The following is a 59,933-nucleotide window of genomic DNA, read 5'->3' as shown; positions in this document are numbered from 1 at the left end:
GTTTCGAACTCCTGAGCTCAAACAATCCGCCCGCCTCGGCCTCCCAGAGGGCTGGGATTACAGGCGTGAGCCACCGCGCCCGGCCCAGAATGGTGTTCTTTAACCAGAGAGATTGCTTTCACCTGTTCATGAGTGTAGTTTTTCTCTGCTGGTGCAAGATATGGAATTAAAACAAGGTTATATAGAAAGCAGATATCAAAGGAGAAGAGAAGAATGGGGGGGGGACCAAGGGCAACATACGTAACCTAAACATCTGGACCCCCATAATATGCTGAAATAAAAGAAAAACCAAAAAAAAAAAAAGAAAGAAATAGAAAATGAAACCTTTAAGGAAAAGACTATGAATCAATTAGACCACATTAACATTTAAAACGTCTGTGCATCTAAAGACTGTTTTAAAAATCAGAAGAAGACAAGCCACTAACTAGAGAAGATATTTGCAATGCATATTGTCAACAAAGATTTAGTGTAGCATATGTGTACATATATATATAAAATGTCTACAAATCCATACAAAAAATAGCAATGGATATGAACACACACAAAAATGCTCAATATCGCTAGTAATAAAAGAAATGTAAACTAAAATAAAAATGGATGCTATTTCCTATCATAAAATTGGTTAAAATGTAGTCTGATGATACGAAAAGTTGGAAAGAATTTGGAGCAGTGGAAACTTTCATATAGTTGTGAGAGTGCAAATAAACTGGTATAACTACCTTGAAGAACATGTGTTATATATGTGTGCACAAAGCCATCATATAATACATGTACACAAAGGTATCATCAAAGTATATTAATGAAAGGCTAACGAAATTTAAACACCTACAACATAAGAATGAAGAAATAAATTTTAGTGTAGTCATACAGCAGAAACGAATGAATACTAAATGCAATGTGGTATTCTGGATTGGAGTCTGGAACAGGAAAAGGACACTAGTGGAAAAACTGGTGATATCCATGTAAAGTCTGTAGTTTAGTTAATTGTAACATACTAATGTGAATTTCTTAGTTTGGACAAATGTACTGTAGGAGTGAGGGGAAACTTGCCCTTTCCCCCAAAAGTTCGCTGAAAGATCAACTCACAATTAAGGCAGATTAATAAAATAAATGGTTTTTTTGTTAAAAAAAAAAAAAGAGAAGAATAGAGGGAATGGTTTGAATTCACCAGTTCTCTCTACTTTCCTCCATTCCTGTTATCATTTTTACCTTTTCCTGGCTCTAACTCTGATCTTACTCGGTTGTTTGATCTTTGCCGCAGAGATTCAGATGCTGATTTTTTTACTAGGGCACAAAGACCCAGCTGTAGTATTCTCAGTTTACACTATTTATACCACTATTTTCCAAAGATGTTCCTCAGGGTATTTGTTTTTTATCTGTTTATTCCTGTTTTCATTCATCCAATAAATATTTATTGAGCCCCTTCTGTGTATCAGCATTATGCTAGGAGCTGTGCATGCCAGCCACTGGGGTGACTAAACTTCAGGGTCCCTGAAGTTTGGCAGCAAATTAGAGAAGATAGATAGTGACAAGTAAACTATTAAATACATAATTAGAGAGCATGAAGAGAATGCACAGGGTGTTATGCCAGAATAGAATGGTAGGGGAGGAGGACTTAGGTAGTTGATGGAGGAGAAATGAAGTGGATTTATTTGGGTTATACTTTGTAGATAGATCTATGATAGAGATTTTATGGAATGGATATGAGAGAATCAGGGGAATGATTCCCAGGGTGATTTCCAGGTTTCTAGCTTGAGCAAATGTGGGATTTAATACTATGAGGAAGAACAGATTTTGTAGGAAAATTAGTGATTCGATGTTTCTATGTTGAATGAAATGTGAAGGGTCCAAATGGAACCCTCAGTCTCAGTTTGTATATGAGCCAGGCCCTGTTTGCTCCTATCATTCCAGAGTAATTATTAATTAATAATATTCCTTTTCATTCTCAAAAATTCTGGTTTGGACAGTACATTATACGGTCATCCTGTCTATTGGTCAGAGTAGTTTTGGTGGAGTGGGGAGGCAAAAAGCCAGAATGCAGTAGTTGAGAACTGAGTTGTAGGAATTGATGTAGAGGAGATGGTAGATGTAGACAGTTCTTTAGTTTAATTGTGAAGGAGAGGAGAGTAGTAGCAGAGTTATCTGACGAGAGTTATGGTTGAGGGAGGGCGCTTTGCATGTGTGCTGATAGGAAGGGCCTGTAGACCAAAAAAGGTTGATGACTGTAACTGGAGAGAGAGGTTTCTAGGAAGGCAGTATGAGAGAAAAAGGATTAGCTTCAGAAAAGAAAAGAACAAGAAGAAAGGGAAGGGGCCATCACATATAGGCTAGTTTAAACACTTGATGGTGAGAGCGGGGCCCAGTGGCTCATGCCTGTAATCCTAGCACTTTGGGAGGCCGAGGCAGGAGGACTGCTTGATCCAAGGAGTTTGAGATTTCAGTGAGCTATGATGACACCATTGTACTCCAGCCTAGGCAACAGAGGGAGACTCTATCTCAAAAAAGAGGGAAAAAAAAAAAAAGATTTGACGGTAGAAATTAAGGGGGTTCATATCTATGGCTTCTTTTTTCTCTGTGAAGTTAGAGCCTAGGTCATGTGCCAGAAGCCCTTCATTCTTATAATGTTCAAACTACCTTTATTGAGTGTTCAAAAGTGATTATCTTATTAGTACAAAAACACTGTATTATAGCTAGTATTATCTGAATTTTATATAGGATAAAATTGAGAGTGAGCAAGATCTGTGACTCCCTTCCTTAAGCAATGCTACTACCTCTGTTCTTCCAATTTCCCCCTGCGCCGTGTTAGTAATACTTATTAAACTTCTCTCCTTCCAGCTTTTTTTGGTGGGGTGGAAAGGGATGACAGCCAGCCATCCTTTCATTGCACTGACATTTAGAGCATTAGCTTGAGTGTCTGACCTGATTTCTCCTCTGGGAGCCGTCCCACAGTTCTGACTATAGTGCTTGTATTTTTTTTTTTGAGACAGAGTCTCGCTTTGTTGTCCTGGCTAGAGTGAGTGCCATGGCGTCAGCCTAGCTCACAGCAACCTCAAACTCCTGGGCTCAAGCAATCCTACTGCCTCAGCCTCCCAAGTAGCTGGGACTACAGGCATGAGCCACCATGCCCGGCTAATTCTTTTTTTTCTATATATTTTTTTTAGCTGTCCAATTAATTTCTTTCTATTTTTGGTAGAGACGGGGGTCTCGCTCTTGCTCAGGCTGGTCTTGAACTCCTGAGCTCAAACTATCCGCCTGCCTCGGCCTCCCAGAGTGCTAGGATTACAGGCGTGAGCCACCGCGCCCGGCCAGTGCTTGTATTTTATTAATTTAAAAATCAACTCTTACGTATCAACAGATATGAGTGTGGTAATGGGGGGACTGTGACTTGATATGTGAAGTCTGCACTGGTCCAGAGAAATCTGATTGATTGTCCCCGCAAGTAGAAAGAACACTGAATTGAGAATAGACTATCTGGGCTTAAATCTCAGCTTTGCCAAGTAGTTTCTCAGTGACCTTGGGCAATTCACTTAACCTTCAGCCTTTATGTCCTTGTCTCTAAAATGAGGTTCTTAATATCTGCTCTCTCTAACTCACAAATATTTGTAAAGATTAGATTAGGCAAACCATGTGAAAGTGCACTGCTATGCAAATTTAAGTTATAGAACTTCCTTCCTTAAAAGAAGTATTTTGAGTCATCTCTTCATGTCCTGAGAATGAGAATAAAGGAAATTCACCTAAAGTCATGAAAAGGTTTTGATCCTGATGTGAGAGAGCAACCTTGGGCAAGGTATGAAATACAAAGAATGATCTAAAGAAGAATTTCAAGCAGTTAGAATTCAACTAATCAAGACCTGTAATTAATTAGGATTAATTTTTACATTTTCTGATTGTAAACCTCCCAAAACAATTTCTTGGCTTTATCTTGGGATTAATGTATTGTCCATCTACATTCTGTGGCCATAAAGGGTAAGCGTGAAGATTGCAGAGGGAAATATGAAATGGGTGGTGTCCTTGGTTTACCCTGCTGCTATTGTTACGCTGCTATTTTGATTGCTATGGAATCCTCTGCCCTTGGACTTTGTTATATCAGATTATAAATTTCTTTATTGTGTGAGGCTCCTTCAATTGTGTTTAACTGTTATTTGCAGCCCAAATCATCCTAACCAATACACTAGCCTCTACTAATCTTAACATGAAGTAATCTCAATCCTTTATTCTCATCAAAGATAGGCTTTTATGGCAGGTCTTTGATCTCTTCCTGGCTAGAACCCAAGAGCCCACGGCTTCACAGAGGCAGCAGGCAGCAGAAAATAGATAAAAAGCAAAAAGCCTATGTTCTAGAATCAGAAATTCATCCACCCTGCCATCCTTTGCAGACCTCCCAATAGCTGACTCTGGTTGCCTGGACTCAGGTGTATTTCTGCCCTTTCTTGCTTCTATTGGCCTCCTTGAACTTGGCCATATATTGTCTAAATCTCTGCTTTTATTTCCCCTTTCCTGCTTGTCCATATTCCCACCTAGAGCTGGCCTCTGTTAAAAGACTTATGACATTGCCATCCCCACCCCTACATGATAGACCTTTATTTTTCAGCTTACCCTTAAACTATATAGAGAGGATGAATCATAATGTTTGCTGAATTGGTCATGCACATGTTTTATACTTCCCTCCGCTTTCACCTCTGAATCCCTTACAGCAGTTGTAGCTCAGAACACTACCAGAACCCTGCTAAACCGAAGAGTCTTTCATTAATCATGTATCACACTATTTTTTTCTGTGTGAGCCTTGAGACTGGCTTATTCTAGATCCTCCCTCAGATGCCCCATCATGAGCCTTAGCGAACTTCTCATTCTCCTCTCCCATCTCGGTCTCTAGTACAGCCCCTGCTCATCTTAACCTAAGTATAAACTGCCCCAGTTTCTCCTACATTCTCAGTTCCATTCAGTCCAGCTTCCCTTTTCCTTCCTCAATAACTGGCATACTTATGCATTTCATAGCTGGAATCCTACTGTACAGTAAAGTAGGAAATTATCATGGTGGTGCTATTCTGAAGCCATTGAAAGGTTACAGAAATCTACAAGTGAGAAAAAATGACATAGAACTATAGCAAGTTTAATTAATTTGCCAAATCCCATAGTTGGTGATGGCATTGCCAGATTCAAGCCCAAGACAATGTGTTTCCAAAGCCTGGGCTGCTAATCATCATACTTCTCATTTATTACTTTCAAAATGAGGATTAAATAATACTTAACTTGAAAAATTAGCCTTATTCAATTTCTTGAAAAACTAAACATATACTTACCATATAGCCCTCCAACCACACTCCTGGGCATTTATCCAGAGAAATGAAAACTTATGTTCATATAAATATCTTCACACAATTGTTCATAGCAAAACTGGAAAAAACCAAAATGTCCGTTAGCAGGTGAATGGTTAAACAAACTGTGGTACATCCATACCTTGGAATATTACTTGGCAATAAAAAGAAGCAAACTATTGATACATACAACAGCTTGGGTACATCTCAGGCATTATGATGAGTGAAACAAGCCAGTCACACCAAGTCACATACTGTATGATTCCATCTTCAAAATGACAAAACAATGGCAATGGAGAATAGATTAGCAGTTGCCAGAGAATAGGGGTGGTGGAGGGAGAGGGGTGAATGTAATCATAAAGGGGTAGTGTGTGGGAGATCTTTGCGGTGATGAAATAGTTTTGCATCTTGATTGCATTGGTGGTTATGCCAATCTACGCATGTGATCAAAGGACAAAGAACTAAACACACACACACACACACACACACATTACCAGTGTCAATTCCCTGCTTTTTGATATTGTGCTATAATTATGTAAGATGTTTCCATTAGGGGAAACTAGGTGAAGGATACATGGAACCTCTCTGTGCTGTCTTTGCAACTTCCTGTGAATCTATGGTTATTTCAAAATAAAAAGTTAAAAAAAAAGCCTTATTTTCTTCCATCATCCCTCCTTACTCCTTCTTCTCCAGTCCAACTTGTCACTCAGCCAGAGGTCAGGTAATGTTAGACTCTGTTCTTCCCTACCCCCAAATCTAAGCAGTCTTGAAGTCCTGTCCCTCCCGCCGCTGTGTGGCATCTCTGCAGTCTGACCCCCGACCCCCACCTCCGCTTCTGCTCTGGGTCAGACCCTCTACTCTGACCTGCGATAGGTCCCTGACTCCTATCCCCCACCTATCTTTTACAATGCTGGTGACCTCTTTAAAATGTAAATCAGATCCTATTATTTCCCTGCCCAAGAATAGTTAGTGGCTCCCTGACACCACAGTTTTGAATCAACTCCTTGCTGCAGCAAACAAGAGCCTTCAAGTCCTGTTCTGTACACCTCTTAGAAGCAACAGATCTGGATGTACCAGAGGCTCATCTCCTTCTCATTTTTGGTAGATTGGTAGAAAGTTGGCTCAGCAAGTCAGAGTTAACTCATCAGAAGAACAGGCTGATACCAGCTCCTGGGCTCCAGAGGCCCCTTTCTATGCAGGCGGCATCTCTGACCAGGGATGTCCATGTTACGCAGGTGCATAGATGTTCCTTGTTCGCTAGAGGGCCGTAAGGCAGAGCCCTCTCCATTGAAACGTTAGCCATGGGCGTGGGGCCCATCTGCACAGGGCACAAGCTGTGGGATAATGAGAGTTCAGGGTCTTGTGGATACTCTGCTACTCCTCTGCTTGTAAGCTTTCCACCTATAGCCTTTGTTTTTTATCTTCCCTGTGTGTCACTAGGCACATATGCCTGGGACACCTTTGCATGACACTTCCTCACCAGACTCACCTGCCGATACCTACTGAGCATATGGTATCCAACAATGACTGGTGGTTTTCAGAAGTGTCCCTCTCTGCTGGATCATGTGCTATTCAGTTTTCTGTCACTTATCCTTTCCCAGATCCCTGCTGTGTCCCTCCAAACAGAAACGGGTCTACTATCTTTCATTTTACATAGTGCCCTTCATTCCTCTATCATGGAACTTCTAACATTTTTTAAAATTCCAGCTGTGAGGTTTGCTTCCCTGTCACCTCCCCTAGACTGTGAAGCTTTTTGAAGGATGGGATAGTTTCTGTTTTAGCTTTGTATTCCTGGTGCTTATGAGAGCCAGGCACATAGTTGGTGTTTAGTACACGTTTGTTAAATGAGCAAATAAATTGTGCTCTGCATAAAGGCATTTTATAAACAGCATGTGCTGTACCAGTGTTAGTTATGATGGAAAAAACTTAATGAAACCAACAGAATAAGTCATAATAGTTGGGGCCAGAACTGTTGATACAGCAAAATCAGTTACCAAGTTTTAAAAGATAAGTCCTCTGCTCATGCACACACGCACATGTACACACCATCCACAGTGCAGAGTGGGTAATTAGCTTTCATACTTGGCCCAACACCCTGCAAAGGTTAAATGTCTCTTTCCTTCTCTTCACAGACATTCACATTGGGGCTGTGTTCTGCACCATCCATACATCACGCTTCACATCTGCTTCTCTTGGCTACGAGATAGCTGACACAGGACGTGTCGTGGAGCTTGGCTGTTGACAGAGTTAAATAAATATTCTTTAAAGGGGCAAATACTTTTTTATGTGCAGAAACAACTGAATTTCGGCCATCAAATCATTTCCTCCTGCTCAACACCAGCCACCAGAATAAAGACAGGTCGTTCCTCACATTGATGGATCTGGAGGCTCAGAACTCTGTCTCCCATTACTAGTGGGAGAGTTTCAGTGTGGCTGGGTGCTGTGACTCAGATGCATTGCTTTTGTGGTAGCTTTTTGCCCTAAAGGGCTTTTCTCTAAATTTGACCTAAGTATGTACTACTAGAGGCCTACAGAAGGCTAAATGGTAACCACCCTATTTTTCTAAAGCGTACGTAAGTATGCTCAATCTAAAGTTAAAAATTGACTTTTTCATGTGTCTTTCTAGTGATTTTATGAGGAAACAAAGAAAATAAATTAACGTATGTCTTAAGTTAAATTTTGAAATGACGTTAAGGTCATTAAAAAGGGACACATTCCTTACATTTCTTCTCCTTCATTGTAGCAGCTAATGTTGGGCCAAATGGAAACCAATAAAACATTATTTGCTTTCAACTTTTAATCAAAAGTAAGAATAATTACACATAACAGTGTTTCTGAATTTAGGGAAGAAATTATTCTGGTTTATTTTTTCAATTCTCTTTAGTTCTCAAATTACTTTATGAATACTAAACAGCTGTGTAAGTGAAGAGAACCTGACTACTTTCATAAAGGAATTTTTCCCCCCTTTTAAATTTATGATCTGTCAAAACCTCAGTAAGGCTGAAAACTTTTGACTTAACCATTTTATTTTTTCTCAACAGTAGATGGCAATATCTGTTCACCTGTAGCAAAAAGCCCAGTCACGTGAGTAACCGTAGACTTAAATTTTTTTCCCTCCCGCACTGTAGAGTGACATCAGCCTATATAACATTGTAAATGGAAGACAGAAACAGTTTGCATGTTAGTACAATATTACTTTTAAAAGTTTGGTTGAAGGAATACAGAATTATGTGCGTAGATGAAAATTGTGCCTTCTTGTACTCCAGGGTAGACAGATAGGCAGCTCCAGAGAAGGCTCCTGGATGCAGTGAACAAAGAGAACCCACAGGTAGATGGTCTGAGGCTAACAATTTTTAGTTCGTTGTCTTAAAATTTTTGCTCAGATGTTGTTATATACCCACAGAGGGGTTTTTTTTGCTATATATTTTTTTTAGATTCCAAAGTATGGTTTTGCCTGGAAAATTTTAAACTTTACACATTTTTATTTTTAATAAATAAGTTCACTTGACCAGCCTTAAAAAAATTAAGAAATAAATAAAGCAATGCCAATTTTGCACCCAAGGCCCACATCTACTCTTTCCTTCTCAAGGGAGTTGTGCAGGAAGGGCCAAGACTAGGATGTGGGAGAGGTTTCTTTTAGATCGGATCTGCCTTTTGATCCCCTCAACGAGAGCAGTCACGCTTTATAAAGTACATTTCTAGCGTTGGTTTGAAGTAAGGGCTCTATAGCCTCAAAAATTACATCTGAAGGTCTAAAATAATGGCTGCTCTACAGGTTAAACAGCTTCACTTTTGTGATACAACAATAAACAAGCTTTTTGAAAAAGGGATCACATATAGTCTTGTCCTTCACATCTAACATCATCCATGCCTTTGAAAGCTCTAATTCTATAATATTGTGCACTATGGTGAGAGAACATTGACATATCATAAATCTTTAGCTTTTAGGAATTTCCATAATGAGTGTTATTCTCCATTAGCATCTATCTTTTATACATAACATTTGGTACTAATTTGATTGTTTATTAGCTATAATTTTTGGTTTTATATTTTGGAACAAGTCATCTATTTGTCAAAATTGTTCCATTGAAAATGTGCTCTTTGGAGGACGTGGATGGCAAAATATCTGTTTTCAGACAGAACTGCTAGGAACTGCTAGGAAGCATGGCAGGAATCTACCACGCATCGAACCATATACAAAATACAAAGAAAAAGAAAATGTGGATTGTATCTGATTGTATCAAATAGGTTTAGTTTCCATGACATTATATTGATAAAGACTTCAAAGGTTTTTATGGCACATATTAATATTAGGCCAATTTTCATTAAAAAAAATGACTGTTTCTTTGTTCCTCTATTTGATAATCAGTCTCTCAGAATCAGAATTTCAGAATCTGATTATAATCCTCTCAGATTCTTTTTTTTTTTTAAAGGATAAAGTGATTCACTTTAAGTAGCTGGATTTAAAAAATAAATGTTTTGAGGAGTCAGGGAGGAATGAAATATAATCTATTTCTAGGTCAGTCTGTGTTGGCAACTGTTTATTTCCGTAGAAAATTCCTCAGGATTCTAAAGATTTACATTGATACTTGAATTTCTATTAGAGAACAAGTCCCATGAAAGTCAGTCTGTCTGACTCTCTTTCTCATTATTTAAGAAGGCTACAGCATGGGTGGTTTACTGAACACAGGTACTGCATAAATAAAGTAACCACATTCCATGAAGTTTTGATGGGTTTATGGTCAAATGAAGGGAATTATTTGGGCTATTTCTTGGTGGATGTTTTCCATAGAGTGAGGCTGTGTTTCTCTCATTATTTCCTGTGAGGTGATGGGTTTCACAGTGGAAGCTTACCTATTTTTAGGATCACTGGACATCTGGCCAGTTTTACTATTTATAACTAGTCTTTCCTTAGGCAAAGAACCAAATTTCATCATTCCTTTCATCATATTAATATGCCTGTAAATGAATACATTATAGGATCTATTATATTTAGGAATATCTACAGTATATATGTATATCTATGTATTTTTCATCATAGGAAGCAGCTTGAATTTCTTTATAACACATTTAACTCTCATTTATCTTGTTTCACAACATTCTTTTGCTGTTCACCTGGTTTCATGGCCCTTACTATGTGTGCAAAGATAAGTGCAAACCTAAGTACAGGCCTTATGATTGTAAGTTCCCGACAACAGAGAACATTAAAGGTTTAATTTAATATTACGCATTTGTAGGCAGCTTTGAACAAACAAAGCACGACGGTTGTAAGTGTGAACTGGGAAAGACTGCTAATTTCTCTTCCTTTCCATTCACTCTTATCTCATGTTCTCCAAGGTGGGACTTTTATCTGCATGTTTCCAAGAAGGTGTTCAATTAATAACTGAGAAGAATTGGGGTTAATATGATCATTTCAGGTCTTAATTTAAGTCTTTTAAATAGACTTCCAGGAGGAAAAACTGTCCTTTTCATTTTTAAAAAATTTCATGTATTTTTTCATTGTATTTGTCATGTTACAGATTGAATAATTTTCTCTCAGTAATTTATTACAGGGAATCTGGTATTTGATCACTTACCCACATAACATGTATCCAAATTTAAATTTAGATGAATACTATTTAAAACATTAATTCGTAACCTGTGCAGGGCTTGCCCAAACCGCACGTGCCCGTCTCTATTCATGACAACTGTCTTCTGTTAAGGGGTCTCCATTTGATGCCCATATCATCCCTCCCAAGCTTCCTCCTCTAACCCCTTGTGTGTTACCCTTCTCCTAGCCCTGGGTGCTAGGCCCTCTGTGTCCTGCTTTTAGCTTTTCCCCAGGTGTTAGAGAGCTGAGAGGAGAGAGAGCTAGCACAACCAACATGCAGCTGGGTTACTCCATCCTTTGAGATTTAGCTAAATGGACTCAATCGTTCATCCCACCTGTGGTGGGAAAGAAGGCATCCCCTCCGCGTCCACCTGTAGCCCCACCCCACCCCACTCTCTCTGAGGACGCTTGGGAGAGCTTGTGCTGCAGACCCAGGCCCTTGGATTCTACCTTTCTGTTTCTGGAGGTCTTCTCCACTGTGCATTTATCTTCTGCCCACTTCCGCTTGTGTCTTCTTCCTGGACATTACTCAAATCCCTCCACAGCCCAAAGTGCTGACAACTCAAGGCTATGTTTAGGATCTTACCTGAGGTTTGGGGTCATGAAGCTGCACAAATTGCTTACAGTTACATCTCAGACATTTTTGTTCTGAAAAGCCTTTGGCCATTCCTGCCTCTGGGGAACTGCGGTCTTCTCTGGCCTGTGAGACGGGCCCAGAGCTTCCTTTCTTCCTGCTTCCAACTCTGTTCTTCCCTGGCTAGCTCATGCTCCCAAACCTCACAAATCCTTGTTCTTATGCAGAACAGTTTTGCTCTTTTTGTCTTATTGCTGCCTCATTTTAGCCTGTGCCCCAAGACTCTTTCCACAGCCAAAATGGTACATCAGGGTTCTGTTTTTCACCAAATTGAGACCGTTCACTAAGATGAATTCTGCCACTAGCTATTAAACTAGCATTTGTTTAATGTGCTATGCTAAATATTAATAGTTAATGGATTAATCTCCTTCTAGAATATCTGCTTGTTCACAGGGGACTAGCCTGAGGAATAAACTGAATTCTTAAGTAGGGCTTCTGGACTACTTGTGGGCCCCTTTGCAGAGATGTGTCTGACTAGGAAAGCCTTTTCAGCTCCCACAAATTGTTCCACAGAGACCACTGGTTTCTCCGTTTTTCTACCTATCTTGTGTTCTTTTTTTTTTTTCCTCTGCAAACATGTGTATCTACACGGATGTGGAAAGAGACATTTAAAGAACAAAGGGTTCAAAATGAAAGTAGCCCTGTTTCATTAATTTCAAGCAGATGTCTGTGCTAAACTATTTATATGCATTATTTAAACAACACTATGAGAAATGTATTGTTCTATAGGAAACGGTCCCTTATGAAGTAACTCACCCAAGGTCGCATACACAGTGGATTCAATCTATGTGAGTTTACTCCACAATCCTGTGCCCTTCACCACTAGGCTGAAGAGGCAGCCACCACATAACTTTTCTCCACAGAGCAGTCCATAACAGGTCTTCAAGGGCAGAAGTCCCTTGATTTCAATGTGCTATTTTTTTCTAGTCAGTAAATACTGCACTGTTTAAACACATACCGTTTCTTTAAAGGTGAGCAAGAATCAATTAGTTGTGGGACATGTTGGTTGTGTGACAAGTTTAAGCCAATAATAAGGTATTAACCTTAGTTCCTTTATAAATACGTATTATATTATGTATGTATATACAATATAATATACAATGTATTTCCTTCTTTATTTTTCTATAGCTACCCCAGTGTCAAGAGAGGCTGGTATATTCAAACTACTTGGAAATTTTTTGTTTGTTAAATTACAGTAGTGTGATAAACTTTATGGTACAGTTAAATATGAGAGAGCAATTAATATTACTAATTGAAATATAATTGCCTTTACCATGGTCCTACTGAAAAACAGGGATTGTCACATATATTTACAAAGTAATTTCATGGCATAAAAAGGATTCACAGAGAAAAAATTTCCAATTAAAATTTGGTTTACATTTTTTCAGTAGGTAATATATTCATGTTGTTCAAAAATCCAAAGTTATAGAAAGGTGTACTATATAGTAAAATTTCTTCTTCCCACCTCTGGTCTTCTCTTATATTTCCTACAACCAAACCCCTCTTTCCAAAGTAATCCTGGTTATAAATATTCATATGCCTTTGAATATATAGTCATATTTGCCCAATCTTATACATCAATAGTAGCATATTTAAATGCTTTTATGTACTACACTTTCTTTACTTAACAATATATCATGGAACTTTTTCCATATTAGTACATACAGAATTTTTTCCTTTTTTTTTCAGCTGAATAATATTCAGTTATATTGATATACCATACTTTATTTAATCAGTATGCAATTAAAGGACATGTAGTTTGTTTTGAATCTTTTACTATTTTAAGCAGTATTTCAACAATTAACCTTGTGTCATTTTGCACATATGTGAGTATATATATTTGTAAGGAAGTGGAATTGCTGGATCAAAGAATACATGCATTTGTAATTTTGATAGATATTATGTAATTGTCCTCTATAGGAGTGTAACTAATTTACAATATACATGCAATATGATAACATTCAACCAATGTACAAGAGTTCCTGTTTGCCCACAGTCATGCCAATAGGGTGCTGTCACACTTTGGTTTTTGCCCATCTGATAAGTGAAAAATGATATCTTAGATGTGTACTATTTTACATTTTTTCTATTATGAATGAGTCTAAGCTTCTTTTCATATATTTAAGAACAACTTTTATTTCCTCCTTTGTGACCTGTTTGGTCATATCTTTTGTCTATATTTTTCTATTGGGTTATTGTTTTACTCTTATCAATTGCTATTAGGAAGATTTGTCTGTCATATGTATTGCAAGTATTTTCCCTAGCTCCACTCCTCAGAAGTAAACACAGTTAACAGTTTGAAATTGGAATGAATTTATACACTAGGTTGATTCCATATAAAATAATTTTCGGAATTGATTTTTCCTATCCTGAAATAAGGGCTGTCTCTCAGTTTTTTCAAATCTTATTTTTTTTTATTGTTGTGTTTACATTGGTCTTCAGTATATCTTTTTATGTTTATTTCTAGTCTATGGGTTTTTGTTATGATTATTTTCTTTTTGGTACAGAAGCATCCCATCATCTTTCTCTAGTTCAATGTCCTAGTGTCCTGGTGTGTAGGTCTGTCACTGTTCTGAGTTGTTGGGGAGAGGGATACCCTGATGTTTCCCATAGCCATTGGTTGCTAAAGAGGAGCAAAAGAGAAAGGCCAGTATGGTTCTTATTTATTATTGCCAAGCTCAGAACTTCATTTCCTTGGAACATTCTGGGATTAGAAAGGAAAGGTCCCAATTCTAGAAGTATCTTTGTTTAATATGAAAGGAGTAACCAATGCCTAAAATGAAAACGTGGTACATTTACCTCAAATGGGTTAAAATGTAGATGATGGTTGTATTAATAAAAGTTATTCCTTAGATTCATGTGGACTGTAAAATAGAACTATTTTAATAAAATGCAAGATTTTCTCTGATGATATTTCTAAAAAGTCTATTCCTTATTCAAAGAAATGCGAGCCTCACTTTTACTTGAAATAAGCAGCGGTAGGGACAACAAACCCCCATACCAGGTTAGTTCTGTGTACCAGTGCATTCTTCAGAATGTCATAAAAACCATGACATGAAGATTTTTAATTGTTCAGGTGATTACAGCTAAGACAACTTCTTATTCCCTGGGACTTTCCATACATTAAAAACAAATAAACAACAATAACAAAACACCTGGCGGAATATCTCAAAACCATTGGATGTGGCAATTTCTTAATTTGTCAATATCTATTCGCCCCAATTCATGAATATATAATATGTAACATTTATGTTTATATGAAGCAGTTATGGATTTTTAAATAGATTTTATTCTTTTTAGAGCAATATTGTGTATACAGCAAAATTGAGAGAAAGATACAGAGATTTCTCACATACTTCCTGCCCCCACACAAGCACAGCCTCCCCGATTTTCAACATTTGCCATCAGAGTGGAACATTTGTTGCAACTGATGACCTTATATTGATGCATCACTGTCACTCAAAGACCGTAGTTCACATTAGCATTCCCTCTTGGTGTTGAACATTTTATAGGTTTGGACAAATGTATAATGACATGTACCCACCATTTATAGTATCATGCAGAGTAGTTTCACTGCCCTCAAGGTCCTCTGTGCTCTGCCCATTCAGCCCTCCCTACCCCCAAAACCACTGACAACCACTGATTTTTTTTTTACTCTCTCTATAGTTTTGACTTTTTCTGAATGTTATATAGTTGGAAACATACAGTACGTACTCTTTTAAAATTGGCTTCTTTCACATAGTAATAGCATTTAGGTTTCCTCCATTCTTTTCATGGCTTGATAGCTCATCTCTTTTTAGCACTAAATATTAAATAGTATTCCCTTATCTGAATGTACCAGTTTATTTTTCCATTCATCTGAAGGACATCTTGGTTACTTCCAAGTTTTGGCAATTATAAATAAACCTGCTATAAACATCTATGTACAAATTTTTCTGTGGCCATATATTTTCAATTTCTTTGGGAAAATACCAAGAAGGGTGATTGCTAGTTTGTATGGTAAGAGTATCTTTAGTTTTGCAAGAAACTGCCAAACTGTCTTCCGAAGTGGCTATAGCATTTTGCATTTCCACTGGCAACGAATGAGAATTCCTGTTGCTCCATATCCTCACCAGCATTTGGTGTTTGTCAGTGTCTAGATTTTGGCCATTCTAATAGGTATGCAGTGGTATTTCATTGTTGTTTTGAGTTTCCCTGATGACATATGATGTGGAGCATCCTTTCATATACTTAGTTGCCATCTCTATATCTTTTATGATGAGATGTATATTAAAGTCATTTTTAAATTGTGTTGTTTTCTTATTGTTGGGGTTTAAGAGTTCCTTGTGTATTTTAGATAACAGTCCTTTATCAGATGTATCTTTTTGCAAATATTTTCTTCCCGTCTGTGGCTTGTCTTCACATTTTCTTGACAGTGTCTTTGTGGAGCAGAAAAATTTAATTTTAATGAAGTCCAGCTTATCAGTTCTTTCTTTCATGGATCATGCCTTTGGTGTCCTATCTAAAAAGTCACTGCCGAACCCAAGGTCATCTAGATTTTTTCCTATGTTATCTTTTAGTAGGTTTTATCAGCTATGGGTTTTTAAGGATTATGTCATACCTCTCAGTTTATATTAAATAGTAAAGTCCACACATCTTTTATTTTAAAAAGAATCACCTGCGATAGTGTGAATTCTGAATAAGTTGTCCTTTTATTGTTGCCTTTTCCTCTTCTTTTGAAATTTTTTATACTGGGGGTTTGTGATCCACCCCAGCTTTCCGTATGGTCCACTGGGCATTCTCCCTTTGTCGAGAAAGTGTTTTTCTGCAAGTGAATGTTCAGGTTGCAGGAATGTGCCTTCTGTGTATCAGAACATAGCTGGTAGCTGGTAGCTGGTTTAGTGATTTATCTGATGGGAAATTTTCTCTGGGGGAGAAGGGTTGATGATGTCCTCTAATTCAGCTACCTCTGCTTTATTGAATACAGCTAAAACAGATTTGAAAGCAAATGGGAGACAATGTAGTAAACCACAGGCAGAAGGACAGAGCTCTTGAGTATTCCTGACCAAGTAAAGGCCTGCCAAGGAAGAATATGTGTTGACAGCACTTCCTAGGACATGCTTCAAGGACCACATTAAAACATTTCCACAGGGTACAGGCTTCAATCAGCAGAAGATGTTCTTGTATCCCAAGTACCACAGGGTCGAGTTTTCCAGTGACCCCAGCACAGCAGCCAACACAGGAGCTGCTGGAGTAATTAAAAAGATTTCATTAAGTGTCAGCAAAAGCTCATGGCCAGCTATAGACAAATTTTTATGCATTATATTCAGGTTCTTCCAAAAAACATTCAGCCTAATCTAATTAAATTGAATATTGAAGTAGGGAAGCATTTATTAAAAAGGAAGATCTGTTTTTCTGATTTAGGTGGCAATGTTTTAAGAAATCCTTCTGCTTTATTCAATTTATAAATATACACATGGTTGGGTTAATATCTTCCCAAGAACACTTTTCAGACAGATGCATATATTCTCTTCCGTAAGTTTTACTGACATTGGATTCATGTTCACCTAACATTTGAGTATTCGCTTAACAATTGAGTCTCTCCTGTATTAGACATTGAATTCTAACAGGCTATAACATAGCCATTGTCCAAATTTTATACTTGAAGAAAGGGGGACTCAAAGAGGTTAAATAACTTATCCAAGATCATGCAACCAGTAAGTGGGAGTAAATGCAGGTTGAATCATGCAAGTTAATTATACTGCCTTTTAAAATAATTTTTATTATATATATTTAAAAGCAGTTGGTATTATGTCAGATGTGTATTGTGCTCATCTCATTAGTGAAGCCTCTTTCTGCTGATGTGAAAAATGTTTATGCTAATCACATTTATTAGGAATTTATTTATTTATTTTTTTTGAAGGATAACTTCTATTACTTTCATGTACAGGAAACAACAGTGTACATTTATCCCAGTTTAGTAGCAAGTTCTTTAGCCCTTGCCTTTTCCAGCTTGGCGATGCGGGCCACAGATTTCGGACCCAGGACGTTGCCTCCCCAGTGACGATGGATCTCCTCGTATCTGTCGTAGTTGGTCCCGATGGCTTCCACCAGCTTAGCCAGAGCTCCTTTGTCTTCCGAGTTAACCTGCGTGAAGGCGACGGTGGTGCAGATCTTCCCGTGGACTAGACCCCAGCCCGGCCTTCCCCTTGATAGCGCAGTGAGGGACCCCCATCTTCCGACACAGCGCAGGCAGGAAGACAACCAGCTCGATGGATCCACGTCATGTGCGATCACCACCAGCTGAGCCTTCTTGTTCTCCACCAAGGTGGTGACAGTGTTGACCCCTGCTTGAAGGACAGGTGGTGTCTTAGTGGGGACATCCCCTTTGCCGGCAGCTTTCTTCTCAGCCCGGGCCGGCAGGCGCTGCTGCTTCTCTTGCTTCGTGTCTGGTCTGTACCTGTGGGCCAGCTTAAGCAGCTGAGTAGCTGCTCGGCGGTCCGAGGCCTGGATGAACTGGCCGATGGCAGGAGGCACTTTCAGCCGCTTATACAGGATAGCTCTTTGCCTCTGCAAACGGACGTAGCGGGGCCATTTGACAAAGCAGGTGAGGTCCCTTTTGGGCTGGATGTCTTGTCCAGTGCCAACGTTCTTCGGCCTCTTCTCGAACAGGGGGTTCACCACCTTCTTGGCCTCCTGCTTCTACACCACGGCGGGGGCCGGAGCCACCTTCTTGCCCTTGGCCTTCTTTCCCTTCGGCGTGTTGGGCGGCTGGAGCAGAAAGAAAAAAAAGCGGAATTTATTGATAGAACAATAACGTTTTTTTCCTATCCCAGTTAATTCACTATATATTTTTCCCATTGACTTTACTAGTGGGGAAAAGATGGAAACAGTTTGGATATGCAGCATTGTCCTAGAGATAGCAAGGTGGGAAGTTTGGACTGTGGCCATTAGCTTACAGTGCTTTTCAGAGATCGTGGCTTTTATTCTCCCTTCAAAACTTTTGGGTTTCTGGGGAGAAGCATGAGAAGAAGGAACATGTATAATTTCAGTGGTATGGAAGGGCTATAGTTTGAGAAACAATATGGTTTCTTTCAGAGATGTTTTGGGTTTATTTGATGATTTCACCTTGTTATTTCAGCCTTGAGGGGTCAACTGAACCCAGAGAACAGTGAGAAGAGACTTGGCTGTTTCTTACCTCAAGCCATCTTCCAGTTAATAATTTTGAATAGAAAAGTACTTATCTTAATTATTTTAGAAATTATCTTAAGAATATATTCTCCAAATTTTCTGGTATTCTATGCATTCTAGTGTCAGGCAGTTCTCTTTAAAAATCAAACAACATCTAGAATAGTATCTAAAATGTGGTAGATGGTTGATAAATACTTGGTAAGTGAAAGAATCAAAAATAAATCCATTTATTATCTTCAGAGGAGATGAAAAGGCAAGAAAGCTCTTTGTAAAAGAGAAATACATTGATACTAAGAGGGAAAATTGTATTAAAATTAGCCTAAAGTGGTGAAGAATGCCCTATGTTTATACTGGCTTTTTTGGAATTGAAAACAAAAAAAAATTTAATAATTTTTTAACAGTAGAAAATCAATTTTCGCAGTTTTGTGATTCAAATATAAATCACTATTAAGTTGACATAGGCGGAGAGTAACAACAAATGCCACAAGAAACAGTAATGGAAAAATGTCTTATGACTGTATTATAGCATCCACATAATTCTTAGACTTGATGGAAGGAAATGGCATATTGGAATCTTATGTCTCAAGCCTGAGCTTTGTAGTCACAAAACAGATCTCAATACAAATGTATTGAGAAGTAATCTATGACATAAATTATTGCACAATTCCGAGACGAACTCCTGAAAGGCACATGTGTGGTATAGACCCAAAGCAGCATGACAAAATATTTGAAAACGGAACTGACATTGAAACTAATTGATCAAAGAAGGAGAAACAGAACTTATAGTCTGAACCTAACCATGCTGTTTTCCTATTAAAACAGCAGCATAAAGTCAACATTCTCCAGAGAATTTTAATAAGACCCAGAGTTTCATAATATAATATATATTAAAGATGTCCAAGATAGAATCCAAAATTACTCATCATATGTAGAAGCAGGAAAATATGACAAATTCTCAAGTGAAAAGACAATTAACAGATACCAACCCTGAGATGACCCAGATGTGGAATTATTAGACAGATTTTAAAGCAGCTATTATAACCATCCTTAATAAAGTAAAAGTGAGCACATTTGAAATAAATGAAGGAGAAGTTTTCAGCAGAGAAATAGAAATTATAAACAAAAAAGTCAAATGGAAATTTTAGAAATGAAATGCACAATATGTGAAATTTAAAAAAATTCAGTGGATGGGCTCAATAGCAGAATTCAGACAACAGAGAAAAGAGTCAGTGAATTTGAAGGTTGATTGATAGAAATCACGCAATGAAAAGAGCTGAGGGAAAAAAGATTTTCAAAAAATGAACAGATCATCAGAGACCTGAGGGACAATATTTTAAGACATAACATTTGTGTCATTTCAGTCCCAGAAAGAAAAGAGATTGGTGCAGAAAAAATATTTGAAGAAATAATTGCTGAAAACTTTCCAATTTGGTGAAACACATCGGGTTATAAGATAAGGTCAAAGAAAACTAGACCAGACACATTATAATCAAACTTCTAAAGACCAAAGATAAAGAAAAAAGATCTTGAAAAGTCTTACATAGAGCTTAGAAGACAATGAAACAACATCTTTACTTAAAAAAAATCTATTAACCCACAATTCTACAACCAGTGAAAATATACTCCAGGAAGGATGGGGAAATAAAGATATCCTCATAGAAAGAAAACTAAGAAACTTCATTGCTAGTAGATCTGCTCTAAAAAAAATGCTAAAGGAAGTTCTTCAAGTTGAAAGGAAATGATACAAGAGGGAAAATTGGAACTTAGGAACAAAGGAAGCACAAACACATCTTTAGGTAAATGTAATAGAATCTTTTTCCTTGTAAGTTCTTTAAAATATGTATGACTAATGAAAGAAAAAATTAGAAGATCGGTGGAAGTTTCGAAGCTGTAGATATAAATGGCATCTGCAACATAAAAGGGGGCAAGGCTAAAAAGATTTATGTCTCGTGTACTTATGTCTAATTCCTTTTACTTGAAGTGCTAACATTAAGATTAAATAGATGACTAAAGTTTATGTGGGTATATTACAATCCCTCAGAAACTACTAAAAAATAATAAAAAGAGATAGAGCCAAAAATGCCAATAGATGTATTAGAATAAAAGGCTAAAAATATCCAAATAATCCAGAAGAATACAGGAAAGGAAAACCAGACTAATGTAAAACAGAAAACAAATAACAAGATAGTAGATACAAATCCAACCATATCAATAATTACATTAAAGAAAAATGGCCTAAACACACTAAAGGAAGAAATTTCCAGAGTGGATAAGAAAAACAAGACCCATCTATATGCTATCTACAATAAATCCATTTTAAATATAGTGACATAAATAGGTTAAAAATGAAAGGATAAAAAAATATTGTGCAAGCATTATTCAAATAAGTGGCAGGGGCCATATTAGTACCATATTAATTAATTAACTAATTAATATTAATACCATATTAAATATACTTAAGAGCAAGGAAAATTATCAGGGATAAAGAGAGGAGCATTTATATAATGATACAAGGATCAATTTGCTAAAAAGTCTTAACAATCCCAAATGTGTATACATCTAAAAACAGAGCATCAAAATGGACAAATCAAAAGCCAATAGAACAGAAAAGAGAAATAGAAAGAGCCACAATTATACTTGGAAACTTAAATACTCTTCTCTCAGAATTTACAGAATTAGTAGGGAAGGAAAATGAGCAATGGTATAGAAGACTTGAACAACATTCTTAACCAACTTGACCTAAGTGACATTTATAGAATATTCCACCCAACAACAGCAGAGTGCACATTCTTTCCAGGTGTACATGGAACATTTACCAAGATAGACTATATTCTGGGAGATAAATTCAAAAAAATTGAAATCACAAAAGTTTTTTTTAGTTTTTTGGCTATAACAGAATTAAACTTAGAATCAATAACAGAAAGATCTCTGGAAAACTCATGGATATATGAAAATTAATATATTTCTAAAGAAACCATTAATTACAGAGAAAATTTCAAGGGTAATTAGATAGTATTTTGAACTGAATGAAAATGAAAATAAAACATCAAAATCTGTGGCATGAAGCCAAAACAGTGCTAAGTGAAATTTATAGCATTAAACATTTTTATTAGAAAAGAAGAAAGTTATCAAATGAATAATCTAATCTTCCACCTTAAGAAACTAGAAAAAGAAGAATAAACTAAACCCACACCAAACAGAAGGAAGAAAAGAATGAAACCAAGAGCAGAAATTAATGAAGTTGTAGATAGAAAAACAATAGAGAAAATCAGTGAATATTAATCAAATGAAAGCTAGTTCTTTGAAATGATCAATAAAATCAGTCAATTTCTAGCCAAAGTGTTGGGAAACAACTCTGTATGGATCTCTCACTTTTCTATACATTTTTTGAGCAAGAATCTGACTACCTTTTGTTCTAGACAATTTTTTCCCCCAATAATGTCTGTAAACAGCCTTGGAAAATAGAGATAGTGTCTTCCTCTTAGAGCAAAGGGCAGACATGCTTACTGTCCAGTATAATAATATCTCACTCTGGAGCAAAGAAAAGGCATGCTTACTGCTCAATATAAAAGATTCTGGTGCTCTAAGCTTAGTGTTCCTTTCCTATAGGGCAACCCACTGCAATTTGAGGTACCATCTGGCTCTCTTTGTAGTGACTTGTGGGAAGTTGTGCCCAGGGAACTGGTGCAAAAATGCTGACATGCAGGCTGCCACTATTGCTGTGAGTACTAAACTGAACTTAGTCTCTGACTTAGGAGTCGTATGTTTTCTACCAGAAACCACAAAACTGTGGCGGCCTAACTTAGTTTGCAAGTAGGGTAAAATCTCCAGCCCTTCACAGTTCTTGACACAGAGTCACCCAGAAAAACATGGGAGAAAGCATAAATTACCCAACTGTAGGCTAATTTTTCCACACTATAGGTTAATATCAGAAATGAAAGAGGAAATACAAGTTCTATTGATATTAAAGGAATAATAAGGGAAGATTATTAACAACTCCAAGTCTGTAAATTCAACAACTTAGATAAAATGACATACTTGGAAGATACAAATTACCAAAACTTTCTCAAGAAGATATAGATAGCGTGAGTAGTCCTTTATCTTTTAAAGAAATTAAAATTGAATTTGTGTTTAAAAAATCTTCTAAAGGAGAAAAAAAAAAAAAACCCTTCATGCCTAGATTGCATCACTGGTGAATTCTACCAAATATTTAGGGAAGAAAATAATACCAATTTGATATAGTCTTTTGTAGAAAACAGAAGAGCATGACACTTGTCTCATATTATTTTATAAGGTCAACATTACCCTGATGTCAAACCAAACAAAGACATTATAAGAAAAGAAACCTACAGATCAACATCCCTCATGAACATAGATGCAAAATCCTCAACAAAATATAAGCAATATCTAATCCAGCAATATACATAGACAGGATAATATATCATATCAGGTGGAGTTTTCCCCGAGAATACAAGATAGATTCAACATTCAAAAATCAGTCATTATAATTCATCATATAAACAGCTTAATGAAGAAAAACTATATGATTAAATAAACAGATGAAGAAGAATCATTTGACAAAATCCAATATCCATTCATGATAAAAACTCTCAGCACCCAAGGAACAAAAGGAAACTTTTTAAAATTTTTTTAATTTTTTATTTTTTCCCAAACACCTATAGTAGAAGCAAAAGAAGGAAACTTTCTAACCTTACAAAGCACATGTACAAAAAAATCTACAGTTAACGTCCACTTCATGGTGAAAGACTGCTTCCCTAAGTTTGGGAATAAGACAAGGATATCCATTCTTGTTACTCCTATTCAGTATCATACTGGAAGTTTTAATGAAAGGAATAAGGCAAGAAAAAGAAATAAAAAGCATATATAAACAGTCTCTGACTTTTGATGGTTAATTTACAATTTTTTGACTTTATAATTGTGCAAAACCATTGCAATTTTGATGTAATGTATGGTATTCAACAAATTACATGAGCTATTCAATACTGTATTATAAAACAAGCTTTGCTTTAGATGATTTTGCCCAACTATAGGCTAAGGTAAGTGTTCTGAGCATGTTTGAGGTAGGCTAGGCTAAGCTATGATGTTTATTTTAGTAGGCTAGGTATATTAAATGCATTTTTGACTTACAATATTTTCAACTTCAATCAGTTTATTGGCACATAACCCCATTGTAAGTTGAGGAGTGCCTATATATAGGTGAGGAAGAAATAAAACTATCTGTATTCACAGATGATATAATTGTCTACATAGAAAACTTGAAGGCATCTATAAACGCTGCTAGAACTGATAGTGAGTTTATAGCAAGTTCATAGAATAGAAAAATATATAAAAAACAAACTATTTTCTATACTAGCAGTGAAAAAAGAGTACTATTTACTATAGCACCTGCCCCCCCCCAAAGAAAAAAATATTTTGGTATGTATCTAACAAAATACATGCAGGACCTGAATGCTTAAAATTTGTATGTGAATGTTTATAATCACTGAAAACTGGAAACATCCCAAATAACCTTAAACTTGTACAAACTGTTATGAAGGCTCCACTCTCATGACTTAATCAACACACAATGGCTCTATCTCTTAATATTATGACATTAGGGATTAAGTTTCAACATACGAATTTTGGAAGGACAGAAACATTCACACCAGAGCAGTAGGATTCCATTTATATGACATATAATGTCTAGAAAAAGCAAAACTGTAGGATTAAAGAACAGATCAACGGTGGTCAAGTTTTCTGGGTTTTCTGGTTTGGAGAGGAGTAGCTCGAGAAAATTTTGAGGGGGCCATGAGACTGTTCTGGATTTTTCTTAAATAAAAAAATGTTTTAAAGCAAAATTTTTTATAGACACAGGAGTCCAGCTCTCTCACCAGGCTGGAGTGCAGTGGTGTAGTCATAGCTCACTGCAGTTTCAAACTCCTAGGCTCAAGTAATCCTCCCTCCTCAGCCTCCAGAGTAGATGGGACTACAGGTGTGAGCCACCACACCGTTAAACACTTCTGTTTTTTGATTGGGGAAATGGTTAAACAATGCTATGCATATTTTGGAACTTATAGACTGTACACCAAAAAGAGTGAATATTACTGTATGACAACTTTAAAAACCAGAGTTCCTTAAGGACATTAATAAGGAATTGAAATTGAAAATAAAAAAATTTAAAGAGGCTGAGATTTTGAAGTTTTATAACATTTGTTGACAAAGGGAAACTTCATCAACTTAAGTGTACATGCTCTTGCTCTGAAATCAATGACTTATCTCTATATTCTCACCACACTTTACATGGTTTCAGTGTTATTCAAGTTCAATTCAATCAAAGTGTTAATCAAGTTCAACTCATTGCATACCTAGTCAGATAATTAAGCAGTTTTACTTCCCTATATCATGGTCTTGAGAAAGTCTGCAATTAAGTATTTGAGAATAGTTTTTTTTCCTCTTTGACATGTTTTCTAGTGACTTTTATTCCTCAGTTTTCCTGAGGATTGAAAAATTATTGATTGAGAAGACATTTGAAAAAGATGGTATTGGATTAACACTTTAAGCCAGATAATAGAATAAACTTCAAGTAGATCACATATTTAAGTGCAAAAAATGAAACTACGTTAGTACAAGAAAAAAAAAAAAAACCATAGTGGGTTCCTTTATAAACTCTGAGTAGGGAAAGACTTTCTCTCTCTGATTCAAAATCCAGACACCATAAAAGAAAAGATTAACAAATTCAACTGTGTATGTGAATAGCTTCTTCTGTAGCAAAACCAATGTAAGTCAAAAGACAGTGACAAGCTGGGAAAAGTATTTGCCACTTATATCACAGGAAAAGAATTAAACTTCATAAGAGCTTCTAGAAACTGAGAGAAGCTCAACATACCATTAGAAGAATAGCAAAGAACATTTTAGCTTGTGTTAAGTTGCTTAACCTCACTCACAAAAGGAAAATCATAAACTAAAACTGTACTGGACTATCTCAAAGGAAGGAGAGCAAAATGGTGTCATCTTGATATAGGGGAATTTGACAATATCTAGTGAATTCCTTTGACCCAGAAAAAAGAAAAAGAGCCTATGCAAACTATTCATTGCAGCACTATGTGTAACAGCAAAGAGAATATAGGAAATAATCCAAATAGCCATCAGATAGAGAATGGTTGGATAAAATATGGTACAATAAAGAACTAAGCTACTGTGAAAAGAATGAAGACTGTCTCTATATACTGCTATGAAATGGACTCCAGATATACTATTAAGTGAAAAAACAAGATGGAGAAAAGTATATGTTATATGCTGCTGTTGTTTCAGGGGCTGATGTGTGTGTGTACGTGTTTGTGTTTGTATTTTTGCTTTGCTTATATTTTTAAAGAGCCCAACAACAATGGAAGCTGTGGTAGGCAGAATTCTAGGATGGCTGCCAGTATTCTGTCCTCTTAGTATACATGCCTTGTATCATCTCCTCCCCTTGGGTATGGGTGAGACCAGTCGATCTGATGCTCTCCTGCTGGCCTAAAGAAAAGAAAACAGCCATGTTACGAACCGCATATGAAGGGCACCATGTGGCTAGAACCTTAGAGTGGCCTCTAGGAGCTGAGAGCGACCCTAAGCCAACAGCCAACAAGAAAACAAGGACATGAGTCCTACAGCCTCATACAGTAGGGAACTGAATGAGCTTTGAAGAGGACCCTGAGCTCTAGAGAGACTGTAGTCCCAGCTGACACCTTGATTTTGGCCTTCAACAAAAAACCCAATTACACCCTGCTCAGACTTCTGTCCTCCAGAAACCATGAGATAACTATGCTTCATTTAAACCACTAAGTTGTGGTAATTTGTTATGCAGCAATAGAAACTAACACAGAAGCATAAACTAAAAACTTCAGAAAACTTGATGGAAAAAATGGAGGGGCAAGGGAATGAAACTTTGTATATCTTTTTATATAGTTTTGAATTTTAAATCATGTAAATATATTATCTATTTAAGATAAAGTCACCAGGCACGGTGGCTCAGGCCTGTAATCCTAGCACTCTGGGAGGCCAAGGTGGGAGGATTGCTTGAGGTCAGGAGTTTGAGATCAGCCTGAGCAAGAGCAAGACCCTGTCTCTACAAAAAATAGAAAAATTAGCCAGGTGTGGCAGCCTCAGTTACTCGGAGGGCTGAGGCAGGAGGATCACTTGAGCCCAGGAGTTTGAGGTTGCAGTGAACTATGATGATGCCACTGCTATCCCAGGGGACAGAGTGAGACCCTGTCTCAAAACAAAAACAAAACAAAAGAAGTAAAATTAAATAAAAAAGAAAATGAAAAGAAAAAAAAAACCCAACTGAGTGTTTAAAAGTTTCTGAGTACAGTCAAGGGTTACTAATGCACACCAGTCTGCTTCCTCCTCTCAGTCCGTTGAGCTCTGCAGAATCTCTTACGCATAATGACACAGCTCATATTTTGCTCACTTTGCGTGCCACAAAACAATTCCTCAAGAAGAACAGGGCGTACTGACTGTCAAATGGAGGAAGGATGAGTGAGGAGAAGAGATCTTAGCATCCTTTTGAGGAATATGCAGAAGAAGACATGGAAGGATAGAGACTGTATCAAACTTGACCCTCCACCCTTGCCCACCTGCAGAAGAAGAGCCAAAGAGACCTGTTCTCATACCTTCAGAAATACCTTCTGCCTGTTCTCATCAAAGACCACACTTTTTTAACAGTTTGGTAACATTTATCTGGCCAATATCAGTTATGAATATAAACAATGGGGAAAAGATAATGAAGGAAGGGTAATTGGTAAAGCTAGTTCCCAAAGAAAAATTAGGCATAGCGGGAAAACTACATAAACAAGAGCAGTACCTTTGTCAGAGACCTGTGAGAAAAAGTCAGAATAGGTGAACATAGAGACAAATTTGGAGGTTGAGAGGAGTTTATAGATCAAGATCCTTGGCTGAAAGTAAAGAAATATGCTTCAAACTTGGTTATGTAAAAAAGAGAATTTGTTGGATCGTATAATTAAAAAAATCCCATTAGACAATGGCTTTAATTTTTTTTCTTCTTTTAGAGCCTGTTGCCCAGGCTGGATTGCAGTGGCATGATCAGAGCTCGCTGCAGCCTCAAACTCCAGGACTCAAGGAACCTCCCCAAGTAGCTTGGACTACAGGTCCACACCACCATGCCCAGCCAATATTTTAAAAAAATTTTTTTGTAGAGGTGGCTTCTTGCTATATTGCTCAGGCTGGTCTCAAACTCCTGGCCTGAAGGGAGCCTCCCGCCTTGGTCTCCCAAAGTCCTGGGATTACAGGAGTGAACCACCATGCCTAGCCCTGATGATGGCTTTAAGGTAGGTGGATCTAGAAGCAGTAGGATGCCATCAGCACCTGATCTGCTTTCCTCTGTTTTTTTTCTTAGACAGACTTTTCCCTTCCGGGACAGGATGGAGGCTTACAGCATCAGGTTTATTTCTTTACAGATTAGCAATCCCTGAAGAAAGAGACAGTTTTTTCCTCCAATCGTTCTGACAAAAGCTTTGTGGATCTGGCTTGTTTCACATGTCCATCTCTCATCCATTTGCCAGGCCTGACACACACCCAGCTTTGAAGGAGGTTGGAGTTGCATTGACTGGAGATGAGAGAAGGGCCGTTCCTCCAAGGAACACTGGGGTGTCATGAATCTGGGTAGGTAAAAGCAACAGAAGCCCACCCACTCTCAATTCAAGGACTACATACTTGATCAACACATAAAGAAGGGGGTTAACAATTCATCCTCAGGGTATGAGGAGAAATCAGGAGGAAGGGACATTAGGAAGTAAAAAGAGAGGAAAACATTTAGCATCAATGCAGTGGGAGTCTATAGAGATTAGTGAAATAATCACCGAGCAGCCCTGAGGGACCAATTACAGTTAGAGAGCATGGATTTGTCATTAAGCCATTAAACTTGGCTTTTAGGTTTTCAGTTGACCCATAGCAAGGGGGAAGAAGCGACATTTTACTGCAGCTTTTCCAGGGATGGGAATTGGCCTAAGGTGGGGGTGAAATCAGGTGATAGCAAAGTTGTGGTTAAGATTCAGTCAGGGTAAGGCATGACACAGGGAAAATAGATGGTGGCTAGTAGACTAAGACTGGGTTAAAGGACTGAAAGTTAAAAGGCAGATAAAAAGCAGTTCTAGCAGGAGGGGTGGCATGTAGATGGTGAAGGACGGGAAGTACGGTGTAAGCGGTTGGAGTAGAGAGAGAAGGTGAAGACAGAGCCATAGCTAGAGCTCTCTGGGCACTAGAGCCATAGCTAGGGTTCTCTGGGGAGCAGGTGCTGAGATGGAGGTAGGAGTGCAAATGGCTTATTGAGGAGTAACACCAGGGAGAGGAAAAGAGGAGGAAGTAGGACTGGGGAGCAGGAGCCAACAGACCACGATGCAGCTCTGACGATCTCTTTGCCCTCACAGTTAGGAGTTGCGGGACAATGAATGCCCACTAGACAAGTCCCGCATTGGGTGGGAATGGCTAGGCCCTTGAATCACCACCATCTTGCTTCGTCGTTGGTGTGGGGCCATCCAAAAAGAGCATGAATTCCCCTTAAAAGCTGAGGCAGACTCTGAAAAAGCTAGCAGCTAGAGGCTGTCAGATAATTGCTCAGGAATTTGAGTTTAAACTCATCTCTTTGTGCATTCCCTTGTTATTGGTAGGGTTGGGCATTGACCTAAACTGGTCCAATCAGATATGGATCATCACACACATACAACATACACACACACACACACACACACACACACACACAAACACACACAACAGCAAGGAAGAAGGTGGAGTAAGCTGCTCCTGGTAGCTGTCCTAAACTCTTAAGGGGAACCAGGCTTTGGATTACATTTACAGAGTGGGGAGATAGAAAGAACCTTGATCCTTGAATTCTTTTTTTTTTAATTTCAGAATATTATGGGGGTACAAACGCTTTGGTCACATAACTTGCCTTTGCACCGGCCCAGTCAAAGCTACAAGTGTGCCCATCCCCCAGAGAGCATGCACCACCGATTAGGTGTGAATTTACTCATCCCCTCCTGCCCCCCACCTGCCTGATCCCCATGAATGTTACTTCCATATGTGCACATAAGTGTTGATTGATTAGTATCATTTTGGAGCTGTTCAATCATGCAGCCCTGAATTCTGATCCACTCAACAATTCCTGTTATGTAAAATAAACATACTTATCAGTTAAGTTAGCCTGGGTTGGGAGTTTAGATTCTTGTAGCGAAGGGCATCCTGACTAATACAAGGTTGTTAGAAACATTATCAGAATAATTAACCAGGGTAGAGCTCTAGGATGATGGCAATGGAAAAGGTGAAGGGGTGGTTTTTGGTTAGCGTCACCGAGTAAGGTAGCTAACTTTTCTTGAAGTAGGTAGATATTAATAATAGTGATCTGGGTAAGGGGCAGTGTAAAGAGAAGACAAGAAATTTTAAAAGAGGGGTGCTGTTAGGGGTTGGGAAAAATACAGTGTGATTAAAAGCATGTATCCTCTGGGCTCAGGATGCTTTGAGTTCAAATTCTGGCTCTCCCACTTATCCATTGCATCACCTTTGGCAACTTAATCTCTCTGGACAACAATTTCTTCATCTGCAAAAGGGAGGTTGTAAGGATTAAACGGGATAATACTTAATCAGGTACCTAGTACATAAAAAACTCAACAATTATTACTTTTAAAATTATATTGGATGAACGTAGGCTGTTTCTCAACTAAAATCACATCATAACCGAAAAGTCTAAATTGTCTATTTTGTATCCGGGAAAAAGTTTAAAGAGTTGAGAAAGAAGAGCTAGAAATGCTGTTCCTGTAGAGGCGAAACTGGGAAAGAGCGAATTCACTCTGGTGGTTCCATTTTGTCTTTGCCGTCGGAGGATCGGAAGTTGAGAAGCGCGGCTCAGAAACAGAGGCGCCGACCCCTTCCTTTGCATAGAAGGAGGGTGGAGCTGAGCCGCAGGGCGCGAGAGCCCTGGGCGAGTGCTGGGGTGCAGGGGAAGGAGGTGACTGTTGCAGGAAGTGGGCTAGAGGGTCTCACAAACGGGAGGCTGAGGGTGGAGTGATCAACGAGGACCTGAGTTTTGGAGGCCTTGACACACTGACCACGTGCAGAGATCCCGAGGGGCCAAAACGGCAGCCAGGCTTGGCCGGGCACTGCTAGAGAACAGCCACCCTGGGGCGCGCGATCAGCGACAGCCTGAAGAGGGAGAGCACATCTCCCACTCACAGGGCGTGTACTTTCTGTCTGTAACTGTGTTCAGACAGCTCGTTTTTATGGTTCAAATATTTACTGCCCTGGTGTCTGAAGTAGGCAGGACAGGGGGACCAGCTACCAGGGAAGGAAGGCTCACTGTTCTTTTCTCCTTGCGGGGTCTGCTGTTAACGCGCTGCCAGGTCGCTAGCAGTTTGTAGTGATGTTTGTGTCCACTGTTCGCGTTCCCCAGGGAGACAGGGGGAATTCCGGAGACAGTGGTGCTGCCCAGCTGTGTGTGTCCAGAGGTCACTCCGCTGCTCTGCTTGGGGCCGGAGAAGTAGGGAGAAGAATCGGGTGGACATGGAGTGCCGGCATGAGAGCGTTTGCCAAGATCAAAATGTTCCCCATTGATGTGAGCAGATGAGATCTTGGAACCTGGACTCACACAGTCCCAGCTCCAGCAGGGCCTCTGGCAACAACCCCAGTGTCTTCAGCTACAGACACCACCTCTGTGAATGCCAAGAAAAGCAAACACAGGCCCCAGATCTCCTGTTGCACCAACTGGAAAGAAGCCCGCAGCGGAGGAGCTGAGCTGTGAGGACAATGTTCCTGTAGCTCTTAATTTTCCACCATCCTTCCCCTATCTGAATCAAACAAACAAACAGCACACTTGTAATAAAATTTGCAGGTGTGGCTGGTTTATATTCTGGGATTCTCCTTTGATCAAATCCCCTAAGGATGCTGGGATAAAATGGTGAATAAAGCTGGATAATGCAATATGTTCCAGACCTTTCGAACTGAATAGGAGGGGAGGAAACCCTGGAAAAGCAGAGATTTCATTCCACCCTTGGGAGCTGGTTCCTTTTAGTGGCCCAGGATAGTGTCACTCAAATACTCTCCAGACAGCCCTTGGGAAACATATTCCCAGTTCCTCTTCTTAGAGATGGGAGCGGGGAGTGGGGGTGGAGGTGGTTCTGTAAAGCTTAAAGAACAGGGCAATAAAGTGACACCTTAAAATCCTGGCTAAGATTGGCGACAAGGCCAGAAATCCATTTTCAGGGAAAAGCTTTTCTCAGCTTTAGGAGCAGAAAAGTAGAATTAATAATATCAAGAATGACACTTTTTACCAAGGAGAAGTAAGTGTTCATAGTTTACTAAAGAAAAATGTAAGCAGCAGACAGGTGAGTGGAGAATCTGAAATCTGAGGCATCTGAAATTGAAAATGAACTATCTGGGGGCTGTTAGTGACTCAAGTCTTCAGATATTTCCAAGGTTTTAGTTTTCTGATTAAACAAAGTTTAGTGCTATTTCTAGTCAGTTGCCAGTTTTCTAGATTAATATCAATCAATAAATATTGGTCATACTTAATATGTGAGGTATTAGGTTTCCTTTAGAGTATTCCTAGAATTAATCTTCCTCCATGAGTTCTGGATACACTTTGTGCTTCCATCTCTTTTCCCCACCTTCTCATTCATTCTCCACACTCCCTTATTCTGTCCTCCTTAAAATATTGTATAATTAGAGAAATTTCAAACATACAAAAATGTAAAGAGAAGGCCACTGTATTGGTCTCTTTGTATTAGCAATGATCAACATTTTATGAGTATTCTTTGTTTTCCCCTCTTATTTCGAAGCAAATCCCAGACATTATAACAAATTTCTTATTTGTTACCTCTGTTCAAAACCTGTTTGTTTTAAAATTTTTGTTGTGAAATATGCATAAAAGAGAATGTTTAAAATGCATAGGAATACTTAATATAAATATAAAACAAACAAAAACCAAAACAAACCCACATGAACCTATCTCCCAGGTTAAGAATTTGAACATTGGGTAAAAAAAGACATTCTATAAAAAAGACATCTGCACTTTGTTTATAGCAGCACAATTCACAATTGCAAAGATGTGGAAACAACCCAAGTGTCCAACAATACATGATAATAAAATATGGTATATATATACCATGGAGTTCTACTCAGCCATAAAAAAATGATAAAGTAATATCCCTTGTACTATGCTGGATGGAGTTGGAGCCCATTCTTCTAAGTGAAGTATCACAAGAATGGAAAAACAAGCACCACATGTACTCACCATCAAATCGGTACTAATTGATCAACACTTATGTGCATGTATGGAAGTAACATTCATAGGGCATCAGGCAGGTGGGGGGGGGAGGAGGGAATGGGTAAATTCACACCTAATGGGTGCAGTGCATGATGTCTGGGGGTTGGGCACGCTTGTAGCTCTGACTTGTACTGTGCAAAGGCAATATATGTAACCAAAACTTTGTACCCCCATAATATTCTGAAATAAATAAATACACTATTTGACATACATAAAAAATAATTAGAACATTGATCCTTTTCCAATAAACACAGACAGAATTTGACTTGCACTTCCTACCATTATGGAAAATTAGCATGGATTCTTGGCTCACTCCCCTAAAGTCGACCTGTCAGAAAGGACAGAAGAGAGAACAACATTGCTGCTGTCATCAAGCCAGAAACACTGGACTCTCAATTCTGCCATGTCCACCCTGAACAATCAGACTGCCCTTGGCTCTGTACGTGGCCTGCAATGTGTATAGTTCCTGGTGGGGACATCTGATTGGTTAAGCCTAGGTCACATGACTGTGCCCTGATGCTAATGAGCTGGGAAAGTGAATCTGCACCCCTGTTGATTTATCTCAAGGCAGGAAGGGGACTTGCCTCCATTCATCTTTTATTTTTCCCAAATATGAAGGGGATTCAGGTGTGAGCACAAAATGATAAAAGCCCATAGTTCCAAGTGCATGTCTCCAGCCTCAGGCCAGTCGTCTGAGCTCCAGCTTGTACCTCTAACATCCTACTTCTCACCTCCACATGTTTGTCTCAGACTCAGCACAGGCAACTCTGAGCCCGTCATCTTTCCCCACATCCTCCTTCTCCTCTATTACTTTCCTTTACTGCTGTTTCCCAGTCACCCAAATCAGAAATCTGGATGCCACCCTGGAATTCTCCAGTATCACTCCTGTTTAGCCTTTACCTCTTTTGAATGTATCCCAGCCCACTTCCTTTGCCTCCCACTCTACTTTCTTTGTTCAGTTCAGGCATTCATCATCCTTCACCTACAGTGACCTTGTCTTAATTTAGATTCTCCCAAAAGCAGATTTTGAGATAAAGATTTGAGTGCAAGTAATGTGGGAGATCCCTCTCCTCAAGGAGAGCAGTGGGGAAGTGAGACAAGGAAAGGAAAGCAGCCAAAATTTCCACTGTCAAGCTGGCCACCACTGTGGGCAACTGGGCTTAGTCCCAACTGGGGCTAATACGTGCCCCAGAGTTTTACCCCAGCCCCTCATTATTGGTCAAGGGCGTTGCTGGGGCATTCATCCTCTGACACTTCAGGACTGCCTCAGCCAACAAAGTGGGCTCCCACAGCAAGAGAAAGCTTTCAGGTGATGAAATGCAGGTGCTGTCCGTTGGAGGACTAGTGTCGTGGCAGTGAAGTTCTCAGGGTAAGGTGACAAGGTGGGAGCCCTGGTAGTGTATGATATAGGCCTCTAACTATCCTCCTTGCTTATATTGTACCCTTCCCGCTAACTCCAATTTTCTATTTTTCAGCCACAGTGATATTTATAAAAGTGAAATTTGGTCATGTTATGGCCTCACTGAAAATCCTTTTAAGGCTTTCCATATCTTTCTATGGAAAAAATATTTTTTTCAAGTAATATAGCAAAGCTTACAGGTTCTTTCCTTCATCATTTGTCTCTTGCTTACTTCTTAAGCCTTATCTCTTACTATCTCCTCTATCTCCTCACAAATACTATATTCCATTCTTATCAAACCATTGCTGTTCTTAGAATGTCCCACAATCTTTCACACTTCTGTATCTCTGCATATGCTTGTTCATCCTTGGAATCCTTTTCACAATCCTCGGAGTTGTGTTTCGACACATGAATTTTGCCGCTTCCCTGCAGGCCATGGGGTTGCTGAGCATATGGGGACCTGGGTAGGCTCCCATAGTTCAATCAGAGCACAGAGAGAGAGGAGCAGAGGTATCTGTATGTCTATATCCATATCTATATCTATGTATGTGTTCCTTGTAAGATTCTATCCTCAAAACATGTCCTGTTGTTAATAAAATAAGAATAGAATCTGAAAATGATGGAATTAGGCTATTAAAATCCAGTGCCACCAAACATTTGCATCATAGGAACAACCCCTTTCATTCAAATTTGTCACCGCTCACCAAACAACTTTCTGATTATAATTTGATTTAAATATTAGCTACCTACAGGGAAAATGCAGGTGCTGTGGTCTGAATATTTGTATCCCCCCCAAATTCACATGTCAAAACCCAACTTCTGAGGTGACAGTATTAAGATGTGGGGGATTTCGGAGGTGATTATGAATGGGATTAGTGCCCTTATGAAAGAGGCTTGAGGGATCCTGTTTGCCCCCTTCTGAGGACATAGCAAGAAGGCTTTATCGATGAAGCAGAGAGCAGCCGTTGCCAGACACCAAATCTGCTGGTGCCTTGTGATTGGACTTCCCAGCCTCCAGAGCTGTGAACGATACATTTCTGTTGCTTATAAAGTACCCAGTCTAAGGTATTTTGTTGTAGCAGCAGGAATGGACTAAGGCAACAGGTTATGCAAAAATGATCATTTTTTTGTGTGGTACAGTCATATTTCTTATTTACATGAATAAATGGCATTCTGATTGACATATCAGTCCCTTGTGTGTTTGGTTATCATGAAATTGTCTTCTTGAGTCTGATAACTCTGGTGCACTGTGGAGGTCAAAATTTTAAGTCTATAAATCCAGGAATCATATCTTTGACTTCTGCGATGTCACCAAAGTAATGTCCACCTGCAGGTGACCAGCCAGCTGGTCTTTCTCTGGCAACACCACCCTGTTGTCCTTCATTCTTAAGGTGCAATTATCCAGGCTCAACTAATTGTCGTTGATTTATTGATTTCTGAAACTGTGTTCTGAACATACCATCTTGTATCCAAAGTTGTTGCCAGTAATTGTCAGAGGACATTTTTTGTAACTTTACTTTTCTGTAAGTGGTTACATGTGGAATTAAGCCATGAACATCCTCTCATTCAGTTCCCCCTTTGACGTACATATTTTTGAGGCCGATGACTGGACAGTCTGCACTGTTGAAAAGAATTTATGTCTGGGCAATATGAAAATGGGTGATTCACACAGACTGACTCTGTAGCCTTATCTAGCAAGTCAGTCTAGACAAGATGATTGAATACTGGATTCAAAAATAGAAGGATTCTAAATTGTTTCTCAGGAAAGTTTCATGTAGGAGAGAATGTTGTGTGGAAAGATTAGCCTTCTGTGATTAAATGGTTCCATAGGGATGTTACACTAATAATATCAAAAGTTAAATGCTTTTTAATTCCAAAAAAGAAAATCACCTGGATAAAATTGTTTTAGGTTAGAAACCTGTGGTTCTACTCACTCATTTTGTGCAGACTGAAGACTATCTAAATAAAACGTCACCCATCAGTAATTTAATTTTAGCTCCCAGTTGTTACTAGCTCTACATATCTCCCCTGACAAGTTTTTAAAGTTGTGCTTTAAACATATTAAATATATCCACAACTAAATACAGCTTAGAAAATTATTCTAGACGGATCACTACCCCTCCTGATTAGATGTGGCACAGAAAACATATTGATATGAACATTTGATTTTCAACAACCAATTTTATGTTCTGTATCTTGGTTTACCAAATAAGAAACTGATCCCTAATTTGATTTATGGAGCACAGCCACCTTTCAGAAGACATAATGTTTAGCTGATAAAAGTTTCATTCAGTACATTGGTTATCTTCAGCCTAGCTCGCCTCATAGTGGCAAGGAAGTAATAGCAATTGCAGGCTACATCCCAACAAGACAACTTCTAGGAGATACTAGATGGCCTCTCTCTTATGCTGCTTTTTAGGAGTGGGGAAAATCTTCCCACTTGCTCTCAGCTGACTTCTCCTAAAATCACACAAGCAAATGCCTGACTAGTCATTGTGAAGGGAATAGGACCATCTTAATTGTCTTAGACCAAACGGGATTCACCCTCTGGGGCTGGGGAAGGGCCAACCTTCCCTGACGCAGAAAGCTTGGGGGAGAACAGCATATACTCGTAAGCAGCAAGGTTCTATGAGAAAGGAGAAAAGGGAGAAATGGTTGTTGACTAGACATCTAACAATATCTATTACAGATCATGTATGTTAGTCTTCTTTCAGAATAATCTGTGTTATTCTTAAAATGCATAGAAATTGAACTTTCTGTCCATTTTTAGTAATATTTTAATCAAGATGTTATGGTGGTATTATTGAAGCCTTGATAACCACATATAACTCCTGAAATATATTCAAAATAGCAATCCCTTTCAGTTTAAGGGATTAATGCAACTAATGAGATTTAGGAGATATTTTAAAACATTATCCTTGTTCTTTTGAGACCAGGTCACTAAATCTCAGTTATAATAGTCGCCACCAAAAGAAAAACCAAATATGTGTTCGAGAAATCTTGTTTAAAGTTTGTAAATCTTAAACTATGTTCATTCCAAATGAAAATATCATTTTAATCTGCTTGTATGCTAACTCATACTGTATTGGCCAACTCATATTTTAAAATAATCATTTGGCTTTGAAGATTTATTCATACATTTTGAGTAGACAAGTGCTACACATTAATTAAACTGGACTTAGGGATAGTTTATTGGCTTCATGCAGGCTCAAAAATTTAGATGCTATTTTTCATTATGGCTGCAGGTTCCCTTCACTGTTCATCTCAAACCATTTCTAATTTAACCCCTTGTTTTGATGTTTTAATGACACTAATTACGTAAGAGAAAGAGGAAAGGAGACATTAGAGAACTGAAAGTGTAACAGAGACAGCTGAGGTAGGATGTGTTTGGAAATTTTTCAAAATCAGAGTGCTTTGCATATTAAAATAAATACATTTCAGATGCCCATGTAAACAGAGATGGGCCTGAAGATTTGAAAAATCTAGTCCAGTGGTTAGTTCTAAGTGCTAGATCTAGATTTCCCGCTCCCTGCTATTTCTTTCCCTTGGCTTGCCAGGGTGTGTAGTTATTAAGATTTATTGTTATTATTATTGCTTGTAACCGTCCCCATTCCTCTCCCATCCCCACTTGGTCCTCACTGTATAGTCACCAGCTTGTTTAGTGCCAACATCATACCCATATACCCAAGCCTGAATTCTAGTGTCATTTCAGAGTTCCTTGCCCCTCATCCAAATCAGCCAATTGTTCACTATGCCTTGTACATTATACCTTCTAAACATCACTAAAATAATTTATTCTCTGTTGGAGACATTTGCAATTTTTGTTTACTTTATATACTCTCAGTTTTCCTTTGGAAAACCTTCTTTAATGCTCTTACTTCAAATGTTTTGGGTAGTGCTCTGGGTTGGACATGGAACGCCCCCCTTGTCCCATGAATATATGTCATTTTCCTGTCCAAGGGGATAGGTCAAGGTGACAGACACACATCCCAAGATGTTCCAATGAGATTCATACTCAGAACTTTTTTAGAACTGTTGGAGCTACTGATAGGACGGGATATAAGCCTGGACCTGCCTACTGGCTATTGTAGAATCAAAGTATGGAGAGAGAGATTTAGTCTTGGTGACATCAACTGAAACACTAGAGCCTGCCATGCTCGAAACTTTACCTGTGTACTTTTTGGTTCAGACTGCATTTCTGCCAGTAGCAACTAAAAATGTTGTTATGAACAACCATTTTCCACGCCCACTTAACCCTCTTAGTCCTTGCCTAAAGCAGTCCTTTTTTTGGTCTACCTTGACAATTCCATTTATTCTTTGAGATTCAGTTCAAATGTTACTTCTTCAGTGAAGGCTTCCATGACACCTTCCCCTAACCAGAAAGTAGACAGTCCTGTGCTTGCCCGTAAAAATTTAATATGTACAAATCATACTCTGGTGTAATTGTCAGCATGCTTATTAGTCTATGGCAGACACTGCCTGTTGCTAACTAATCCCCATTCTCCCATTTTTTCTTACAACAGAGTCCCTATTTTAGTTGGAGTGGCAATATGTGTGGCTTAAATACTCACCTTCCCCAAATCCTTTACAGATGGGATGGCCTTGCTACAAATCCTGGCCTGAAGATATAAACTCATGTCTGCTAGAGATTTCTGGGAAAGATTTTATTTTCCTGATTCAGGCAGTTTTCCTTCCTTTCTCTTTGTTCTTTCTTGTCCTTCTTTCCTGGCGGGAGACATGCAGCTGGAGGTAGAGCTGCTACCTGGCAGCCTTGAGTGACAAGCTTGTGGAGGAAAGTCACATGTTAGTGATAGTGGAGCACAGAGATATTTGGAGCCAGAACTTGGATGGCTCTGAATCACCTACCTCTGCACCTGATATTTAGGAGGAAAATAAATCTATTTAGCTAAGCCACTGTAAATGCGTTTTTTATTTGGATGCAGTTGAATGCCTTGCTGAGAGGATTACATTCTAACCAATAGTCCTGCTCAACTATGAACTCCTTAAAGACAGAGCCTAGGCTCTTGCTTCTGAATTCCAAATATAACTAATGCTTAGCACATAGTAAAGCTTCACTCTAATGCTAAAAATGGGATTCAAGCTTCAGATCCATTTTAATCCTGTGATTTTATGATTTTATTCTGTAAACTACCCATGGTACCTGCTTTCACTCCAGCACCTACTCCTTTCCTAGCCATTCTATTATGGGTTTTATTGAAGGGAATCCCCAAACCAAGAAGCAGAGATTGGTTTCCACATCTCTGTAATATGGGTTGCTGCTGATACTACCTTTTTTGCTTGATAAACTTCTAACCATTTATTTCCATTTGCTCTTGTTTCTATTTCATACATGGAACCCATAAAAACTTCTCAACATGAGGTTGAAATTTCAGGTTCCTTTGAATATGATTTCACTCAGAAAACACTTAAAACAAAAATTCTGACTTAGGAATTCAATATATTAGCAGCTGCCAGTATTAGTCATCAACTTTGGCTCCCAGAGAGGCTACCTGGGCCTCAGGTAAAATCTCCATCATCCTAGATAAAAAATGCATTTCCTTAGGCCCTGACTTGTACCCCAGGGGACCGATCATGCTGATGGTGATGATTATTGTAATGAGCAGTAATTACTGTTGGCTGAACACTGATTCCAGAATTCCTGAAGTCAAAACAAAACAGCTATTATTATAGCAGGGCAAAGAACTTTATTCTATAGGATATGTGCCATTTAATGCCCATTATCAGTAAAGAAAAATTACTCATGTATATTTCTCATTCATCAGTGGTATCAAATAATTCAAAATGGGTATCTCCTAATTAGTGTCTGAAAGCAGAAGTGGTGTTATCAGTCAGAAGGAGACAAAGTTAGTTATATCCTTTTATTTTAAGGAAATTTAATGTAAAAAATCGCTATTTCTTAAATTAAACATGGAAGGTCTTTTACACTGTGAGAAGTAAAAGCCAGATTATCCCTTAGATCATCACTAAAGTCGCTGCAGGTCATAGATATTGATAGGTTAAACACTGTCACAAAAAGAAGAAGAAAAAAGTCCCCTCAGTTGGTGCTTTTTGCTGAGATAGAGGAACACAGAATATATGATCCAAAATTCTCTGGACCATGTGATTTATTCAAAGGTCCTAGATGTTAGAGCTAGAGCTAAAATAGTGATTATACTCACCAAATTTCAAACCTCTCCAAAGGTCATTTGAGAAAGCCAGTAATACCTACCTGTGCGGTTCAGGCACTGCCCTTAAAAATGAAGTATCATTTTTAGACTTTCTTAGAGTTCATCTCACTCTAAGGCCTTTCCTTATTACACTGATCCCTGGAGGTTATCTTTAAGAGGAGCTTTACTTACTTTTGGGATGTCAACTAAAATCACTTCATTTCAGCGCCATGAAGAAAAGAAAACTGAGTAATAAAAAGCAATGGTTTGGATGGTGGCTGCTTTAGAATGAATGGTCAGTGACTTTTGAGCTGAGATAACAAGGTCTGGGGAGCAAGCATTTTAGTCAACACAAGCAGAAGTAAACAGTGAGATTTTTCTGGAGTACAGAGGGATTCTGGAACATAGAGTGGCCCTCCATGCTAGAGCAAAGGTGGGAGTAGGAGGGAGGAGTGATCTGAGATGAGGTTTGAGGACCAGGGCCAGGTCAAATAGGCCTAGAGAAAAGTTTGGATTTATTCTAAGTATTAATATAATGCCGAGGCCGGGTGCGGAGGCTCACGCCTGTAATCCTAGCTCTCTGGGAGGCCGAGGTGGGCGGATTGTTTGAGCTCAGGAGTTCAAAACCAGCCTGAGCAAGAGCGAGACCCCATCTCTACTAAAAAAAAATAGAAAGAAATTATCTGAACAACTAAAAATATATAGAAAAAATTAGCTGGGCATGGTGGCGCATGGCTGTAGTCCCAGCTACTCGGGAGGCTGGGGCAGAAGGATCGCTTGAGCCTAGGAGTTTGAGGTTGCTGTGAGCTAGGCTGACGCCATGGCACTCACTCTAGCCAGGGCAACAGAGTGAGACTCTGTCTCAAAAATATATATATATATATATATATAATGTGAAGCTGCTGCATATGATCTGATCTCATCTGGGTTTTTAAATGACCACCCTGGTTGCCATATAGAAAATGGATGTCATGAGACAAGAGTGGAAGGAGACTGTCCAAGTGAGGAATGGTGGTGATTGGACTGGAGTGATGGGAAACGGAGAGAGGTGGATGCATGAGGGGTACAATTTGGAAGAACAGCCAACAAAACAATTTGTTGGATTATATATAGGGTATGAGAGAAAGAAAGGAATCAAAGCTTGAACCCAGTGGATAAGGCTGCCACTGAGTGAAATAGGAAGACTGGGGAGAGACCAGATTGTTTTGCGGGACCAGGAAAAAGAGATTGTGGACATGTTAAGCTTGAGATTCCTTTTAGATGTCAAGGAAAAGATGTTTGGAAAGTGAGCCTCACCTTGATAATCGTGGTTTTCCCTGGAGTACTGGGGACATGGGGAGAGTGACTAGAGACAGCTCTTTTAAGGAATTTTAAAGTGAAGAGAAGCAGAGACATGGTGTGATAGCTAAGATGGATGTGGACTTAAGGAGGGTTTGTTTTGTTTCAAGATGGAAGGTACTGAAACATATTTATAAACTACTAGGAAGAAATTAGCAATACTTTCCAATGAAGGGAGAAATGAAGTCCCTCAGAAGACAAGAGAAGGAGAGATCCAGAGCCAAGTGGAGGATTGGCCTTTGATAGAAGCAGGGACATTTTATCCATAGCAAGTGGGGAGAGGGCAAAAGGCATGGAAACAGATGTGGGTGGTTTTGCAGATTTGGAGTTAGGAAGATGAGGAATCTCCTCTGATTTCTGTATTTTCCCAATGAATGATGAGGCCAGATCATCAGCCAAGAGTGGTGGTGAGGGGAGGGAAATCTAGATTTGGGGGACAAAATAGAAGGTGTAGTATGGGAAACTGAAAATCTGAAAGCATAATAGGATTTTTGAGCTGTGGTCTATGTCCAATTGAGATTTGTGGCTATGGATTTAAAATTAAAACAGTTAACAAGGTTGATCATGAGTTTTTCCCTAGGAATGTTTAGATCTGGTCCAGGCATGGAATAGCTGTGGCAGTCAGTTTAACAGCATTCGGGGACTTTACCAGGAGAGTATAACAGTGGGGAAAGATTGAGCTTTTGCACATGATTATAATTACGGACCATGAGAATTTGGATACCAGGAAATGAGGGAGTGATGAATGCTGAAAAAGCAATAAGGCCAATGGATCAAAGATCTCTATGAGGTCAAAGACTTATTGCAGAGAGGGTGCTTGAATAAGTGAGTGGAAATCCTCCGGGGAGCTGTTAACACTTAGGGATGTTCCTGCCTCACCCTCAAAGATTCTGATTTAGTTGGTTTGTATTGGAACGTCAGCATTAGTGTTTTAAAGAGCTTTGCAGGTATTATATGTACAACTATGGTTACGAACCACCATGTAATAAGAAGATGGGCAGTCAGTTCACGCTTGAGTACTAGTGGTTAGTGGTTAGCTGAAAGGTGGGGCCACTGGACTGCTCTCTTCTGCTTCTGGTGGTTGTACGGTGGCCTGGGAGTGACTTGGGAATGAACGAGAGTTTCCTCCTTCACTGATCAAACAGTGTCCGCAAGGGTAAATTTGAGCTTAACTATAGTAAATATTAACCGGGATGCAAATCCTAACCATTAACACGAACACATTTCCACTGTTACAAACGTTCCTCCTGGGGCTCTCTGAGCTTGCTGTGGTGTGGTGGCCTGGGAGAGTGAAGGACAATCTCACCAGCATGGCAAGGCTCTGTGAGGGTCCTCTTGAGGCATTTGGGTTATAGGTGCTCTGAACCCATTCATGAGGCCCTTCTCCTCTCCTCATTGTAGAGGAATAAATGATACCTTTGTGTATATGTTAATACAGCCACAAGTGATAAAAGAAAACACCAGCAAAGCAACTCCAAGTGCAAATTCCCTATTACTCTCTTCCGTCTATTTTATAGATTAAAAGCATGATGGAGTGTCACTTATGGCCTGAGTTAAAAATAATTTTCTTCATATCAACCAACAAAAATATTGAGTCAGAACAATTTCAGAACAAAGTCCTAAAAATAACAAAGTGTGTTTGTGATGCACAACACTAGTGACTGGTCTTGCTGAATTCTGCAGCCAGGAATTTCCGGGGTGACTCCAGAAGCTAGCAGAAGGCTCATTTCATGGGAGGTTATATGTAGATGGGCCTTTCTACACTGGCTCCCTCTAGGTACAGGAACCAGAGCGATAAGCTCCCAGGTTACGCAGTCAACACTGGGCCTCTTACCTGTGTGACCACAAAGTAACCAAGTGGCACAAAACAGATGTGAAATCAAAGAGTAATCAAGGAAAAATGTCATGTAGTGTCCAGCCGTGGCCAGGTCTAAAATTTATGAGCACCAAGTGAGGGCAAATGTAGCCAAAGAATTTACGGAACTTTCTCAAGCAGGGCTTTCACTGCTCCCTGCCAACACTGTGTGGGCAGAGGGAGAGGAGCCCCTTAAAAAAAAAAAGGAAAAAAAAAGAAACATTTTAAAAGAAACTAAGCTGCAAGACTTTTAAAATGTTAAAGGATGCTTTCTATTGGTTTTAATTTAAAATGGAATTTATCAAAAAGAGAAGAAAATGATCAAACAATGTCCAAAAGGGTAAATTTGAATGTAACTACAGTAAATATTCACTGGGACGATAATCCTAACTGTTAACATGAGTACATTTCCATTGTTACAAACATTTGGTTTAACTTAATCCCCAGAATATATTACTGCCAAAAGGAATCTCATTGACAAGAGCTAATGCATTGGTTACTCTTAAAACTATCCCTTTTGAACTGTTGACTTACTGGGTAGTGTTCATCATGGAAAAGACTATTTTTATTACCACTGTCATCAAACTCAGTGAAGTTCAGAGATATTTGCTTGTAGCCACTACGGCTTATTCCTTTGCTGGTTAGAGTCCACATGTGTGAACAAGAGAGCAAACGTTTGGGTGATGCCACATTACTATCAGATGACAGTGTGACTGTGATTGGATCTGATGAAAGTGTTTGGCTGGGCTTCCAATCCAGATTCTTTCGACTAAAGCCAAACAAGCAAGAAAGCAGGAACAAAATGCACAGTGAACTCATTTAAAAAAGTTTATATATGAACAGCTTTGCTTGGAAGTGAGGGAGGTGGGGGTGACAGGCAGTTCTCCAACATTTCCTTTCAGCTTCTCAGATACTCACCAGCCTCAGATTTGCAAACATCTCTCAACATTTCAGAACTACAAAGGAAACACAAATTAGAAAACATCACTGGAACTCTTTTAAATGCAGTATTTACATGAAATATGGTAGAAAGACTTTTGGCCAAAAAGAGATTCAGGAAATGTGGGTTGAGCCCCAGTTCGGTCATTAAGTAATCTTGACGAAGTCATTTCCTTTCTGGGCCTCAGTTTCCTAATCAGGAAAATGAGAGAGGGCTACTGTATCAATGGTTTGCAAACAGTGCTCCTCAAGACCCTTCAGGAAAGAAGCAGATGGGGGGATTTTACCAAAACACATCGTTGGTTTTCGGTATTGTAGCTTTCTTTGAAGAAAGGTTTTTGTCATCAAAAATTTCACAGTACACATGTGCATAGAGGGAAGTATAACTCAATGGAAATCAGCTGGAGGTAAGTGGGAAGAGGGGATGGGCAAAAACGTACCCGGTACAAATGAACATGATCTGGGTGACAGGCCCACTTACAACCCTGACTCAAGCATCACAAAAGTGATCCTTGTAATCAAAAACATTTGTACCCCCGTAATACTTGGAAATAAAAAAAATTTCATGAAGTATTTCAGATTAGATGCTCTTTAAACTCTCTTTAAAAATGAACATTTTGAATTCACAGCAGTGGTTTCTAAACTTTTTGATCAAGCATCCTAATCAGCAAAAATATTTTTGCCATGCATATCCAAAATAGATATTCATAAATCAAATACATATATTACTATAAAATATATTATATCCCTTATAAAACATTTCCCCAAAATAGAAATTTCAAAAGGTAAACATGAAACTCTTAAGGTAAATCACAAATTTATTTTATAATGTTTAAAACCTTTAACTATCAATATTAATACTTGTATTACTTAAACTTATTAACATTAACATTAAAACTTTTAGTGGAGGCCAGGAGCTCTGGCTCACACTGATAATCCTAGCACTCTGGGTGGTTGAGGCAGGAGGATTGCTTGAGGTCAGGAGTTCGAGATCAGTGTGAGCAAGAGGGAGACTCCATTTCTACTAAAAATAGAAAAATTAGCTGGGCATGGTGGCACACACCTGTACTCCCAGCTTCTCAGGAGGCTGAGGCAGAAGGATTGCTTGAGCCCAGGAGTTTGAGGTTGTTATGATGTGAGCTATGATAACACCACTCCACTCCAGCCTGGGGTGACAGAATGAGACCTCATCACTTAAACAAAAAAAAAACTTTTTGTGAAAATAATACTATTTGAATATGTCATCTGATTGGCTGGTCATTGATTTTAACATTACTGCATTGAACTTGTTAATTTTCTACTATCACAGTAGGGTAGCAGAAGTATTTTCAATATTAATAGTACGTACTTTCTGTTAGGACCTGCAAACAAAAATTAAATAAACAGTCTACAGTTACAGGATTTTCTGAATGATTCGCAGAATCACAGGTATTAGAAGATGATAAATTCGGTGTTCTTAATTTTAGACGAAATAATCCACTCTTGTTGGTTTAAACAGAAAGGTTTTTATTAAAAGATACTAGGCAGTTTACAGATCTCTGGAAGGACCAGAGAACCAGCTTGGATGCTTCACATAGCACCTAGAAGAATGCCCTCCCACAGCACAGGACTGGCCTAACAAAACACCATGGCTGTCCCTGCCTACTTCTTAACAGGAATCATGCTCGGGACCAGATGCCAGAAACTACCACAGCTGGCCCAGGAGTTCCTGATGCCTCTGCCTCTGGTCTTCAGGGGCTCTTAGTGACCTCTGCCTCACACTGCTTATTCTGCCTCCATACCTGTACAGGTGTGTCTGCTGTTAGACAATTTGGTAAGACTAATTGCCACGAAGAGGGTGGGCCTAGCCATGCTACAGCCATTTGTATGCATTTGTATGCTGTTTGCTAACAAATCCTGGTAAAGAGAAGGGTTCTACTGGGTAGGATGTCTGGAAGTGAAGAATAAGCTCTACCCCTCCAAGGAGGGGTCAGAGTCCAAGTCACCAAGTCCAAAAAGGTAGAGCTTGGCTGACAGCCTGGACTGGAATCAGTCTTTGAGTGATCATGAACAAGAGGGTAGAAAGGGCACCAAGGCTTCTGAGTGGTAGCAGAGCTCAGCTTCTAGTGAATGGCTTGACTGCTGTAGGTTAATTTGATGTGTCAGAATCAATATGAGGGATATAGAGGCAAGGTCCAGCCCCAATAAAAGGGGGCAATAATAATGAAGTGGGAGGCCACTTTTCTCAGCCAACGAGGTGGGTTCAGGCTTGGGCCAGCACAGTGAGTCAGTAAGACAAAGTCAACAGGTGGGAGCCAAATGCTCAAAACATGTCCAGAAGCTGATATCCACTTGAAGTGCACTTTTGGTTCTAGACATGGGGCAGTCATCTACCACCAGACCCTTATTACTGGGGGAAATGAGCTCCTTTATGCTATCAGCCCAATCTCTAGAGGGTTCAGAACTAACCAGGCTATAGCTGCTCCTGCCTGATAGGCCAAATGAAAGCAATCCTCTAGTTATTTACTGCTGCACAACAAAACCCCCCCAAAGTGGTGGGGTAAAGCAATCATCATTGTATTATGCTCATGGAATGTGTAGCTTATCTCTGCTCCACAATATCTGGGATCTCAGCTGGGAAGACTCAAATGCTTGGAGGTTACTCAAATAGCTGGGGGTTGGACTCATCTGGGGACTTCTTTGCTCATCTGCCTGGCTCCTATGCTAGGATAGCTCAAAGGCTGGGTTTGGCTGGGACTGTTGGTGAGAGAACCCATGTGAGAGCTCTCCATGTGGATTGGGCACAATCATAGCATGGCTGCTGGGTTCTGAGATACAGCATCCAAGAGGGAGATTTTGAGAGCAAATGTTCCAAGAAACCTAGGCAGAAGCTGCATGAGCTTTTATGGCCAAGCCTTGGAAGTCACATAACATCACCCTACTCCATTGGTTGAAGCAGTCACAAGCCCACTCAGATTCATGAAAAAGAGACATAGATAGACCCAATTTCTAGATGGGAATAATGTCAAAAAATTCAAGACCATGCTTAAAAATTACCACTAAAGGAAATGAAGAGAAAGAAAAAAGCTCAGAAGCATATCAACCAAGAATTGAATAACCTAGGTTAGTTTATTAAAAGAAAAAATATACTGAAGTCATGTACCAAGTACTGCATTAAGGGCTAGGGATACAGAGCTAAGGTGCAGCCCTCAAGGAGCTTACAATCCATCAGAGAAGATGAGTGTACATACTTTATTGTAACTGAGAGTGAAATGAGGAAAGTGAGTAAAGACAGATGGTATAAAAGTGCTGTAATATAGCCAGGCATGGTGGTACATGCCTGCAGTCCCAGCTATTCAGGAGGCTGCAGCGGGAGGATACCTTAGCCCAGGAGTTTGAGGTTGCTGTGAGCTAGGCTGATGCCACAGCACTCTAGCCAAGGCAACAGAGCAAGACTCTGTCTCAAAAAAAAAAAAAAAAAAAGTGCTGTAATAGCCTAGAGGAAGGAATGATTATCATGGTCGAGAGGCTGTGTTGTCTAAAGGGAAGCATATGAAGTTAGAAATTGGTCAGATCTTAATTTGAATGCCACTTTCACCACTTGTCAGATTAAAGGATGCAAAACTGCTTTGTTGTGGGTTAAAAAACAGTAGAGTATCAGCAGTTTCATGTGGCTCAACCCACTACTAGCTAGGTCACTTTGAAAAGTCATTTAACTTCTAGGAATATCACTTTCTTCACTTGTGAAATGAGGTTAAAAATGTCATAGAGTCATTTAGAAAAATAAGGGAACATATGCAAAATGCCAGTATAGTGGTTAACACAGGGCAATGATTTAATAAATAGTTGTTATTGTTTTGTAATTATTATTATTATCATTATGGAAAACATTAGGGAGAAGGCTGAATCTGAGATGACATGTGAAGGCAGAATATAATTTTGATGGCCAGAGAAGGGAGGTGGGATGGAAGATTTTAGGCTGATCAAAAACATGTGAAAACTCTATTTTTGTGATTCTACTTATAAATGACATTCAGTTCTCCTTTTGTTTTAGGACTCAGAAATTTCTTTTAAATAAAAGGATTCAAAAAAAAATTGAAACTGAACTTCACTAATAGCAAACCATCACAGGTATTTTCAAGTCTAGACTTCCTAGTATTTTTATAGACTACATACTCTGCAATCCCTCCCTTCACAAGTCACTGAAGCATTCTGCTTAATAACTAATAAATGTTCTTGAAAGAACATAAGGAAAGTCTCTGGGGTGCAACACAAAAGGGAATCAAAATCCTGGCAGCCTGTGGTTGTGGGAGGAGAGACAACAGCCTTGAGAACTCAGGGCTTAGATTTCAAAACCCTCATGGAATCAGGACATAAATCTCTGGCCCAACATGAGTTAGGAAGATAGAACTGATACCTTTGAGACCCTTGCATAAAGCTGTGTCTCGAAGAGCTACATCATCAGTGAAAGGCTGGTCTACAAAATCATCAGTTCACCAGAAAAAGAGAACAAAGAAGCTTCCATCTCATCTGGCCTCTGGATAATAAAAAAAGTGTTTCCTGGCAATTCTTCCTAACAGGCTTACTATCACTTGTGTCTGTAGTTCTAATTAAACTTCCTCCATAGTTTGGGAAATCATAGGATGATAAATTAGTGAAAAAATTGATGATAACACAGAAGCATCTAACAAAAGCAAATGTAAAATTACTCTGAAAGGATATGTCCTCAAGTGATTTTTAAACATGATAAAGTCTTGCTGAAGGTAAACTTACAATTTAAAATTCTCAAATATGCGAAAACAATTTGCCTGAGCAATGATTAGTAGATATGACAAAGAGAAGGATTAGACTCTTGAGAACTTCAGATAATAGAGCTGTCAGATAAAAGAAATATATCTAAAATGTTTAAAAACTTAACTTCAAGACTGAAAATAAGACAACAAGGCAGTGTGAAAAGATAACAGGCATATTTTTTAAAAGAACCAAATATAAATTATGGAAATTAAAAAAATTGAGATAAAAAATTCAATTGACAGGTTAAATAGCTTATTAGACACAGCTAAAGAGAGAATTAGAGAACTCAAATATAGATTTGAGGAAATTACTCAGAATTAAGCACAGAGAGATAATAAAGGGATGGAATCTAAAAAAAGAGGCTAACAAATATGAAGATAGAACAAGAAGATCCAACATATATCAAATCAGAGAACAAGAAAGAATTGAGAGGCTGAAGGAAAGGCATTAAAAAAGGTAATGCCTGAACACTTTCTAAAATTGTTTCAAAACAAAAATCCTTTTATTTAGAAAGTACAAGTTCTGAGCAAGATGTACTTTAGTACTGGAGGACAAGAAGGATTGATACAAATATCTCCTCAAGGAATCTAAAGTCTATGAAGAGAGATCATAGAGGTACAGAGATGCCACAGGAGATTGCTGATGGGGAGAGATTGTTTCCAGTTAAAAGAATCATATCAACATTTACTGGAGGAGGTGATGCTTGTCTTGGATCTCAAAAGATGGATAGACTGAACATGTGTAATTCAATCTACACACCACTGTCTGCTTAATCTTCCTAAGGCACAATTCTGATAATGTCATTTCCCTATTCAAAATCTTCAAGATCCTTCAATTATCTTCAAGATAAAGCTCCAGATTTTTGCCATTCATTCCAAGTCTTCCATGGCATGCGCCCAACCTATCTTTCCAAACCTATTTCTCGTAAAGTCCCTTCTTGAATCCCATAACCCAGCCAGACTAAGATCTTTGACACTTCTGGTGCACACCTCATGTTTCCATATCTCTCTCGCTGTTTCCCCTCTGTAGAACACCTTTGAATGAAAGGCAAAAATTTGGAGCTTTATCTTTAAAATAACTGAGGGATCTTGAATATTCTGGTAAGAGAATGACATGTTCAGAACTGTGCCTTAGGAACATTAAGCAGGCAGTGCTGTGTAGGGTGGGTTAGAAAAGGCACCAGACTGATCATTTAGTTTGATGAAGAAAGCTGTATGATTGTTGATTCTGTAGAGATTTTGGACACAAACATTGTGAAAAGCTCAGCAGAATATTAACACAACAGAAACAGAAGCATCAAAATATTATTCACTATCTTGGCTTCTTTGCATGGGTGCTTCTTATACTGCAGCCATAAGTGAAGATGTCTCCTGGGTTCGTAAGAGTGCCAAATGTCCTGATGAGTCCAATGTATACAGTTTCAGAGATCCAATTCAATGCCAAACAGCTAAGTAAAAACTTGGATATGAGTTGGATGGTGATTTTTTTTGCTGATATACTATTACTTCTAAATGGGTGTAAACCCAGCCCAAGTTCAGAATTATTCTTCAGTTTCTCTATGCAACAGAAAATTCTTTCCTGTATGTTTCAAGAGTGTTTATAGAGTTGATTTGGAAAGTTTACTATTAAAACCCAGCACAAGAGCATTGTATTTTCTAAAATGTTTGAAGTCCAAATCCTATCATATGTCAGGTTTCCAGTACTTCTACATGAGCCCTCAAAATATTAATAGATAATTTAATAGATCAGTCCTACAGTTTCTTCTGTGTACAATTGATTTTCTTTGCAGAAATTGTTTCTTTCCCAATCCCAGAACTATGGTATGCTTCCTGTCTTGACCTTTGAAAATGGACTGCTTATGAAACATTTGCTATGGGACATGCATCATCATTTGAAAAAATAGAGCTTTACCTCAATAGGTGTGTTTCTGGGAAAAGTGAATATAAATAAAATTTTTGTGAGTCAAATCATATTTTAAATGTCCCAGGGGAACTTATTATTTAATAAAATAGCATGAAGCAAATAATCATATTGTGATGTGGCTTTTCATAAAGCAGGGCACACCTGTATCACACTCTGTCATGGCTATAGGACTTCACTCCATAGCAGAGTTTGAGGGTTGCCAGGTCTGCCTTGGACTTAAGTCAAGGGAATTAAGTTACTGAGTACCAAGGATCTTGTTACAAGGCAGTCTCGTTTATGAGCTGTCTTAGCATGGATCCTGTAGTTTGTGCTTTAAAAAGATGTGGAAAATCTACTATAATTACAAGTTTAAAAATACATTAAGCAAATTAATTCACTTTATGTTTATACGTTTATATTTTATATTTTCATGTCACCCATAATCATTCATTTGTTTGAATAAAGAATGTTAAAATATTACATACATTAATTTCACAAATCTTTTATTTCCTGGCAGGGATATAGACTTAATCAATAGCTTCATGTATTGAAAGTAAGGGCAACAACCAGATTCATGGGAATGAAAATTTAAAAAATACTAAACAAACAAAAATGCACGTAAAAACAATTAAAAAGAAAAAGCACCTGCCCTATTAAAAATAACTTTCTCGGCCAGGCGCGGTGGCTCACGCCTGTAATCCTAGCTCTCTGGGAGGCCGAGGTGGGCGGATTGTTTGAGCTCAGGAGTTCAAAACCAGCCTGAGCAAGAGTGAGACCCCGTCTCTACTAAAAAAAAAAGAAATAAATTATCTGAACAACTAAAAATATATAGAAAAAATTAGCCGGGCATGGTGGCACATGCCTGTAGTCCCAGCTACTCCGGAGGCTGAGGCAGTAGGATCACTTCAGCCCAGGAGTTTGAGGTTGCTGTGAGCTAGGCTAATGCCATGGCACTCACTCTAGCCAGGGCAACAAAGTGAGACTCTGTCTCAAAAAAAAAAAAATAACTTTCTCTTTGAATTGTCTTTGTGGCTTCCATCTCACAGGGAGAGAACACGGTAACATACAAGCATTAGACATCTTCAAATACTGACTTAGTATATATTGTACAGAAAGCCTTGCAATTACAGGTGCCGGGGAGGAGAAATGCATCTCTCATTGAGTCTCAGTAGCCCTCATCATGTGGCCCACTTCAGGCTGGGGAGATGGTCAGGATCCTCCTTGCATGGGATGAGCTGAGTGTAGTGTTGACTCATATTAAACTGAGTTATCAGGACACAAGTACACAAGAATCCCTTAAAAATATGTAGCTAAATCCTATTCTCTCTCTCTCAACAGGCACAATGGTGCCCATTCAAACTGCAATGTTAAGATCTAGTTGTACCAGCCAGTTTTATGTCTAACAAAGTCCTCAGGCTTCAGCTATTTGAGGGGATCGTCTGCTCGCCAAAGAAAAATATCTCATTACAGATGGAAATGGGAAGGGCAGTGTCCAAGACGCCTGACACACATACACACACACACACACACACACAACCTCATCATTTTGCCCAATTACAGATTGTTAGAGTTTAGAGCTCTAAACAGCTTCATTTATTAAGTTTCTACTATTCGGTAGGCACTATACTAGGCACTTTGTATACATTATCTTTAATCATCACAATAATACTGCAAGATGTACATAGTTATTCTCATAATACAGAGGAGAAAACTGGGACTCAGAGAGGTTCAGTAATTTGCCTAAGTTTACAGAGCTGGTCAAAGGTGGCACTGGGATTTAAACCTCCAATGGCTTGACCCTTAAGGTCTTTCAACTCTATCTTGCTACCTCAGAGTTTATCTAATGTGTAATGGCTCTGAAATCTGAATACTGCCATCTTTTCCTAACAACAGCAACCATAGCTTCCAAATATATATATATATTTTTTTTTTTTTTGAGACAGAGTCTCACTCTTTTGCCCGGGCTAGAGTGAGTGCCATGGCGTCAGCCTAGCTCACAGCAACCCCAAACTCCTGGGCTCAAGCGATCCTTCTGCCTCAGCCTCCCGAGTAGCTGGGACTACAGGCATGCGCCACCATGCCCGGCTAATTTTTTCTATGTATTTTTAGTTGGCCGATAAATTTCTTTCTAATTTTTAGTAGAGGTGGGGGTCTCGCTCTTGCTCAGGCTGGTTTTGAACTCCTGAGCTCAAACAATCCGCCCACCTCGGCCTCCCAGAGAGCTAGGATTACAGGCGTGAGCCACCGCGCCCGGCCGCTTCCAAACATATTAACCCCACACAGGAAGAAATGAAAATTTCCAGCCAGCACGGTGGCTAACACCTGTAATCTCAGAATTTTGGGAGGCTGAGGCAAGAGGATTGGTTGGGGCCAGAAACTGGACACCGGCCTGAGAAACATCACCAGACCTCCTCTCTACAAAAACCAGAAAAATTAGTGGGCGTTATGGCGCATGCCTATAGTCCCAGCTACTCAGTAGGCTGAGGCAGGAGGTTAGCTTTAGCCCAGGAGCTTGAGGTTGCTGTGAGCTATGATGAAACCACTGCACTCTAGCCAGAGTGACAAAGTGAGACCCTGTTTCTTAAAAGAAAGAAAGAAAAGACTATTCCCATGCTGCAGATAAAAAAAAAAATAAAGTTTGGAGAATAGCAAGCCTGATCTCCTTCCAGATATCCACAGCTAGAGAAGGAAAATGTGTAAACAAAGAACTTTAATGTAAGTAGGGAGAAATAAATGTCATAGACTTGGCAGCAGAATATTGAGGGATGGGAGACAAGGGGGTGGAAGGAAGGGATGTCAAGCAGGTAAGGATCCAGGAAGCTTCATTGGTGGCATTTGGCCTCTAAGCCCAGTGGTCAATTGATGTCACCAGTTTCTGCAATAGGCCAGAGGAGATGTGGCCTTTCGATGGGTAGACTCACGGACTCCACCCCTTCCTGTGACCAAGGCAGAAAGCAGGATTATGAAATGAGGTTCAATCATGGAGGTGCCCTGATCTAAGACAGAGGAAAGAAAACTTGGCCAGGCACATTCTAGAGCAGTGCTTCTCAAACTTCAATGTTCTAGTGAACCACCTGCTAAACTGACAGTGTTGATGTAGTAGGTCTGGTTGGGGCCTGAGAGTTTTAGTTTCTAATAGAGTTCAGGTGATGCCTGATGCTGCTGCTCTCCGACCACACTTCCAGGAGCATCCACATCACCTGGGAGACTGTTAAGAAATGCAGGTGTCTCAGGCATCATCCCAGACTTACTGAATCAGAATCTGCATTTTAACAAGATCCCCAGGTGATTCGTATGCACATTACACTTTGAGAAATACTCTTCCAGGCGGTTCTTTGTTCAGCGGAAGGGAACCAAAGATTTCCATGCTTCCCAGGGCATCGCACACTAGCAGTCTGGTTTCTTTCCGAAGCTCCAGTTTCCACAGGGCAGAGATTTGTGCCCAGTGAAGTTGCTCCTCCTGATCCTAAACCAGTAGCAGCAGCTCAGGGAGTTGCTCGCCTCATAATCCTCCTTGTTGGGTTCCTTTCCACCGCAACCCGCGCTTCCCCGGGGCGCTCCAGCTGTTTCCCACCCCCCACGCCCAGGCGGCTACTGTGCACAGCTGGAGCCCTTCGCGGCAGGCGCACCAGAGCTGCCACGGCTGGGGAAGCCAGGCGGGGGCGCCGCAGACTAGGCTGTGCGGGAGAAGGCCCGGCGGAGCGGCGGGCGGGGGAGCGCGAGCTTCGCATCTGGTGCCAACAGGCACGGCCCTGGCGCGGCCCCGCATTCCCACACCGCAGGAGCCCAGGCTCGCTACCTGGGAGGCGGCGCGCATCACCTCAATCTGCATTTCATAAACCCGTTGGGAAATAGTTCCCTAGCCTCGTGGGCTAGTTATCAGCTAGACCTCCTCTCGAAAGAAGTGCTGATTATAATTCTCCGAGCTGGGTGAGGGCCTTGGGGCCTAGATTTTAAGTCGACTATTTAATATCATCATCATCATCATCATTAAAAGCCAGCCACCCTGACACCCCCCCCCCAATCCCATATATACACTTCTGAAGTTGGAAATAAGGGTGTCGAAGAACTAGGGGGAGGGAACAGCATTGTAAAACCTAACGATTTGCTAAGAAAACCGGGACCAAAAACGCAATTTACACAATGGCAAGTTTTACAAGGTAGAGAAGGCAACTGGGCAGAAAACGCTCGGCCGCCGAACCCCCGCCGCGCGTGCTCGCCGGAGCGCGCCTCGCCTGGGCCGCTGCAGCTTGGGCAGCGCGAGGATTTCGCAGGAAGAGGAGGCTGCTAGGTGTCCCAGGCCCGGGCGTCCGCCTGCGGCAGAGAGGGGCGCCCCCGCCACCTCGCGCCCCCCGCGGCCGCCCGCGCTCCTTCCCCGGCTAGGCGCGGTAGCGGGGCTAGCTCTGCGCCTCGCCCGCCCCGCGCAGCCCCGCGTTCTCGCCTCGCCGGCGTTCGCAGCGCGCGTCTCACTGCGAACTTTCCTTTTAGGGCAGAGCGTGGCGTGCAGTTTAAAGTTAACACCTTCACGCAGCCGCTGCTGCCTGGATGTGCGCTTTTGCCCCAGCATATGTGGATGAGTGTGTGTTTCTCTGAGAATGTCAGACTAAACGGGTAGTCTTAACATTTATTAAAGCCTGCATGTTCTGTCTCGAGGCTTATCGGGTTTGTTCAAACTTTTGTGAGTGTGTGTGTTGTGTGTGCCCGCGCGCGCGTGTCTCCGTCCTCCTCTCGCTCCCTCCTCCCCACCCCGCCCGTGCAGGGCGAAGTAGTCCTATATAGCGATGATAAATATCCCTGTTGATCACTTGATTGATTACCTCCCTGAAAGGTCACGCGGGCTCGCAGTAATTTCCTTTTGCCTAAGGCTCTCTTTTCACTTTTACTCCGCACGACAGCTCCGAGTACACGGGATCTTTATTTTTTATTTTAACCCCTAAATGCAACCCCTCCCGAAAACAATGCAGACAAGAAAAATCGAATAAAATCAACTCGAGACCTTTTTGCTCACTCGCAGCCTCCCTCCCCGTCTTGCTCCATTCTTTCTTGTCGCCCCCGCCCCCTCCTACTCCAGACCCCCTCTCCCCAACTCAAATGTATTCTGGACACTATTTAATAGATGAGTGTCTTGCAAGTAAACCCAGGAGTCCCTTGGGTCTGCATTTCATGTCTCTGACTCTCCCTTTCTCTCCTGTGGACTGAAAATTCGGATTTAAACCGCTAGACAAGCTATTAATTTAGCTAGGCTACCCAGGGTCCTGAACCCAATTAATTTCTAATAATTATAGCCCAAGGGGGCTAGATAGATCTCCTTGCCTCTTTCTTTTATTGCCACTCCACGCCACCGAGGTCAGCGTATAATAATAAAGTGTATATTTTGAAAGCGATCTCCAGAACAGTGAGTTATTGCAATGAATGAAAATTGTTTCCATTTTGGCTAATTGAGCGGTGGCCGAAAGCTGGAGCCCTGAGACTAAATAAAGAGGACTGTTTCATTTCAACATGAAGAAACCCCTGCCTAGCTCTGGTCACCCAGCGAGAGTTTAATTTCTTAACAGCCAACCTGAAACCCAGCGTTGGGTAAACAGTATTAATAATTGCATTACAATGATTAAATTAATCTTGCTGGTAGCCAGGAGAATATAAGTTGCGATTGAATAGCACGATGTAGAGTTCACTGCACAAAGACAATAGGCCAAAGAAATACCTCCATAAAGAATTCAAACTTTATTCCAAAGATACTGTGGGGCTGGTTCAATTATAATGCAAGGAAAAGAAAATTTCCTGTTGCATGTAAAGTATTGAAAACCGGTTCTTTGCCTTTTCTAGCATTAATTAAAGAAACATAGTTGGAGAAGAGGTATACTTGTCTGTGTCTTTCTCTTCAATGACCCATCTCCCTTCCAATTACCATCTTGATCTCTCTGCTTCTGCTTAAAAAAACAACCCCAAAACAAAAAAAAATGACAATAGTAAAAGAAGCAAACTCAGCCCATAAACTCATCGACTTTCTAACGAGGCACTGCTTCCAGGATGCCTACTTCCGTGGGAGGAAACACAAGAAAATGTTGGAACCCATGCTACTGCCCCCCAAGAAAACGAATTTCAGGAGGAGAGGAAAAGGCGGAGGTGGGGAGGGGGCGGGCAGCGAGGGCAGCTCTGCCAACTTGTTGGAGGCCTCTTTTCTCTTGGGCCAGCGACAGTTTAGACATCCGTCAGTGGGTGTCGGGAACTACGGGGACCGCAGAACAGAAAGTCACCTGTTCTGGTCTCACCGCTGGGACTTGGGACAGGTGGAACTGACGGGGTCCCGGCACTTGAGAATGGGAACCCACAGCGGCTGGCGCGCGTAGGGTTGCAGCGCTGCGGGCGCCGAGCGCCGCGGGCTGCTGCTGCGCGTTTGCTCCATCAGGTTAAACACACTTGAACTAGCAACTTAGCTCTTTTATTAGTGAACATGTAGGGCAGAAAGCAAATGATAAAGAAAGAAAAAAGAGAGAGAGAGAAAAAAGGAAAAGAAATCCAGCTTTCAGGTTTGAAAATACAAAAAAGAATGGTATTGTGAATATTTTTATTTTAAAAGAAGAATGATGCCTTATCTTTTCCTAATGCCTTGGCCTGGGGACACAGAAGAGTCTGTGTTTATTATTTCAGTTAGAAGAGGTTGTATTCGTTCGTGTCCCCAATCTCTTGGAAAGAACAGGGAGAAGGACCCCTGCGCTGAAGCAACAGCCACCCTGGGGACTTTAAAGACCAGAAGGGGAGGGTGCTCCAGCCGTGTCTCACTGACCCCCACTCCGCCCTTCTAGTGAAGTTTAAAATACAGGGAACTTTAAATTTGGGGATTCGGAGACTCAGATTTGATTTACTTCAGTCTTCCACCTCCAATCCAGTTCCCTTCACAGAACCCACCCCACCCCCTAGCCCGCCACGTGGTTTATAATTTCTTAGCACAAACAGCAACCCAGCTTCACATTTGGGCTCTGTATTTAATCTTAGGGGTTGGTTCCTTGGTCTCTTCCTTTCCTAGAAAATTCCCCCCACACCCATCTTAACCTTTCCTCTCCAAGGGAACCAGATATAGACAGACCCCCTAGGGATGACAGGAAGGGAATGAAATAGGATTGAGAGGGGGGAATGGCAGCTCCCCCCACCCCGCTTTTTTTCTAAAGCTCTGGAGCGTGAGAAGGCAAAATGAAATGTCCCAGGCAGTCTTCTCCTGGGTGCCAGGTCAGGGTGGACTCTACCTCTGCGGGGCGGGGCGGTGGAGAAGGGGTGGAAGGTGGGGGACGCTGCGGGGAGGAGGGCAAGACTCCCCAGGTTCCGACAGCTGGGATCTTGCGGTGCTGCCTTTCTGTCCTCTGGCCTAGGGAATGGTCCCTAGGGAGTACCTTACACTTATCAGAAGCAGTTTCATGAACTTCTTGCCAGCCAGCCTAGTGTGTTTTTCTTCTTAGGAGATTTTTGCCCCCCTTCCAAAGGCTTTCAGGCCCCATTTCTCCTTTTCCTCCGAGGACATTTACCTCAGAGGGAAGGCACTCCTCCACCTAAGCTGAGAGGAGCTGGTGGATTCGTATTTTGGGGAAATTTTGAGAGTTGAAGATCTGTGGGGACCCATAGTCAGAATGTTGGAGAGGTTGGTGCTTGTGCACATACCAAATGTGTAAGCATACTCACCTTTATGCACAGGACAATGGGAATTGTAGATCTGGAAAAAACTCAGGTGCCTGTTTAGTCTAGAGTGGACGACGATGGAGTTATCTTGTACCTATACCTGTGGATGCTAGAGCCTTCTCTTTTGAAGTTGTTTTACTCCTGCTCCATGTAATTCCCTCTTTTACCTTCCCTCTTCCCTTCCTCACATTTCGACATTACACATCTGTCTCCCTTAAGACCTGTAGCTTGGTTCTCTGGGGACCTGTATCTTACAGCCCCCAGAATTACACAGCTCTGTTGAAACAAAAATGGTGGGCATCCTGAGCCAGGGTGAATTCTTTGCACTTTGATTTCCTTCAGTAAAGATGTTTGTGAGCCATTGATACCCTTTGGGGTTGAACCTTGCTATTTGCTCTCTCACCCACCCCCTAGTCCTGATTTTGATAATAAATACCAACGAATACAACTAGGCATTCTCAGTGATCCCTCCTCCCCTCCCCTACCTTTGACAAACTTATGCCCAGGACCTGCTTTTCTTTTCTTTTTCCTTTAACTTGAACATCAAGGATGTATTGTTGTAGTGCAGAGACTGAAAAGATTGTAATTTTCTTTTATGGTGTCTGGCAGGATTTGCAACAGATATTAATGGAGACATAAATAGCACACAGAAGGTATTGAACAAAACTGTTTAATGCAAGAAGGTTGTACCAAGAGAAAATCTATACGTAGTTGAGATTGATTCATACCTTGAACACAGCTAGCCCCTTTAGGAGTTCCCCATTTCTGCATGCTATTTCATTGGTAAATCCTGTAATTAAAGCAAATTTCAACAACGTATTTTTTTAAGAGAGTGTGTGTATGGGATTTTCCCCCTACTCCTCCTTCTT

The 59,933-nt window shown here is 39.9% G+C and overlaps 1 pseudogene; it reads right to left on the bottom strand.

The window, feature by feature from the left end:
- Positions 1 to 17,485: 17,485 nt before the first annotated feature.
- LOC105806930 lies at positions 17,486 to 57,799 on the bottom strand (annotated as a pseudogene).
- Between the last annotated feature and the right edge of the window lie 2,134 nt (positions 57,800 to 59,933).

The sequence above is a fragment of the Propithecus coquereli genome, unplaced genomic scaffold (genome assembly GCF_000956105.1).
Source record: "Propithecus coquereli isolate 6110/MARCELLA unplaced genomic scaffold, Pcoq_1.0 Scaffold15, whole genome shotgun sequence".
NCBI lineage: Eukaryota > Metazoa > Chordata > Mammalia > Primates > Indriidae > Propithecus > Propithecus coquereli.
Note: the sequence above shows the minus strand (reverse complement) of the source record. Positions and strands in the feature narration are given on the sequence as shown.